The sequence below is a fragment of the Tiliqua scincoides genome, chromosome 3 (genome assembly GCF_035046505.1).
Source record: "Tiliqua scincoides isolate rTilSci1 chromosome 3, rTilSci1.hap2, whole genome shotgun sequence".
Lineage (NCBI taxonomy): Eukaryota > Metazoa > Chordata > Lepidosauria > Squamata > Scincidae > Tiliqua > Tiliqua scincoides.
In genome coordinates, this window is record NC_089823.1 from 177,143,076 (window position 1) to 177,215,164 (window position 72,089).

General features: G+C 43.0%; 1 protein-coding gene across 1 annotated transcript; it reads left to right on the forward strand.

Moving 5' to 3' along the window:
• Positions 1 to 2,440: 2,440 nt before the first annotated feature.
• CACUL1 (CDK2 associated cullin domain 1) lies at positions 2,441 to 52,308 on the forward strand. The gene is made up of 9 exons (XM_066621122.1): positions 2,441 to 2,862; positions 8,138 to 8,264; positions 14,480 to 14,582; positions 26,183 to 26,278; positions 32,856 to 32,958; positions 44,716 to 44,805; positions 46,135 to 46,273; positions 49,329 to 49,372; positions 51,835 to 52,308. The coding sequence occupies exons 1-9, from the start codon at positions 2,580 to 2,582 to the stop codon at positions 51,873 to 51,875; spliced, it is 1,026 nt and encodes a 341-aa protein (XP_066477219.1). The 5' UTR covers positions 2,441 to 2,579; the 3' UTR covers positions 51,876 to 52,308.
• Positions 52,309 to 72,089: the final 19,781 nt, after the last annotated feature.

Genomic DNA, 72,089 nt, shown 5'->3' on the forward strand with positions numbered 1-72,089 from the left:
GAGCCTGTAAACAAAGGATGTTATGAAAAAGTGCATATCTAGGAATGTGTATTGCAGTCAAGCCAGAGCCAGCAGGTTTCTTAGCAGTGCAGATTTCAGTAACCTTCAATAATTTTCTCTAGTGTCATCATGTGTTTTGAGAATGAATAAAAAGTCTGAGGAAGCTAGCCGGGAGGGCAGACTTTTCTCTCAATCTTAGACCGTCCTACTTCCGGCTTAGCTCTCACTGCATCAACCCTCTGAATGTCTGTTGTGTCTCTCATTGCTTTTATTCCTTGCTGCTCTAATTCTAACTTTCAAACCCTCCGAGTGCTTCTGCTTTTAGCACTCTCACTCAGGCACCAAGGTTCTAAACCCTGGGTGCTTCCCAAGTAGCGTTGCGTTGCAACAATAGGGTGCTTTAAAAAAGTGAATCAAAGTACAGTAAAACTCTGACAGCTTATTGTACAGCACTCCCAATAGTTCAGTATCAAAATGGCTCCTGGCCACCATGAGGATGGGGAGGTATTGTATTCGCTTGGGGGTGGTGGCAGCCCAGACAGATTAGCTCAGGATATGTGCTCTGGCAGAGTGTCCAGGTCCACAGAGCAGGTCTCACTGGAATCTCTTAGTAAGGCAGGGGGTGAGTGGAAGTGTGACAGTCGGCTGGCTCTTAGTGATTGCTCTGAGCTGCTGCGGCTAAGCACTGCTTGGCCTGGCACAGGCCTCCTGATAGTCCAGCATGATAATCCAGCACCACCTGATTTGCAAAGGTGCCAGATTATTGGCAGTGGCATGCGTGGGCAGCGGCAAAGCACTAAGTTTCGCAAAGTGTCTCTTGCATCTCATATGCTGCCCTCCTCCTCGCCAACAGAGTCATTTCTAGCAGCAAGAGCAACTCAGGGGAGATGCCTCCACATTGGTCTTGCCACTTGGAATGGCTGCAACGGCAAGGGGGAGGAGCAGCTTACAGGGCGCAATGAAGCACCTTGCAAAACTTAGCACTTTGCTCCCCCTTTGGGAACACCACTGATTATTGGGTCTACTGTACACTGGCTACCCTAGTTATGGATGTCCAAGTTACAGACAGCTGTACTGGTGCTTTCATACGGTCGCGGTCCATCTGTTGTCTTGCATTTGCACAGGCATGGTAGTGCTGGCCTTACGTATGTCCTCACTGTCTTGAAAGAGTTTCAGAACAGAACCAGTACACACGTTGGGAACTTTGCGTAGTTTGGTTTTATAAGTTGATCATTTTGATGTCTCAGCTGATGCGTGGAAATCTCCCACCACTAGATGGAGATGTTCTAAAAAAAAAACTGTCTTGAGAATCCCAGACAAGACAGTTATTTTCTTTGTTCTTTTTTTAAAAATATATGATGCAGATTCTATGATAAATTAACAGTCTTGAAATTGTGCTTAATAAATGGGATTTAAAATTTATGTCTGGGACACTGCTTGATAGAGTCCTCAGTGTGACCCAGGGACGTATGGTGGATGGGGAGGCAGAGCCTCCCTACCAGAATCCTTTGAAAAAACGCAGCCACCCACACACTGGCTTGTGAGTGTTTGTGCACCTCATATGGAGGTGTGGCTTTTCAAAGGACTCTGGTGGAAAGGCTCTGCCTCTCCTGCCTAAGCGCATGGGTTGTGAGTGCTTGTGTGCCTCACATGGAGGTAGTGCTTTTTAAAGGACTTTGGTTGGGAGGCTCTGCCTCCCCTGCTCCGCACCCACTGCATACCCCTGGTGTGACCTTAGTAGCAACTGGGCCAGAACTTGCAAAATGCCTGACCAAAGCACTCCAGGATCCGAAATGGCCTGTGTTGTATACAGCAATACACCCTAACACAGTTTAAGGCTACAATCCTGTCCACACTTTCCTGGGAGTAAGCCCCACTCACTCTAATGGGACTTACTTCTGAGTGGACATGCAAAGGACTGGGTTGTGACAGCCCAATCCTATGCCCAATCTACTCAAACCCATTAGTGTCAGTGGGGCTTACTCCCAGGAAAGAGTGAAGAGGATGGCAGCCTCACAGCCCAATCCTATGCACGTCTACTCAGACCCATTAGCGTCAGTGGGGCTTACTCCCAGGAAAGCGTGGAGAGGATGGCAGCCTCACGGCCCAATCCTAGGCATGTCTACTCAGAAGTAAGGCCCATTAGAGTCAGCGGGGCTTACTCCCAGGAAAGTGTGGATAGGGTTGGGCTGAGACTCGGGAAGGTGAAGCTGTACTTGGTCTCTACGGAAATCAATTGAAAGCAGCCCAGAGTTCTTTGAACAAGCTTGCAAAACTCCTGGCGTTTGACTCTAGTGTCATGGCGCCGCAGGCAGCATGGCGTTCTAAACACTACAACTCCCATAACGTCCCGCGCGACACGGTCCGCCCTGCGGCGTCGGGTGGCTGTCTGAAAACGTCGTGCTCGCGGGGTCGCTTTACGGCAGAAGGTTGAATCCGCTTCCGGTCGCCTGCCCAAAGCACCGGGGCTGTCGTCGCTGCCCGTAGCCCGGAGACGGGATGGGAGGAAGGCGGTCGTGACGCCCCCTCGCTCCTTCCCTCCCCCTCCGTGCCGAGCGCAGCGGCTCCCCGGGCCTCGGATGGAGGAGGAGAGCATGGAGGAGGAGGGGGGCGGCGGCTGCGAGGCCTTCATGGACGACCAGAACCACAACCGCTGGGAGGCGGGCTTCGGGCAGCAGCCTCGTCCCGCCTCTCCCGGGGAGCCCCACGGGCACAGGGACGAGCCGGGCGCCCCGGAGCAGCTGCGCCTCCAGCTAGGCTCCGACGCCGCCCACGGGCCGGGCAAGTGCTGCGAGCCTGCGCCGGGCAAGGGGGCCGCCGCCGGAATCAACCTCAACATCAACGCCTCCGCCTCCAAGTTCTGTGAGTGGCGCCTCTGCCTGGCGGCTCGGTCGGGGCTCCGGCCTGGCTGCCCCCCAGACCCCCCAGAGGCCTTGGCCACACCGTTCACCTCACACACACACACAGCCTGGCTCCCACAAGGCAACCCCAGAGGCCTTGGCCACGCCGTTCACCCCCACATACATATGCAGACACACACACACACACAACCTGGCTCCCCCAAGCCCCCCCCAGGCCTTGGCCACACTGTTCACCACACACACACACAGCCTGGCTCCCCAAGGCCCCCCCAGAGGCCTTGGCCACCCTTTTCACCCCACACACATACACAGACGCGCACGTGCACAGCCTGGCTCCCCCAAGGCCCCCCCAGAGGCCTTGGCCACACCGTTCACCTCACACACACACACAACCTGGCTCCCCCAAGCCCCCCCCAGGCCTTGGCCACACTGTTCACCACACACACACACAGCCTGGCTCCCCAAGGCCCCCCCCAGAGGCCTTGGCCACCCTGTTCACCCCACACACATACACAGACGCGCACGTGCACAGCCTGGCTCCCCCAAGGCCCCCCCAGAGGCCTTGGCCACACCGTTCACCCCCACACATACACAGACACACAGCCTGGCTCCCCCAAGGCCCCCCCAGAGACCTTGGCCATGCTGTTCACCCCCCCCCCCACACACACACACGCAGACACACACACACACAACCTGGCTTCCCCAAGGCCCCCCCCCCCAGAGGCCTTGGCCACACTGTTCACCACACACGCAGCTTGGGTCCCCCAAGGCCCCCCCCCAGAGGCCTTGGCCACACCGTTCACCCCCACACACAGACACACAGCCTGGCTCCCCCAAGGCCCCCCCAGAGGCCTTGGCCACACCGTTCACCCACATACACAGACACAGTCTGGCTCCCCCAAGGCCCCCCCAGAGTCCTTGGCCACACCATTTACCCCCACACACATACACAGACACACACACATAGCCTGGCTCCCCCAAGGCCCCCCCAGAGGCACAGAGTGGCCTGTTGCCATAGTCACCCCACACACCCCTTTGCTTCTGCCTGGCAAAGTAGGGCCAGGCAGGGGTTAGGTTTATTACTGCTGCTGCTGCTTCTTCTCTGGAGAATGTTGCCCTATCATTTTTAGTTGCTGATGCTACGCCTGCCTAGCTACACCCACCCCAATCCCCCAAAGTGGCCAGTTGCCATAATCACCCCGTACACACACACACACACCCCTTTGCTTCTGCCTGGTGAAGTGGGGCCAGGGGGGTAGGATTATTACTGTTTCTTCTTCTCTGGAGAATGTTGCACTATAACTTTTAGTCACTGATGCTTGTTGTTCAGTCGTGTCTAACGCTTCGTGACCCCATAGACCACAGCACGCCAGGCCCTCTCCCCTTCAGGAGTGTGTCCAAATTCATGTTCATTTCCTTTGTGACACTATCTAAACATCTCATCCTCTGCTGTCCCCTTCTCCTTTTGCCTTCAGTTTTTCCCAGCATCACGGTCTCTTCTAAAGAGTCCTCCCTTCTCATGAGATGACCAAAGTATTTCAGCTTCAGCATCTGTCCTTCCAATGAACAGTCAGGGTTGATTTCCTGTAGGATTGATAAGAACATAAGAACAGCCCCACTGGATCAGGCCATAGGCCCATCTAGTCCAGCTTCCTGTATCTCACAGCGGCCCACCAAATGCCCCAGGGAGCACACCAGATAACAAGAGACCTCATCCTGGTGCCCTCCCCTGCATATGGCATTCTGACATAACCCATTTCTAAAATCAGGAGGTTGCGCATACACATCATGGCTTGTACCCAATAATGGATTTTTCCTCCAGAAACTTGTCCAATCCCCTTTTAAAGGCATCTAGGCTAGACGCCAGCACCACATCCTGTGGCAAGGAGTTCCACAGACCGACCACACGCTGAGTAAAGAAATATTTTCTTTTGTCTGTCCTAACCCGCCCAACACTCAATTTTAGTGGATGTCCCCTGGTTCTGGTATTATGTGAGAGTGTAAAGAGCATCTCCCTATCCACTCTGTCCATCCCCTGCATAATTTTGTATGTCTCAATCATGTCCCCCCTCAAGCGTCTCTTTTCTAGGCTGAAGAGGCCCAAACGCCGTAGCCTTTCCTCATAAGGAAGGTGCCCCAGCCCCGTAATCATCTTAGTCGCTCTCTTTTGCACCTTTTCCATTTCCACTATGTCTTTTTTGAGATGCGGCGACCAGAACTGGACACAATACTCCAGGTGTGGCCTTACCATCGATTTGTACAACGGCATTATAATACTAGCCGTTTTGTTCTCAATACCCTTCCTAATGATCCCAAGCATAGAATTGGCCTTCTTCACTGCCGCCGCACATTGGGTCGACACTTTCATCGACCAGTCCACCACCACCCCAAGATCTCTCTCCTGATCTGTCACAGACAGCTCAGAACCCATCAGCCTATATGTGAAGTTTTGATTTTTTGCCCCAATGTGCATGACTTTACACTTACTGACATTGAAACGCATCTGCCATTTTGCTGCCCATTCTGCCAGTCTGGAGAGATCCTTCTGGAGCTCCTCACAATCACTTCTGGTCTTTACCACTCGGAAAAGTTTGGTGTCGTCTGCAAACTTAGCCACTTCACTGCTCAACCCTGTCTCCAGGTCATTTATGAAGAGGTTGAAAAGCACCGGTCCCAGGACAGATCCTTGGGGCACACCACTTTTCACCTCCCTCCATTGTGAAAATTGCCCATTGACACCCACTCTCTGCTTCCTGGCCTCCAACCAGTTCTCAATCCATGAGAGGACCTGTCCTCTAATTCCCTGACTGTGGAGTTTTTTTCAGTAGCCTTTGGTGAGGGACCATGTCAAATGCCTTCTGAAAGTCCAGATATATAATGTCCACGGGTTGTCCCGATGGATTTGATCTCCTTGCCGTCCAGGGAACTCTCAAAAGTCTTCTCCAACACCATAATTCAAAAGCGCCTATTCTTCATTGCTCAGCCCTCCTTATGGTCCAAGCTCTCACAGCCATACATTACTACTTGGAAAGCCATAGCTTTGACTATATGGTCCTTTGTTGACATGGTGATGTCTTGGCTTTTCATTAAGTTGTCTAGGCTTACCATAGCTTTGCTCCCAAGAAGCAAGTGTCTTTTAATTTCCTGGCTGCAAGTTCCATCTGCCGTGGTCTTGGAGCCCAAGAAGATGAACTCTGCCACAGCTTCCATTTCTTCCCCTTCTATGTGCCATGAGGTGATGGGATGCCATGGTCTTAGTTTTTTTAATGTTAAGTTTCAAGCCACATTTTGCACTTTCCTCTTTCACCTTCATCAAGATGTTCACTGATGCTACACCTACCCAAATCCCCCAAAGTGGCCACTTGCTGCAACCACTGCGTGCATGCACACACACACTTTTGCTTCTGCCTGGCAAAGGGGCTGGGCAGGATGTAGAATTATTACTGTTTCTTCTTCTTTGGAGAACGTTGCCGTATAACTTTTAGTCACTGATGCTGCACCTTTGTTGGTTGATGCTGTCTTGGTAGTTGTTCATGAGATTGGTATATTGCAGGGAACGTCCATCTAAAACTCTATCTGATGTGTTGATGGATGAGTAGTTGTGGAGGATTGTAGCTGCCCCCTCTGAAAAAACATGTTTGTGTGCAAGTTAGAGACTTGTGTCATATGACTGTCCCTTAGATGCAATAAGGTCTTCACTTGACAGTGGTTGCTCATGTGTACAGGTCTGCTGTTTCCCTGACCATGATATCAGCATTAATTTGAATCAAATATGGCTATTGGCTTTGGGGGTTGCACTGATCTTTTAGAGGGCCCAATCATATCCAACTTTCCAGTGCTGATGCAGCCACAATGCATTCCCAAGGTAAGGGAACAAACCTTCCCTTACCATGCAAAGGTCTTCATGACTGCCCCCCCCAGCACAGGATGCAGCACGCACTCTGTTGGCATGGTTGCATCAGCACTGGAAAGTTGTATGAGATTTGGCCCTATGACACAGACTAGATCTGCTGCATGGTGGCGGTGTGCTTGCTTATATCTTTTTGTTGTGAGATGTGAGGAGCAGCACAGAAGTTGTGGGGGGGGGAATCTGAAGTGCTTGCTTTTGAAGTACAGTACTTTCGGAATAGGTATACCAGGCTTGATGGTGGCTTATGCTTGTTTGAATGAGGAACTAGTTTGTTTAGGGAAGAGGTGCAAGCAAGTTGCCAGTTTTAGATGTGGCTTGCATGATGTGATGGAAAAACTCTTTGCCTCAGCACTGCTCTGTAGTAAGAGGATGGTAATGAAGACTTAACTTAGAAGGGCTTCCAGAAGATTTATTCAGTGTGTGCTTCTCACAGTGAGTGAGAATCTAGACATCTGATCGTTCATTGTTTTTGCAGCTTATTCACATTTCATGTGAGGTATAAAAGTGCAAGTATTTGTTTTTCGACTGAGCAGATTGATTAATTTCTTTTTGTATACTAATGAGAGCCTCTTCTTCTGCAAATGGGGTCACTTATTTTTCAGACTAGTATTTGTTTACCTGTATCTGGCATCAGTACATCATTACCCTTTAATGTTTGTATTGGAGTGGTAAGATCTGGGCATGTAACACATTAAAGTTCACTCGTAATCCATGACTTGCTTATTGAAAGAGATGTCTCAGCTTCAGTAGAACTAATTTGGAGTAAGAAGCTGTAAGGTGTAATTGCTGTTCTCTGGATTGAATGCTGTCTAAGGGCCCAATTCTGTCCAACTTTCCAGCCAATGCTGGTGTTGCAGCAATGCATCCCCAAAGAAAAGGAACAAACATTCCCTTACCTGGAGGAAGCCTCTGTGATTGCCTCCTTACCACAGGATGCAGTGCATGCCCCACTGGCATGGCTGGAAAGTTGGATAGGATTTGGCCCTAAGATAACTATTTGGTGTCAAGCAGCTATAAAGTTTCTTTAGTAAATTTATCATATGGTACTCCCTCCCCTCCTTAAAAAAAAAAAAGACAGCTTCATGCAGGTTGCTGTCCTATGTAATTTTTACTTGAGGTTAAGTGCCATTGAACATAGTTTTGAGTGTGCATGTATAGGATTCAACAGTATAGCTGAACATATAATATATTACTTGGATCAGAAAACAATTTGATAGCATTTTCCACCTTTTGAAGCATTTGGTAGTAATTATTTAATCCATTTTTGATATTTACATATGTTTCTGAGCAGGTTGATGCCATGTTCTTTATCATACTTTAGTTGAGTTCCAAGTGCAATAAAACAATATTTTCTTTGTTCTTTTAGTAATGAATGTTATAACAATAGAAGACTATAAGAGCACATATTGGCCGAAGTTGGATAGTGCCATAGATCAGCTTTTAACTCAGAGTCCTGGTGACTACATCCCTATCTCCTATGAACAAATTTACAGGTAAGGAAATATAACCTTTTATAATTCTGTTTTAAATGACTATCTTTAAAATGAGTTTTTTATTAGTTGCAGGCCTGGATGAAAGGGACATATTTAAAATGCCAATATTAAATTCTTAGGCACCAATGTGAATCCGAACATCAGATTTTTCTGTGCTTGAACAACCAGATGCATGGGATTTAAGAAGTCATTTACTTATTTGGAAGTGAAGACTAACTTATTTCAATTAAACCATCTTCAGTCTTGTTGAGAAAATTGTATATGTGAATTGTAAATTAATGCTTTAAGAACAAACCTTACCATAGCTTAGCATGGAAGGTTTCTTCACGTTTTCACCCTGTAGGTTTGATGGAAGACACTTTCAAAGGTTGTATGGCTTCATCCTTTAGTGAATCTATACCTGGGTAGCTTTGGCCAAAAGTTGCATTAAAGAGAGAAGCTACATTAAATTGTTAGGACTTTGCACTGGCTAAGCATGGTAGCTGCGTTTTTGGAGCATCTAGACTTTCATCCCATATCCTGTGAGAAGTTATCATATTGAAAAAAGAATATTTGTGTACTGAAAATGCAAAGACCATGTAGGTTAGGAATTCCTTGATGTTTTTCTCTTTAAAACTATAGGAAGTAGTTTCACATTTAAAAGTAATGGGGAGCAAACGTTATGAGTTATTTCCCTGTATATGCCCAGAAGCCATGTTGCATAGCTTCTATTCTACTATTGGTGAAAACCTCAGCATATTTTGCCAGTGTGGGCTATGTCTCTGCAGAACCTTGCTTGTCTTTCAGCTGGTGCATTTATAACTGGATTGTTGGGATTTGACTCCAGCCTAGAGACGTAAAATTTCTGGGAATTTTAAAGTCATTAAATTTTGGGAGGGCACCAGGATGCAGGTCTCTTGCTTATCTTGTGTGCTCCCTGGGGCATTTGGTGGGCCACTGTGAGATACAGGTAGCTGGACTAGATGGGCCTATGGCTTGATCCAGCAGGGTTGTTCTTATGTTCTTATGTCATTGGGGTGGGGAGCATAATGGAAAAATACGTAATGTTTCCTTATAAATTGCTTTGATACTTTAAGAACATATAATGCATTATACATATTGTAGCACAGAAAATTCTACTGTTTGTTATACATCAAATGTAATCGTATGAATGCCTGTGTTCAAATAATTACAAATACAGGGTGACCCAAAAAAAAACAGAACCCATAAAAAATTTATGAAATCCTAAAAAGGTCCAGTAAATTTCAAAATGTTTTTTTCTTGGTTGACCAAGACATATTGGGGAAGATTATTGTTCCAATATTTCATGGGGAAGGCCGTGCAGTGGGTGGGCGGGCGGGCCTGTGGGCAGGCCACGACCGAGCAGGAGGTGGGCCAGGATTCGGCACTTTTGCTGGATCCTAACTCCAGTCCCGGGCAACCCAAAGCAGCTCCGGGCTGCTCAGATCTGCACCACCTCTTTAGGTGGCACAGATCCGAGTAGCCCCATTGAGGCTGCTATAGCATTACCCAGGGTAAGGGGAATGAATTCCTCTTACCCCATGCAAAGCTGTCAGCAACTCCAACCCTGCGCTGGATATGGGGAAAGCCAGCTGGCCTCCCTTTTCCAGTGCAGGTTAGAATTGGGCTCCCCATTAACCAGAAATTTTGCCCACCACCTCAGGCAGGTGGAAGGTGAACTCCTACCAAAGTATTGGTTAAGCAAGCCTCCCAGGCACTTACTTGACAGGGCTCCCTCTTTGGTGTGTTTCACCCACTTCTTCACTAGGGCCCTCTAGGAACAGAGATGTTTCACTTCCTTCTTTATGTGATTCTGATCAGGAAGGAAATGAATGTCTCTGTTCCTCAAGGCCCTTGTGAAGATAGGAGGCGGATGGAATGCACCACCAATGGAGCCCTGTCAGGTAAATGATGTAGCAGAGGGAGGTCTGTGAAAGCAATAAGGCACTTGTAAAAGCTGTGTTAAACCGCATATTTGGGCACTAGGTAACCCCCATTTCCCAGATAACATGGCCTTTTCTGTATATCTTTAATGACTGATTCAAATAGCATTAGTAGCTCCAGTTTTAATGGTTACTGTATTGGAAGTATCATAGGTAATGTGCTAGGTACATCTCATGCAATTTGCAGCACATTGCAGAAGTGGCACATTGAAATGGAAGAGCTGAGGTATATGTGCTAGATACCTTTATCAAGTTGATATGACCCATCTGTAAACTGACTTCTTGATCATTGTGCAGTATGGTGATTGTAAGCAGTGCACCAAGAATATTGCAGATTTTTATCAGATAAAATGCTCTGTTTCTTCATCTTAGAGCAGTTCAACTTGTTAGTATCTTCAGAATGCAGTAGTTGAATCATCTATACCTATACAATTCTGGGGAATATTCAAGCACTCCTTGAGTGTCAAGACTAGCAATTTATCAAGAGTTTTTGATTCAATATATTTATATGCCACCTTTTCCTAAAATGTCTGAAGAAACTTAAACAAGTACAAAAACATGAAGTACATAAATCACATTAAAAACATATAACACCATAGCAACAGGAAATGAGGAATCCAGTTTAAAACCTGTAACTCTAATAAAACACTTTAAAACCTGAATGAATGAAACTGTCATTTCATGATGCTTTGGGGGGGCATAGAACAAAACATAAAGATCTTAAAGTACAGGCAGGTTGTACAGGCCTGTACAGATCTTAAAATACAGTCAGGTTGACTCATGACACTTCCTTTAAGATATGGAATGAGGGCAGATGGAGAGTTTCTTCAAGTGATTGGTAGCTGGATGGTTCTGTCATTGGTAGATATTGAACAAGTCTTGGTCTTAGCGGATAGGGTTGTAGGCCAGTGGTAGAGCACATGCTTTGCAGGCAAAAAGTCCCAGATGCAATTACTGGCATTTCCAGGTAGGGATGGGAAATAACTAGGAGAGTCACTACCAGGCAGTATTGATCCTACTGAACTAGCCAGACCAATCATTTGGCCCTGTGTAAGGCAACTTCATCTGTCCCTCCAATGTTGGTTTGTGATATTGATTTCTCTTTCTCAGAATAGACTCTTCGGTTGGCATTTAAGCCCTCAATAAAATGGCAGCATATCACTCAAAAATGGTGTTGTTTTGGAGGACCCTGTATATGTGAACAGTAGTTTTGGCAGAATACCCTTGGTGTTGCAACTTCTGTTTGTAGCTGTGGTATTCTTTCCACCTTGCTAAATACGTAGGAAGGGGATCTCCTGTGGTAATTGGGGTACATGTCTCTATGCAACTGCTACATATACAAAATTCCCTTGTGGGATCTCCATGAAGTAGGTCTGACTGAGAGGTGATTATTTGCTGAAGGCGATCCAGTGCTGTCTCTGGCTGAGTCAGATATTTGAATCATGTCTAAAGTCAGCGTTTTATCAGTTGTTGTTCTTGCAGTCATCTGATTTGCACTTCCATGTGTTCCTTTCTCCAGCCTTTCTAGTGACACGGGGAACAGAAAGTGCCTGTTTATCTGAACTAGTGTGCTGGGGTGCACCATATAAGTGCACTATCAAGAAATGTGATACCCCTACTTCCGCTGTCTTTGCTACCCTGGAAATCCAAACATGGTGGTGATAGAGAGGGAGAGACACTGTGTCTCTGCATGGAACATGGTTCAGCAAAAGTTAGTTTTGATAAAGTTCCATGTCATTGCTTTCACATGGAAGTTGGGAACCCTCTAAGTATTTGTAGGGGTGACCGCAGTGGCATTGCAGCGATTGCACCACTGCTGTGACCAATGGGTTTCATAATGTGCGGGGGAGGGTAGCTCTGGTCCTCCACTAGTGCAAGGGTCTTGCAGCATTGCAAACCGGAAATGGATTGCAATCAGATCAAGGAGCTTTTCTGAGCAGCGGGGAGGCCTGCAGAGGGGGCTGTGAGCCCCTCCACTAGTCCCAGTATGTTATGAAACCCCTTGGTTGCAGCAGCACTGTGATTACTATGGTGCTGTTGCTGCCATCATTGCTTAGCCACTCCCCTTAAGGGGGAATGACCTGCTTCTGGATCCCTTGGTGGGTTGTGACCCACCAGTTTGGGAATCACTGTTCTGGTGAGTCTTGGTTGTGGTTAAGTGTAGGCTGTACTTATGATGCATATCAACTTCTAGAGATGCTGCTGCTACCTTGAGGCTCTGAGTAAAATAAAAAAGCAAAAAATGAGTAGATGGCTTTTGACTGTCCCCTTGTATCTGAAACTTTTGTGTGATTGACTTCATGATGTTAATACTAAATGCTCAAATGGGAATTTTCAATGTCCTCCATTGTACGTATGACAAACGATATTTGGTAAAGGTGTGTGTGTGTTATCATTGGCTTCTTTTTAGCAGAAAGCCCTCATGTTTATATGTCAGATGTAATCTTTACATACAGATATTTCTAAAGTATGTTGTCCTTTGGGAAAATTTTAAGAACGCTGAAATACCTGGCAGTAAGGACTTTAGATTTTTTGGCTTAGCTTAAATTGCAGTGTGTGTAACTGTACTTACAGTCTCAATGCAGGAGGTATGAATTTCTTCTGATCCTGATAAAATTAATGTGATTTGTAGTATGTTCTGATTAGAGACAACACAAGTTTTATTTCTTGCATTTTTTGTTTTTAATGCGGTTTTAGCTAGTTTTTAATACTGATGGGAAAGTATTTTTTTTCCTTTGAATATGGACCTTATTTTAGATGAATGTTAAAGACAGAACTCATTTTAAACTTATGATCCGGGGGCATTCAAACTAGTCACTTTTTGCACAATTTGCTACTGTTCAAGAAGGTTATGTTCCACACTACATCCTATGATTTGTTTATCCAAGCACTTGATTTTTTTGTGCAAAACCTTGTATCTTAAGAGTAAGCGTCATACCAGGAGAATAGGGGCAAGAGAGTTGATGAACTTGTAGAATACGTCTTACTATTGGCTTTAGTTAGCATTTTTGGAAGGAACAGGAATGCAAGATACCCACAAGCTGGATATCAGTAATGTAAATTCTATGCTGTATACTAAATGTGCTAGCAGGGATTAGCACAGGGAATGGGTGTGGGGACTAGCAATTGCCAATCAGAATTAGAGATGGTATTTGCAGATCCCTATGATAACAGGTATCTTTATGAGATTTCATATTTTGCATCTGAGTTTGCAGCTGTGTTCACTGGGAAAGCTGAAAGGCAAAAGTTAGTATAGCTTTCACAAACACACAAAACGAATAGAAAAATCTGACTGTGGGAAGAATATTGGTGAATAATTTAGTATGGTAACTTTAATACTCTTCCTGGAAGAGAATACCTAGAGCAGGGCTTCTCAAACTAGGGCGTCACAATGCCCCAGCCAGAGGGCCCTGGACTCTGCCCCCTTAAGGGACTGAGGCAGGGGGGAGGCAGCGACGCGATCCCCAGGATCGCATTGCTAAGAGGGGATGCAGGGACTGGCATGGACTTACCAGTCCTTGCAGCAGCCTCCCGGGGGAGCGGGCAGCCCTACGTGACCGACTGCCGGGCTCCCTAGCTTTCAGAAAGTGAAAGTGGAGCGGTCGCACTCCACTTCCAGTTTTGCGGAGGCAGAGCGGGATCACTCTGCTTTTATTTTCTGAAGGCTGGGGAGTCCTGCAGATGGTCGCGCAGGTCTCCCTGCACCCCCGGGAGGCTGCTGCAGGGACTGGTAAGTGCATGCCAGTCCCTGCACCCCTGTTAGCGATGCGATGCTGGGGATCGTGTCACTGTCTTCCCTGTTCCCCCGCAAAGACTGACCTAGAGTATTGTTGACATAAATTCACATTTTCAGCAATATCAAATCCCTTTCAAAATGGAGTTAACCATAGAGTTTGTGTGACTGGATGAAGTCTAAGAAAATATTGCTTGATTAACTGATCCTAGACAATGGGAACTGTGCTCATATGGAGAGAGAACTAGTCTGTGGTAACTGATTCTGTATAGTGATTTCACACAGCTGAGCTCTCCAATAATAATTGCAGTCATTATTTGTAAAGTGGCCTTATATTAATTTTTCAAAGACTGTTGGGTTCTCTGTGGGGAATACAGATTTGCTGCCTGTTTGACAGTGGGATCCTTAATCTTTAGAATGAATATTGCTGTAGTTTCATCTTAATATTTGTTGCCAGATTTTTTTCTGCCTTTTCTTGTTTTCCCCCTATACTGCAAACTGTTGTCAATTCATCACTGTTCCTGTATTTATTTCTGCAGTTGTGTGTATAAATGTGTGTGCCAGCAGCATTCGGAACAGATGTATAGTGACCTAATAAAAAAGATAACTAACCACTTAGAGAGAGTCTCAAAGGAGCTGCAGGTAAGAAGCTGCACAATTTTGTTTTCCTGGGATTTGGCATTTTATTGGGAGTAGCGTACCAATGATCATTTGGAGGGATTGTTATCACAACCTGTTAGCTTTGCAGAATTCCATTAATCTTGGTTTATACTGAGACTCAGCCTAATTGTATTATCCAGGATAATGCTTGTGAATGGAAGGTTCCTCTGAGACCAGAAGGAGTGTTCCATTTTCGCAGAGGGCTCCTACCATTCATGGAGTGTGCTTCCATTCACAGAAGTGTTGTTCTGAATGCTTCCTGGTGTTCCAGATCACTTCCTTTCTAGGAAAAGTCAGATTTTGTCATGGTTATTTAGGGTGTGTTTTCCAAATGCCGTTATTTCTCAAAAGTTGAAGTGTTCCTCAGTCTTAAGTACAGTACATTTGGATATATAATGTAAAGGGATAAAGAACCATTGTAGTTAGTGAAGAACGTGCCTGCTGGGGACAGATTTGTGTATTTGAATATTTAGAACTGTCCTGTGTAAGCCCTGGATTACATGGTAAGCCCTGGCTAAACACAAATGAATTATTTCAAATTTTTACATCAATAGGGCATGAATGAAATGCATCTAAATTCTTCTCTTTTGAAATTTGTCCCAAATCCATCTCAGAACTCCTTATTTTGTTAATCAGAGTCAACCTCATAAATGTTCTCAAGTTATTGGCACAAACTTGTTTTGAATTCACCATGCTATTCAAACATACCTGTGTTTTTTGTGGCTGCATAGTCAGCTTAAAAGAAGGCCCCCCCCATTTTTACAAATATTTCTGTGCCTGTTCACTTTTAGTTCTTAACTGGCCTTAGGTGATGGGTCAAGCAGCTCTTTATAATGCCAGAACCCTGAGCTGTGAATGTTTTAAATATTACTGTCGTGACCTAAATATGAAGCGATGCTTATGTTTCTGAAAAAGTTAGGCAACATGATGCAAATGAGAATTATGTTCACAGAACAAGCATCAGAGCTAAGGGTGAGCTGAAATTTTGTTGATCACAAACCTTCATTCTCCTTGTCTGCCCTTCACTGTCCATGGTAGTACAACATCATGTTTGTGTCCCACCCTGCTTTTGTTACTTTTTCTAATTGTTGATGTTAACTCTGAATGTGCATGTAGAAAATTTAGTTACTTCATGAAGGTTTATTTTTAAATCGGCAGCAACTAATAAATCTCAGGAGTTTAGCTAACAAGGCAAGAAAAACGTACATTTTTGCTGTGCTGTGTGTTTTGTGTATGGAAATGCATTGTGCATATGTATGTAAGGTGCACTTGTTGCCAGTTTCTGGAGGTCCTTGATCAAAAATATTTTAATGGAAAGCACAGCAGTACTTTCAGGTAGGGAGTTACCTTTCCTGCACTATAGCTTAGGCTCACCTGCAAATATGGCTTTCTTTACACCCCATTGTCATCTCCATTTTTCAGATCAGGAAGTCTTGGAAGGCTTTTCTATTTAGTAGTTTTATCAGTCAACAGCTCTTCCACTCCAGATATGTTTTTTTTCCCCCTAGCATCAATTATGTCAGGATTTAAATTCTTCACTTACATTTTGCGTGTATGTTTGGAAGTGGGAGGGATGGCATTTCTGAATTTTGAGACTGTGGTAATGAGATCACTGGGCGTCTCTTCTTCATGCTCTGTCACCAACACACTTATGGTACATTTTTTATGGTTTGTAAGGTGCCTTGGTAGTCTTTTGAAAAGTGATATGTAGGAATATACCAAGTCAGTTCACTCTGATCTCACTGGAAAGTACCAAAGCTGGTGAGAGATATGATCTCTGTTTCCATGTATCTGAAGGTTTCATGCAATTCACATTTCTTTAAAGCAGTGGTTTGCAAATTGTGGGTCCAAGATCCTCAAGTGTTTTGTGGATCATGACCCAATTTTTGGTGGTTTGCAAAACTGACAAGGCAGATTAGGTTATGTGCACTAACGATTAAAAAAGCTGCTACGGGGGGCGGGGGCACTGCTGCCCAATCACCATTATAGCCACATCCCTTGGCATCAACCTCTAGGACCTCTAAAAAGTTTTAGAACCATTGCTTTATAAAGTTTTGGCAAGGAAGTGATTTAAAGGTCAGCATTATTCATAGTTTAGTTCTCTTAGTGTGGCAGTTGTTACAATATTTTTTATTTATCTCATCTCAATTTCCATTATGTTATCTTGCTTTTACATAATTAACGTAAATGTTTGCTAACCAATTAATGGCCATAAATTTACCCAGAAAAAAATGCCTCCAATGAACAGGCATAAAAAAGAGAGAAGTAGTACTTATACCACGTCTCAAACCTTTAACCAAATTTTAGCATAACAGTGTTGTAAGATTAGCATGTTCCAAGCAAGACATAAGACCATTCATTTCTGGAAAAGAGTATAGAACCGTGATTTTCAACCTTTTTCATCTCGCAGCACACTGACAAGGCACTAAAATGGTTAAGGCACACCACCAGGTTTTTGACAGTTGACAAGGCACACCATGCTGCCAATGGGGGCTCACATCTCCCATTGGCCCTATTAATAAATGACCTTCCCGCAAATTACTGTGGCACACTTGAGGACCACTCACGGCACACCAGTGTGCCACGGCACAGTGGTTGAAAACGGCTGCTATAGAATAATGCACAAACTCATTTATAAATGAATTTATTGTCTTGTGGTCTTCCCTTGTATTAATGTAACAAGAACTATATTCCATAATTTGCTTCATCATTCAGTTGATGGATCTGTATTTTTCCAGTGCTTATAAGCATGTGGCCATCAAGAGATATGTTACCAGTTTTAAATCTTCTGATGGTCTGTTGCTTGTATCTTTATGTGCATATCTTTATGCTAGCATTGCTGGTTCCCAAGAAAGCGCAAACTTGCCTTATGGTATGTTTGCAACTCTCAAAAGCTGGTGCAGGAAGGGCCTGCACCGGCTCAGTGCACAATCGTTAGGATTGTGCTGTAAAAGGCATACTACTCCTGATAATTATCTTTCAGTTCAGTGATGATGCAAATAGCAATAAGGAATAATGGGTAAACTTGCCTCTTTTCTCTGGAAATGCACCTGATCAGAATAAATAATATTAACTGATGTTCTTGTTGACAGTTGGCTGTAGATTAATTTATCCCATATATGGTCCTACAGGAAAGTTCTCTGTGACTTTAAGTAGTTAAGACCACTCCAAGAAGAAAATGTCTTTCAGCATCCAAACACAGTAAAGCAAATAACTTCCCCCTGATCTTAACATTATACAAGATATTTACGATATTCCAGAGATCTGAAGTTTCCAATTTTAATAAACCCTGTTTGATAGGTAGTAAATATTTTCTAATTTTCTTGATACATATCATATAATTATGCCCTGCTAACTGGGCAAGAGACACTTTTTCAAGTGTTGTTCCTCTTATGTTCAGCAGGGAGAGTGTAACTGTCCTTCACCCCAGCACAGTATCTGTTCTAGTTGCTGTTTGCTGGTGTTCTTCTGCATCTTTTTAGATTGTGAGCCCTCTTGGGACAGGGAGCCGTTTATTTATTTGATTTTGTCTGTAAACTGCTTTGTGAACGTCCTTGTTGAAAAGCGGTGTATAAATACAGTTAATTCATTATCTCTAATAAAATTCTGGTTAATGAGTTAAAAAAAAAAGTCTTCTCCTATCTGTCTAATTCAGGGGATTTGAACATCAGATCCAAGTCCTGCTGTCTTATAGCAGATGAATGTTTAGACTTGTGTTTGAGATCAGCCATCATCAGTTCTACATTAAATTTCTGAAACATTGCACCTAGTATTAGTACAAAGTTCCCTTAATGTTGCTTCATGTTAAGAAGGTTTTGAACTTCACTGTGCGTACAACCCATGTGCATATTGAATTGATATGTGGGTTGCTGGGCAGTGGAATTATAATTTTTTCATATTGTTTCATAAAAGCAATTTACTACATTTAGGGCCCAATCCTATCCAATTTTCCAGCACCGGTGCAGTCGCAATGCATCTCTATATCCAGACATTTATTTTTTGTATAGAAATTTTAGAGTTTGATGTGCAAATCTCTGTTAAACCTATACTTGCAAGCACTAAGAAGCTCCTGGGTAGCCATGCTTGGAAATAAGAGACTGGACAAGGTGGATCTTTTGATCTGGTCCAGTAGAGCACTTTTAATCTTTGTCCTTACTAAGAGTTGGATCGGTGGGAGCACATGTCTGAGGGCACAATCCTAACTAGGTCTACTCAGAAGTAAGTTCTATTTTGTCCCTGTTCATGTACCTTTCTAAAGGCTCGCCAAAAAGTTGGGTGAGTGTGATTCCATGTGAGGTGTGCTCATGAAAAGAACCCCCCCCCCTTCCTTTGGCACAGCTCTTTTGCTGAAATGTTGCATCCTTATACTTATAATGGAAAAAGAGGAATGGTCACTATTAGTCTTTATACTTTTGTTTTCATGGTTAAATAACTTGCTAGGTGTACAGATCTGACAATTTCTTGCTTGGAGAAGTAAAATAATGAAGCAGACTTGCCATGTTTGTCATTAGTATGTCTTGATTTTGCAGTAAAGTCTTTAACAAATCCAGAGTGAAGGAGGTCTTTAATAAGCAGCATAGGTGTTAAAATACATAAGAAATTCAAAAGCAACTATAGATAAGTAGTGTCAGGTAACTTAATAGGTAGTTAATCCATATGATTTGCATGGTTGGCCTCTTGTAAACCTGAAGTATTTAGATCAAGGGAATCATTGCAGGCCTGATCACCCATCATTTGGCATGTGCCAACCGGAGAATGATTTTGTGAAATGAACATAGCACCACTTTCAGATATGTGAAACCACCCCTGGTGTTTTTGTCTCCTTGTGGTTGATCTTTTTATCCAACTGGTGTATGGGTCTTGACTTAACCTTACTTGTGGTTTAGTCTGGACCCTAGCATTTGTGTTGTACAAGGTTTTCTTAAGGATGGAAGGGGAATTGGGTCCAGCAGCATCCCCTTGCTCAGTATTCAAAGTGTCATTGGAGTTGCTCTTTTAGAGCTGATGCAATATTGCTCTGGTGAAACTGGTGTAGCAAGGTGGTGTTTGGCAGGGAGAAGGGTAGGAATAAGTAGGGCATAGTTGCATATGTTTGACTCTCTCAGATGGCACAAGTCACTGTAACTCTAAAGGCGTTATTCTAAATGAGTTTTTCTGAACTCATTTTGAACTCATTAATTGATGACACAGACCCTTCTTACTGAATGTACATAGAAAGGGAAGGAAAAAGCAGAATTTGGGTGGCCTCTGGCCTTTCAATTCAGAAAGTAAACAAACGCCCACCTAGTATAATTCAATAGGGATTGAGGGCAAATGATCGAGATTTTCTTTTAAAGATTAAAACAGGTATTTTTGTGGTAGCATAAGAAAATATTCTCTCTTAGTCAATGAAAGCAGTTTATTTGTAATAAATATGTATCAAAGAAATAATTAAAGACCAGAATGCAACTTTTTGTAGCCAGTGTGTTTCACACTTTCCCTGCTGCATTTACTCCAAAATGATATTACTGTGATGGAGATCAGAAGACCTTACTGCAGCATTTTTTGATGTTTCTGGTTAGAGTGCCTTTAAGAACTGACTGAGTGTATTTCTTTGTAGTGACACCTGATGGAATCCCTGCTCAAATAGTACTTCATTCCTAAGAATGCAATAACTTGTCTTTGAATCAGAATACATCTTGAATGATAGTTCAATCTAGTCCTCAAAGAACAGTGTGCGTTGGTGGTGATGATTGTATTTCCTCCATTGGTTTAGAAACATGCCAGTTTGTATGTCATGCTGTAGATGGCAGCAGAATGCTTCCACTGGCAGAATAGTGCAATTCTGTCTCCAAGTCGCATGGTTTGCTGTGCAAAATCAAAAAGTCCAAGTGCAAAACAAGCATATTTTGCCTTTGGAAAACTGAGAACTCTCTTGTCCACCAGATTATGCCTCCTAGTTTTATATATCAGTTTCATAAGGACCGTCTCTTGTATCCTCTATTCCTCTTTGTTGCATGCATCACTCACAACACATCTTGTGCAGGCAGTATCCCTCATTTTCTATACTTAATGTAACTGCTAGGTGCAAATATAAAAAGAGTTTGCTATTGTAAGTGTACACTGAGTCTATGGGAAGGAGTGCTCACAAACTGTAAATGTCACAAAACTGTGCAGGAATCCCTGGGAATGCGTGGTGATTGAATGTGCAGCACTGACTGAGGCATGCCTGGGAGTTAGCTACAGATTACGGCCAAGATTAAATGGTCTGCTGCATAATGTCTTTATAAAGTTCCATATGTATTGTTGTTGTTAACTTTATTTATATCCCGCCTTTCTTCCCACATGGACCCAAGGCGGCTTACAACAATGGTTAAAAAACATTAATTAAAAACATAATTTAAAAACAAGATAAAAACATATTTGCAAAACACATCTTAAAAACAGCAGTTAGATAAAAATGTAAAAGAGCACAGAACAGCAGTTTATAAAAGGATCCAGGCCTGTTAAAAAGATATTAAAAGATGTTTAAAATGATGTTTAAAAGGCCAGGACTCAGAAGGCTTATCTGAACAGAAGAGTCTTCAGACCTCGCTGGAAACTTTCAAGAGAGGGAGCAGTTCGTAAGTCAAGGGGGAGGGAATTCCATAGCGTTGGTGCCACTACTGAGAAGGCCCTATTTCTTGTCGCTGCCCCATGCACCTCCCTGGGTGGCAGCACTTGTAAAAAAGCCTTCTTTTTTACCTTTTTTTTACCATACTTCTGATGACCTAAGAGGACGAGCCGGATTGTATGGGAGTAGGTGATCTCTAAGATGTACATGATACTCTGCCAGTGTTTTTCTTCTAAGCTACAGTCCTCACTGTTTGATAGATGCCACACTGGAGGGACTCCTGACTCTCACGAATGGATGTTTGAAGGGTGCTGGGAGTAGGGAATGGAGGGAGGGATTGCACTAAGTCTTTATGTATGTAGAAATAACTGTGTGGCTCCCTGGATTCTGGTCTTTGTTTCTGAAACCTTAAAACCAGCCTAAATTCTGTTCTGGAGTAAATGCCATCCATCCTCTTAGTTGTGATAGAAGAAAGCTTTCAGTTACCTTTGTAGTTTTTGCTAATAATGTTAGCTCTAAATCTATTAGTGAAGCAAACACTTTTAAATTATAGCATTAATTCTACCTTCAGGGTTCTTTTCATATTCTCCTGTAAAACAGTGAATGAAATATCCTAAGCGAATAATTTTTTCAGGTCATAACCTAAAATCAATAATGTCTTAGGTCAGATGTTTTCATCATTGTTTATGATAGTGCTATTACTACCTGAGGATGGAAACTTCTTTTTTCTAAAAGGCCACTTGTTAAGACTTAGAAGGAATTTAAATTTCTCTGGGTACTTGCTAGTTTGAAACTCAGCTCTGAGTTCACATTGACACATCTGTTTTCAAGTTGCAGTTGCAAGAACTTGCTTCAAAATAGATTCACTTTGGCTTGCATCCTTATTTGAATAAAGGTGATTATGGTATGCATATAACCACTTCGTAAGTTAATAGACTTTCCATGTGGTGAGGAGAATGTTAGAATTTTCCTGCTTGCTTAGATTTCTGAAAAACATGTACACATCTGACAAAATTTTCCTCCAGAATTTTGCAGAGCTATCCAGATGACTGGGTTACTGATCGCTTTGATATAGACCAGGGGTGTCCAAAGTTTTTGGCAGGAGGGCCACATCAGTTCTCTGACACTGTTTCTGGGGCCGGGGGGGGGGGGGAAGAATTAATTTACATTTAAAATTTGAATAAATTTACATAAGTTTACATAAATGACTATATTAAAGATGAACTTGAATGAATGGATGAAGGTCTTAAAAAAGCTCAAGGCCCTTGAAGGTCTTGAAATAGCTCAAGGCCCTATAAAAGGCCTTGCGCAAAGCAAGACTGGCCTTTCCTTTGCTGCCCCTACTGCATCACAGACATGAAACAGCAAGCAGTGGAGGAAGCCCTCATCCCACAGCTCACGCGAGAGGTCAAACAGTTGCCCTCACGCTGAGAGCAGTTGCGTTGGGCCAGTGTGGGCTCCAACAAATCTCCAGAGGGCCAGAGGCTCATTGGAGACTGGGGTCTCCCTGAGGGCCGCACTGAGAGACCTTGAGGGATGCAAGTGGCCCCCAGGGCCACTTGGGAACCCCAGGGTTTGGGAACCCCTCATATATCCATCTTTTTGTGGAAAAGGCACTATGGTGAAACTAACAAACTTATTGAGACTGTTCCATTGTCTTCATGAATACAGACCATTATGTGTCCCATTTTCTTAAACATGGAGAATTCCACAGCCACTAGGTTAGCTGTTTCAAAGTTGAACTTGAAGTCTGTCAACTTCCGTTTCACAAAAATGGAGATAATCAGCGTAGTACTGTATCTACTCACTGCATTGACCCACACAACCCAATTTCTTTAACATGGTGTTAAACACTTGTCTGTCTTTCATTGTAATTTGTTCTATTCGGAGTGCTGCCAATTGCTTCCTTGTTAAAGGAAGTGTGTGAAGAATTTTAGCACTTCATCTGGGTGGTGTTAAAGAAGCAATTACCATGTTTTGCTTCACTTTCCACAGTACAAATTTTTATTTATTTTATTTTTCACATTTTTATACCGCCCTTTCTCCAATGAGCTCAGGGCGGTGGTGTACACAGTTGCTCCCCTCCTTTTGTCCTCACAACAACCCTGTGAGGTAGGTGAGGCTGAGAGAAAGTGACTGGCCCAGGGTCACCCAGGAAGCTTCATGGTTGAGGTGGGATTTGAACCTGGATCTTCCAGGTCTAAGTCCACCGCCCAAATTTGAGTTGACCAATGAGTCATTTCAACTTGAAATGACTAGTTTTAGGTTCTTGATGGAAGTCTTGAAATAAAAGTATCTTGGTTACTATTTTAAATCTTACTTGGAGGATATTAATTAGCTGATTAAACACTTAAAGGAGAATGAATGACATATTGTAAGGAAGCTTCCCCACTGAATCAGTATGGTAGTTTTTTCTAACTTAAACTAATTCTTCTGGGCAGCACTGCCAGAGTAAACAAAGGGCCAAACTAGACGTGATGAAAAATCACGTCCCGTCCCTTACTCCCCGCTCCCTCACCTGCCATGCTTCCTCCCTGCCTCTCCCACACCCCCCCACTGACCTCTACGCTGCTAAGGAGTCTGAGCAGTGGACCACTAGCTTCCCACCAGCACTGGCTCAGCGCGTGCTTGCACTGCTAAGCCCCACAAACATTTCTTATGGCATGTTTGCAACAGTGCAGTAAGCCAGCGCGCAAAGCTTAGTATTGGGCTTACAGTTATCTATAAAATATCTGAGGAGCTGCCATATGGAAAATGGAGCACATTTCTTTTGATTTATCTGGAGCAGGGGTGTCCAAACATTTTGGCAGGAGGGCCACATCATCTCTCTGACACTATGTTAGGGGCTGGGGAAAAAATTAATTTACATTTAAAATTTGAATAAATTTACATAAATGAATATATTAGAGATGGAACTTATATGAATGAATGAAGGTCTTGCAGTAGCTCAAGACCTATAAAAGGCCTTGCACAAAGCAAGGCCAGTCTTTCCTTCACTGCCACTGCTGCATCACAGACGTGAAACACCAAGTAGTGGAGGGAGCCCTCGTCCCACAGCTCAGGTGAGAGTTTGAACAGTTGTCCTTGCAATGAGAGCAGTTGTGTCAGGCCAACATGAGCTTCAGCAAGTCTCTGGAGCACCAGAAGCTCATTGGAGACTGGGGGCTCCCTGCGGGCCAGATTGCAAGCCTCTGAGAGCCACGTGTAACCCCTGGGCTGGGGTTTGGGCACCCCTGGTCTGGAGGGTAAGGCAGATGGGTTTAAATTGCAACAGGAGAGATTTTTTTTTTAATTAAATGTTAGGAAGAACTTGATGGTACAGACTGTTTGGCACTGAAGTCTGCTTCAGAAGTTGGTAGACTCTCCATATTGGAGGTGTTTAAGCAAGGCTGGATAGCTACCTTATTGAGAATGTTGTAGCTGTGGACCGCATTGGCAGAGGGGGTGGACTTGGTGATTTTGTAGATCCCTTCCAACTCTCTGATTCTATGACCATTTTCCTGATAAAAGTTTTCCCTAGCTGTTTTTTTTTCCTTCCAGGAACAGAAGCATATGGGCACATGCAGCAATTTTCTTCTAGGAAAATAGCACACTTATGGGATGGGAATCTTTTTCTGCCATGCTGTCATATCACCATAATTAGCTTGATCCTAAAAGGGTGAATGTTTTCTAACGTATCATTCCAGCAAACAGTAGCATATGAAAGTGGCCCACAAAGTAACACTGACAACTTTGGACAATGTGACTAAAATGGCATATATATTTTGACAATGTGAATCTGTAACTTTGACACTGATTCCTCTAGATTTAGAATAGTTTTTTAAAAAACTTTCCTGGTACTTGCATTTCTAAAGCGGGGGTGGGGTAGATTGCTATAGTCTAGGACAGGGGTCTCCAAACCTTTTGGCCAGAGGGCCACATGAAATATCTGGTGCGGTGCTGAGGGCCAGAAAAAAATTTAAATATAAAATTTAAATAAATAAATTAGAGATGGAACTTAGATGAATGAATAAATGAATGAGTGGGCTCATTCACTCAGCCTCTCCAGCCCTCAGAACACCCTCCAGATGCAATCAGAGCACAGCTCTGGTCATGTTCAGTCAAGTGGGCCAGAGGCTTTCAGGGGACAAGAGGCTGACCGCGGGCTGGGTAGAGGCTTGCTACGGGCTGCATTTGGCCCCTTGGCCAGGGTTTGGAGACCCCTGGTCTCGGAGACAGATCTGTTGCTAAGTCGATTCTGTATTCCCACCTTATAGGAGATAAAGCATGCCAACAGACATAGTGACAGACTTCAGTGATAAAGGTGGGTGAACTTTATCCGGAGGACTTAATCTTGGAGAACAAAAGTTCAGTTTCTTCCACAAATAAACCCAGCAGTGGAGTTGACCCCTGACATTGGAGCAAATGGTACCTATTGTGCCTTCATCCCAGTGCAGGGGTCGCTTAGCCATTGAGCAGATGATGGCCGGAAATAAGCCCTTTGTTCTCACATAGGAACTCGTTAACTGCAAATGACAGAAGAGAAAATATGCAAGTATTGAACATATTTTAAAGATATGGGAGAACCCAATTATCGCATGCCACTTCGGCTGAGGTGTCACATGGCAGCTCTGCAGCCTAGAGGTTCTTTGCAAAGTGATGCCTCAGCAGAATGGGTGCTGAGGAAAGTGTGGCTCTCATGATAGCTGGGTGATCTCGTGTCTTGAAAAATACGATAATGGTAATATACTTTTCAAGAACATCAAGGTATACATATTGATATGAATTTTTGTAGTGGTAGTTTGAAGTTTTACCTTCATTCTTGCTCCAGGTTTGAGACTTTTTAAAAAAGAAGATAGAATATTGTTGACACATGAACTGTGCCTCTTAATCTTTCACATTATTCAGCCTTGAAATTTTAATTTTTTTAATTGATAAGGCCAATCTAGTTAGTTCAAGAAAGAGGCCCTCTTCATTGTAGTAAAGCAACAGGTTTTTTTGTCTCTTGCAGGCCAGCCCTCCAGATCTCTACGTTGAAAGGTTTAACATAGCACTTGGACAGTACATGGGAGCATTACAGAGCATTGTGCCTCTTTTCATATATATGGTAAGTTCTGCTTCAAACAATTTTTCAAACAGTTCATGGAAAGGAATAAATGAGATACAGCATTTTAGCTGTTAGCAATGAGATTCTCATGTAGTCTGTATTGTAAGGTAAGATGTAATGGGCTGCAGCTAGCCTTTATTTTGGAGGACCCATCCATAGACCACACTTGGGTTGCTAGCCTGGCTTTTTGGCAAGAGTTCAAAACATGTTTATTTCTCCAAGCATTTGTGTTGCCTTCTGTTCTTTTGTATGACGCTTGCTGCTGTTCCACCCTCTTTTTTTCTTTTTTTTAAACCAACTCCCCCATTGTATTTTTTACTAGTTTTTCTATTGTACTGTTTCTATCGCAAAACCTCATAGTTTTTTTGTGAAACTTATAAGCCACCTTGGACATTTGCCTTAGGCAGAGGTAAGGCAGGATATATTCTTAAATAAATTAAAAAACACAGGGGTTCATCCAGTTGGTAGTGGTAGTGCCCTACTGCCTCTGTGCCCCTTTTCCTTTTAGTGTCTTGCTGTGTTGAAAACATGTCTTAAGGAGATGATACCTAAGGGGAGGACTTGTGGGGGTCATTCTTCAACCTTTCTCTTCACACTCCTGTTGGGATAGCAGCGCAGGTCTTCTAGTTATTGTCTTACAGACTGGTGAATCAGATGCCAGTGATCTAGTGGCCTGATTCTGGCAGCCATATTGTTCCTCTGTACTGTATACTGTTTGAAATACTGTGTTTACAAGTTGTATATAATTATGGTGAAATGTGAAGGGTCAGAAAAGGGTTGTAGTTTGGCATGGCAGAAGGTAACAGCAGTACATTTCCTTCCAGCCAAAATAACACAAGTTTTTACCCTTTAAGGTATAATTATTTCTTTATGAGGTTTGTCCCATTTTTATTTGTTTGGATGGACATAGAGTTCCAGCTTTTTGTCCTACCCGTATTTTTTTTTAACCCTTATCTACTCAACTATGGCCTTCAAACTCATTCAAGACAGAAGCAACTTCATTAGACATATAGGCCATGATAGTGTCATACTGGTGACTACCCAACCCCAAAGCTGTGGGTGGTGCTGTCCAGCAGCTTCATATAAATGTTGAATGGAATTGGTGGCATCTGAAATCCCAGTGGAATACCATCCACATGTTCTTATGGACTCAGCTTGCATCCCCCATGACAACCTTCTGACTACAATGAGATAGAAAAGAGTGAAACCATTGGAGAGCCAAGGTATCTAAAAAGAATGGTCCGTAATATCAAAAACCCCTGAAAGGTCTAATGTTCTCTGTGTTAACTTCCAGGATTAAATTCATTCACTGCATTAGAGGACTTCGTTGGATGTTGCTCTGTGCCGAATGCATAAATATACTGTCCTAATTATTATTAACTAGTCTTTTCCCCCGTGTTTAAATATCTGAGAGCTGTTGATTCAAACAGAAGGAGGACAGCGGCAGAAAGGAAATTGCAAACCATGCTTGAGTGATCTTGTAATGTTTCATATGACGTAACATGAATACTTAGAAAAACACTATCCTGTTCTATTTTTAAAAGATGCTTAAAGAGGACATCAAGTCCTCTTACGTCCTCAAGCACCTTGGGACCCAATCCTATCCAATTTTCCAGTGCCAGTGCAGCTATGCCAGTGGAGCATGCACTGCATCCTGTGATGGGAAGGTAGTCACAGAGGCCTCCTTAAGGTACGGGTACATTTGTTCCCTTAGCTTGGGGTTGCATTGTGGCTGCACCGGTGCTGGAAAATTGGATAGGATTGGGCCCTTGGTCTCCTTGGCAGCCATGATGATTATTGTAAAATTGATATAGCCATTCATTTATACAGATGAGCTGGTAAGAGAGAGGCTGTTTTTGCTTTAGTTTGGAATAGTGACATTAGAATTGCATGTATAGAATCTTTCTTTTTGATGAATTACTAGTATCCCATGTTTGAAGGCGTATCCTATCTTGCACAGTTTCCCTTCTAGGTCTGTCAAGTTTTTGGCATTCCAGGCTTGAGACTGTTATTAGCCAGGATGTGGCAGGAGGGGCCTTGATGTCCAGGCCCAGTATGAAATGTCAATTAAAGGAACAGCAGCATTGTACTGTATATGTATGCTGATGCAATCAGCTGCACCTGTTACAGGTGGGAGTCACATGACATGGGGAGATGTGTGCAGAGTCACGAAGGCAATGGTGGAGTGGTGCAATGCACCACTGGACAGCCAATCAGAGTGGGTCACAAGACTGTCTTGTGACGATGAGGTCGCCCCACTCTGATTGGCTGGCCCCGGTATATATGGGGCAAGCACAGACACCAAGGTGTGGGTTGTTGTGTTGGAGTTTCTGTGTGCCGTGCTACTGGTTTGTGTACTGATTTTGGACTGCCTTCTCGTGACTGTGACCTGCTGTATCCCTGACTTCTGGACCATTTGACTGACTACTCTTTTGCCTGCTCCTTTTACCAATACATGCTTCTGCAACAAACAAGCCTGTGTCTGCTACTTTGGCTCTGTTTGGGATTGCCTTCTTCTTTTCCTATCTCCCTGCACTCCTGAGCCATTCTGCTATCGGGAAAGCAAGGGCTATCCTCCCCTGCTGACCTGACAAGGTCTTTTATATTGAAACAGTTTTTTTTTTAAATTCTGAGCTATGCTTATAGAGTATGTGAGGACCCATGGGCTCCCCCTCCCCAAGTGAACCCCTTTAAAACAATACAGTGATGCCTCGCAAGACGAAATTAATTCGTTCCGCGAGTCGTTTCGTATTGCGAAAATTTCGTCTTGCGAAGCACGGTTTCCCATAGGAATGCATTGAAATTTAATTAATGCGTTCCTATGGGCAAAAAAAGTCAGAACAAAGTCTAATTTGGTTTACAAAGTGTTTATTAAGTGCTCTTTAAAGGCATACATACTGTACAGAGGATTTCAAAAATTTCAAGCACAAAACTCCAATGCATCCTGGGTATTAACGCTTGTGTGATTTAAAACAAACCAAAACAAAAAAAAATGCAAAAAAATTCGTCCGGCGAAGCACGGCCATAGAAAAATTCATTTTGCGAGTCACCAAAAAAATTGCAAAACACTTTTGTCTTGCGAGTTTTTCGTTGCGCGAGGCATTCGTCTTGCGAGGCATCACTGTATACTTTTCTCATAAGTGATTATTGGTGGCATATTTTGAATTGTTATCTCTTATGATTCCCTTACCATTCTACTACAGGATTCTTCTTCAATTCATTGGTGATTAAATTGCATGATATATGTTTAACGGTGGTGCAATAATATCATTTAGACTAGATCTTACTAAGGGTTTGACTAGATGGTGTGGGACTAACTGATTCTTGATTCTGTCTTGTTGTTGTGCTGTCGACATAGCGTATATCTGGAATCCAGACTCTGGATTAATATCTACTAGAATGCCTGCAGAAGCTGCACTCTTTTAAAGTACAAGCAGGGTAGAAGTAAACAAATTGCACAATTGGTTTAATGTTGGTTTGAAGAGGTTATTGATTGATTCAGTTCAGTAAGACCTTTCTTGGCATAAAATTGTTGATTGATCTGTGTGCCTCAATTTTTTTTTGTATACTAATTCTTCCAGTCCTCAAGTGAACTGTTTGATGCTGCAGACCTTTAAATACTTGAGTGTTTTCTTATTCTGTGTGAATTCACGGTCTTCTCATCGTTGGACTGTAAGACTGAACATCGTATTAACCTGTCACTATACTGATATGGCTTGCAGGTGGAAGATATGGGAGTTCACATTCGACTCTAAAATTATTTAGAACTGAACCACTGTAGAACTGATGTAAAGATGCAAATTAAGATCACTTCTGGCTGTAATGCCTGGTATCTTGATTCCGTGCCTTGAAAGAGAGGCAGAATATCTGATTCTCATTGCAAGAGTAGATAATGCATGCTTGATATTTTTGGTTTAGTGAATGAAAATAAGGTATGGTTTAGAATATGCCTCTGTAAACAAATCTCAAAAATCTGGTTTGATAATTATGTATTCTGTGTATATTCATAAATTGGATAAACTCTTTTTTAGAGTGATTTCAGCCACTTAGAACCGGCTCTTACCAGAACATAGTTTTGAAATAGAATCTGTGATCTGGTAGCTCAATAAGTAGTAATTGGTAGCAATTTGAAAATCTACCTTTTGACCCTTGGAAGTACTTCTTATATTTTTCTTCAGGAGAAAAGGAATTGTCTTGTATTCTTAAGAGAACTGCTTTTTAAAGTGTATCCCATAAATGATCCTTCATGTTATAAGATCATGATAAATTCATTAGTAGGAGAGTTGCATTGGCTGCAATTAAAATCTGTTCTAGTCAGCAGGCTTCCACGATTGCTATCACTATAGTGATTGGCACCATCATCGGGTGAGTAGGACAAGCCCCAGCCTTTCTCCCAAATATGGACTAGGAGAAATGAGTGGGGATAGTTGCAGGCTATCCCCACCCATTCTCTAGCTCCAGGTTTGGGAGGAAAGCTTAATATTGTTTGGCTGCTGTGTTATCAAGGCATCCCTCTGGAAGGGTCCTTGGCTACACAGGGCCACACAAGCAAGCCCTGTGCTATCTGATCTTGCTCTTGATGCTCAACACCTGCTTGGCCAAGGTAGGGTACTTTGGTCAAGCAGTAGCCAGGGAAAGCGCCCCTTGCCTTGCCTTTTGTTCCAACTCAAGAGCAGGAATGGAAGGCATGCATGGCTACTGGTTTACCCTGGTATGTCTCGGTCAAGCAGTGGCAAGACAAGAACCCCCATTTTATGTTAGCCAAAAGTGTTGACTGCACAGGATTTCAGCATCTTTAGGTTGTTTTTGCATTCTGACTGGTTAGATCTAGAATCTCTGGAGACGCTCCAGAGCTTCATGTTCTGGCTGGTGTTGCATCTCAAAGATGCTTGAGACTTTTGTATTGGAACATGAACTGACAGATTTAGGGTTTTGACAGTAACAGATGTGCTATATGGTGAGAGAATTGAACATAAGCATATAAGCAGATAAAGGAGCGGTGCTGCTTCAAAAGACAGGCAAAAAAGGAGAGGCCTTTCCTCTAGGAAGTAAATAATGAAGCTTGTCTTCCAGTTCTAATAGACAAATGGGTTTACCCATTGTGCTTGCTCTGTTGATCCAAGTACAAGTTGAAAGATTTTAGCAGTTTCACAGTGGTAGGCTGCAATAGTAACAGCCCACCAAAGCTTATATTTTCTATTAAATAAGTTGACCTGAAAATTTGCCAAGCTGTGTCTGATTCAGTTCTCTCTCTTGTATATGAGTTGTAACAGAAAACATTTCAGAACAAATTCAGGCCATGTTGTGTGTTCTGTTTTGACAACTACATTTGTACAGCTTTCTAGGCTTAAAAATATTCTATTTCTTCTATTTCTATTACTTTCATGAAGGGCTGTTTGCTGACTAGGTAACACAAAGTGTGGGGTGTCTTGATGGCTAAAATGTATTACTTCCTTGGAAGATGTGGCACAACTTCATTCCTGGCAATCTGTTTTTTGTTTGTGTTCATAGTTTGCAGAAAAAGCAGAATTGGGTGATGCCACTATTTGAAAACTATTGTTCATCTCTTACACCCATGTGTTTGAACAGCAAAGAGTCCTATAGCATCTTAAAGACTACCAAAGTTATTGTAGTACAAGTATAAGCTTTTGTGGACTAGAGCCAACATAGAGGGCTATTAATGTATTTGACATGTGGGATATAAAGAAATAGCGATGATATATATCGATGGTTTCTGAGAAAATCTTCTACCTGCTCTACTAACAAGCAAGATAATTCCATCCTGAATGCCCTGTCACTTTGGATTTGATCTACAAGGCTGCAATCAGTGTTCTGCTTGTATAATGGAGACATTCCCACTTGAAAGAACTTTTTAGAAGTTCATGAAGTTTGTTAAGGGCCTGCTCTTCCAAGTAGTGTAGTTGAGTACTTGACTTACAGTAGTAGTGCCCTTGTGCACTTGTAGTACCTCAGAAGCAAAACACGACTATGGGACAGTCCTGAGTGCCAGCTCTAAAATCAAGAAGGTTAGAAATTATTTGCCAAAGTGCTTGTCATTGCAGAGTTAATTTCATTCTTGGACTTCTGCTGTCTGACATGGTGCTAAACTTGTGTGAGGGGGCAATAGTAGCAAGCAACAGTAACCTCATACTCAAAGTAACCCATTGAGGCAAAGGATCAGTGTCTAGAGTTGAAAAGGCCACAGTGCTGGAAGGATAAGAATAAGGGAGTATCTGTTTTAGAGGTTGGGATGTGTTCAGCTCAAGATTTTTATCATCATACTTCACATGGCCATATGTGATGAAGAGCATGAAAGAACATTTCCCTCACACAGTCATGATCAGGAAGCATACGAACTTGAGACCAAAATCTCTCTGTAGAAACTTTCCTCCAGTCATCTTCTGTTTTCTCTCTTATACTACTGTATTATTCACACAGCCTTATTAATGTTTCCTGTTGGTGGGCAAGGGAAGGGAGAAGTGAATAATACTGCATTTTTTCTGAGAATTGTCACAAGTCTCTTCAGGGTTGCTATAATTCCCAAACATTTTAAAACCCCTTTTCTTTTGTTTTTCAGAATAAGTTTTACATAGAAACCAAGCTTAACCGAGACTTAAGGAATGACCTTATAAAACTGTTTACGGAACATGTTGCAGAAAAGCACATTTACAGCCTGATGCGTAAGTACAGTTGTTGCGCTTGCTGTCTCCAAAAACCAGGGCAATTGGATCCTTGTATGTTGTAGAATTAGAAAAGTGTAAATATTAATATTAAAACAGGGACAGTTGCATACTAAAACTATTCAGGTACTATTTAAAAAAGTTTACTTCACAGTAGAATTGAAAAAGCCACATGGAGGTGAAGGTGTTGATATTGGCAACAATCCTCTGAAAGGGAGTAGTCCTATTGTAACAAAGCCAGAACATTTCGGAGATGATTTTAGTCTCTGTAGAAATTTTGTTTTGTAAGTGGAAATTCTGTTCAGATAATTTTATGGAATAGTGTCACCAGTTTTCAAAGTGATTGCTGTTTGTAAAGCTGCAGTTGTTCACCATGTGCATCTGTGATCAGCTGAAGACCATGGAAGATAGGTCTGTCTGTAGCTGATAGGTCTATAGTTACATAAAAATTTCTCTCATGCATTGGAGAAACATGCTCTGAGGATCTATTCTAAACATTAGAGTACTACTGCTACCTTCATGTCCTGCTTGTTGACTTCTTGTAGGTCTCTGGCTCGCCACTGCTGAAAAATTGACATAACCTTGCTCTTAACTAGCAGCTCTACTTTTATGTTTTGTTCTGGTTAGAGAAGCTTTTATTTTCTCTCTTCTGCTCTTGTGCAAATGAGCTAAATATTGGGGCTGGGTAGACATGAAGAAAGAGGAGAACCTATTGAGTTCTTGAACCTATTGCATTCTTAAAATTCTTGATCTTAACCGTCAACTTTTCACTGTACAGTGGTACCTCGCATACCGAATGCCCCGCGCAGCGAAAAACCCGCAGAACGAAAGCGGTGTGCGAAGTTTGGTAACTCGCATAACGAATTTTTATGATTTATGCTTCGCATAACGAATGTATTTTTTATTGTCCTGGTTTGTCTTAAGGGGGGGGATCTTCATGTCCCTTTATGATCCCGTCCACCCTAGTAAGGGGAGGATCTTCATGTCCCTTTATGATCCCGTCCACCCTAGTAAGGGGCGGATCTTCATGTCCCTTTATGATCCCGTCCACCCTAGTAAGGGGCGGATCTTCATGTCCCTTTATGATCCTGTCCACCCTAGTAAGGGGCTGATCTTCATGTCCTTTTATGATCCCGTCCACCCTAGTAAGGGGCGGATCTTCATGTCACTTTATGATCCCGTCCACCCTAGTAAGGGGAGGATCTTCATGTCAGCTTGCTCCCAGGAAAGTGTGCACAGGATTACAGCCTTCAAACTCCCCACTCAGCATCCCCCCCATCGCTCATTCACCCTCTCACTGCCCCATTTCCTTCACGTTTCCCCCCATGATCACGGCAAAAGCAAGCAATTGAGTGCAGCTGCTGTGTCCTCCCCAGCTTAGAGCACAATCCTGTGCGTGTCTCTTCAGAAGTAAGTCCCATTGTGCTTACTCCCAGGAAAGTGTGCACAGGATTACAGCCTTCAAGCTCCCCACTCAGCATCCCCCCCCGTTTTTGAAATCCTCTGTACAGTATGTATGCCTTTAAAGAGCACTTAATAAACACTTTGTAAACCAAATTAGACTTTGTTCTGACTTTTCTTGCCCATAGGAACACATTAATTAAATTTCAATGCATTCCTATGGGAAAACGTGCTTCGCAAAACGAAAAACTCGCATAACGAAAGGACTCGCGGAACGGATTAATTTCGTTATGCGAGACACCACTGTATATGCTTTAAAAATGCCTGGAGTCTTTCATGTGGTGTGATTTTAATCCAACCATATTATCATCTATTTTGACTTTTTAAAAGCTTAAAATACTTTCTTAATTGTGAGATTATGAGCCTTTAATTTTAGATTGTGAGCCCTTTTGGGACAGGGAGCCATTTAGTTATTTGATTTTTCTCTGTAAACCACTTTGTGAACTTTTAGTTGAAAAGCGGTATATAAATACTGTTGTTAATAATAATAATAATAATAATAATAATAATAATAATAATACCATAGTCTTTCCATACCATACCATACCATATAGTCATACTATAGTCATACCATAGTCTTTCGAGACTGAAGGTTGCCAATACAATAATAATAATAATAATAATTAGCATCTTGGAAAACCTTTGGCAGTTTTTTTGGTTCCTGCTATACTATGGCTGGGAAGTCAATGATCATTTGAAGCAGTCAGCATTTTCATATCACCTGTAATATCTTGGCAAAATAACTGTCTCCTATATAAGTTGTTAAGATGATAAGACCTGCATACAGGTCTGTAGTCCAGTGGTTCCCAAACTGAGTCAGAATCCACTGGTGGGTCATGACCTGATTTTTGGTGAGTCGCCAAAGGGTGATAGAAAGATAGATTGCCTCAAGCCCTGAAGCTGTTCAGAAATCAGATACTGTAGCTGCTAACTGCCCTGTCAGGAGCTGAACTCCAGCAGTTTTGCAGTCATATGTAAATACAGGGAGATAAATGTTTGTGGGTCTTTCTGGTGTTTATTACTTTATAAAAAAATAAAATATTTCTTTCTAGATCTCCTTTTTTATAGTTTGGTCAACCTGGTGGGTCCCAATAGAGTGTTGTCTTAAAAAATGGGTCCCAGTGCTAAAAGGTTGGGAACCACTGCTATAATCTGATAAGGTTCTTTGAATGTTAGAATTAACTGTTAACTTGCAGCTCAGAAAACATATAATGGTACAATAATAATAAATTACCCTAAAGCAGGAATATTTTTATTATTATTATTACTACAAATATACAGGTTGAGCCTCATTATTCGCGTGGGTTCTGTTCCAAGCACTCACGTGGATTGCCAAAAATGATAGCAAATCAATTGAAAAAACAAAGTTTATTTGCTCCGGTGATTTAAAAACAGCCTTGCTGACCTTTATGATGTAAGATAAGAGTCATTAAGATGACAATCCACATCAATCAGTCTTCCTCCAAGCACTTAGAAAGAAAGGCGCTTCACTCAGCCCCTCCCTTCACCAATGCAAAGTGATCATGATGAAGTACGCAGCCGACACCGCAGCTTCAGAGACTCAAGGTCAGGCAGATACTCCCAGTAAATAATGAGGCACAGACACGGCAGTGCTCCACCACCGGATGTCCTTTACTTGAAGATACATACAATATTTACAGCGCAAAGGCAGCTCAGCAAGCAAACAGCAAAGATAGCACTTTTCTCAATGCTCAGATCACCAACTCCACTGACGTAGCTTCCCGCAGACACTTCACATAACATCTCCCACACAGCAGCTTGCACAAGCTACAGTATATATTGGCACTGGCCAATGAGAAGCGGGCTACGATCTGGTGACTGCATGACTCATTGTCTGGTGACATGGTATTGAAGGGTATTGCATCATCCCTGCTGTGCCCTGTTGCATCAGCCAGTCCCATGATGCACCTGGGCTACACTGCATGTATGCTGGCCAAGATATCAAGGCCTAGCCTTGCCCTATCCAGCCTGTAAATTGACTATAGGCCTATGGCATATATCATAACAGATCACCTTTCTTTCATATGCTCAGGGGGAAGGGAGGAGTCTGCTGGAGAGAGAACGATTGATGGCTTGTCAGCCAGCTGCGCTCGCTCTCTCTCTCTCTCTCTCTCTCTCTCTCTCTCTCTCTCTCTCTCTCTCTCCCATTAAGTCCTATTGTTAAAGGACTGTTCAGTTTTTTAAACTGTAATTTTAAAGGGGTGCATTTTTGCCCTTCTCCAGGGATAAGCACAATCCTTCTCATTTGCAGGGGCCATTCGTGTTGAGTCAAATCGTGTACAAAAAATCCGTGTATAAATAGGGTGGACCTGTATACCACTTCTCAATCAAAAAAAGATGCTCTCAAAAGTTTTTTATGTAGCACAAATAGCCTCTGTCCTGAAGGGGCTCACAATCTGAAAAGAAGCAAAAGAAATGCCAGCAAATAGCCACTAGAACTGCGCTGGGGTGAATAGGAATACAGTCCACGCTCGGTATTTCGTGAGTGTTCCATTCCTGGAACCCCCTCAAATACCGAAAACCACGGATATTCAAATCTACAAAAACAAAGAAAAACCACATGACCACGGTTTAAAATCCACATAGTGGAGCAGCAGGCAGTGTCTGGAGATTAGAACAGATATTTTCAGTTTGCGCTGAGGCAAGCAATCCCCCTCCCTTGGCCCTGGCGCACTAAAGAATGCAGTGCAAAAGTGTTTTAATGCTTTTATGTTGAATTCTGGGGCAGCCAAGGGAGGGGGTCGCGGCCTTTGTGTGACCAGAATATAGCTATTCTGATTACCTGAGATTGCCTGCCTGCTGCTCTACCATGCTAAGAAAAAGCGGTTTTTAGCCATCTGCTTTGATTCAAATCTGCAGATGGTCAAACCACAAATAAGAAGTGTGGACTTGTAGTTGCTCTCTCCCTGTTAAATAGAAGCAAATCAATCTGCTTTGTAATGATTAGGTTTTCTAGTTTCAAATATCAATGCTTCCCCAAATTTAACCAAATTTAATCAAAAATGTGCAAGCTGCTGTGTCTTTGACATTTATAAAACAAGTTCTGTTGGCATAAAATTTTTGGGATATAATCACACAAATAAATTATATAGCAAGTGATTATATAGCATGAATCAGATACAATGGAAGGAATCTTCTATTTTAACTTGCATTTATTTTAAAATCTTGGTTATAAATTTAGTGTCAATTTTATTCTTTGGAAGATGTTTCATATCTTTTTGGGAAGGTATATGAATGTGTGACAGCTGCTGCCAGCACTGAGCTCGGCACTTGGAAGTAGTTGGTGGTGACATGAGAATGTCATTGCCACTTACTTCTGGCTCTGAGATGACGGGACCCTAAAAACAGTGGTAAGGGGCTCAGAGAGGGTGTGTGGGATTTCAAGTGCCAAAAAAAAAATGTGCCAGAGCTCTGCCTGCTGAGCCTCTGCTCTGCAGTCTTTGGCCTTATGTCATGGTCTTGTTGCCAAGCAGCAAGTGTTCAGCACTACCCCTGAACATTTGCTGCCCTGCCCCACCCCATGGAGCCATCTCCAGTTATGATCCTTAGAAGCACCAAAGGAATAAATGCAATGAGCTGAACCAAAGAGCTGCATATCTCTTTCATATTTGATTCTTGTACATTGGAGTAGATTGTGCCTGACCACTTTAGACTAGTAGTTTTCAAATATTTTAGCAGCAGGACCAGCTTTTCATCAAGACCCACCTAGCTTTACAAGACTTTAAAAAAAGGTGATCTTGAAAGAAATATTTTTATTTACAAAAAAAAATTGATCCATTTCTCATAATGAGGCAGCCCTAATGAATAGCCTCAGTGGCTTGAGGGACTTAGTTATGTGACCCAGCCTTCATCTGTCCCCAGTACTGGGACTTGCGAAAAAAACACACTAGTAAAAAAGACACTGAAATATTTCCTTATATTCACACAAGCTTGAAAACAGCAGGTGTACAGCTCCTTGCAGGGCAGTTAGCAGCTATCTGATTTTTGATTAGCCTCAAAAAGTTTGAGTGTCCTTAACTTTTTCTTGAATGTCAAGAAACCTTTACTGATCAGTCTGTTTCCAAAATTTTTTGCAGTTCTTCTTTTGCTTTTCAGTTTTCATGCTTGAGAAAGAAACATCTAAAATGTTTCCTGATACCCTGGCCCCTCTCCCAGTTAGTCACTTCAGTCAAATTCTGATTGGAGCAGCTATTTGTCATCTTTCTTAGTCAAAGGATGGCCAAAGCATTTTTTGCTGAAATAAGACACAAGAAATCCTGTTGCTTTCTTCACACTTCTTGTTTAGATGAAATGCCATCCTTAGTGGTGATGGATATTATATTCAGTTGACTGTATTTTGGCATCTCTAAGGGGTATCTTACAAATGTGAGTTGTGTTAGACTGTCTCCTTTTTCTTTCTTAGCTAAAGGTCATGGCAGTGTTAACTTTTACTGTCCTTTACAAGTATCCCTTGTACTCCAAAGGTGTTGACTTCCAGAATGTGTCCAACTCTTCTCTACAACTTTGGCTGATACTTATGCTCAACCTCTTTGAACTCATAAATGACCCAGTCCCAAAAGGCAATGCTGTCACTTGGAATGTTCAGACTGCTGAAGCCTTTGTGGTTTTATGTAGAAAACAGTAATACTGACATATATGGCATCATTTCCAGGAAGTAGAGGGGAAAGTGCATACTTCTTGATAGAGCACATGTGTTGCGTGCAGAAGGTCCTAGGTTCAATCCTTGCTGCTTCTGATTAAGTATCTCTAGTAGCAAGGCTGGAGGAACTTCCCCAGTGGTTTCCCCAGGTTTGCAGCAAGTCATTGGTGCTAGGCTAGTAGTCTGCCTCAGGATAAGGCAGTTTTATGTATCCACATTTTCTACGCTGCTGATCAAGTAGCTGGATTCTCTTTTGTAGTTCACATGGTGATGTAAGTTAGTCTGTGGATTCTCCAGACATCTTAATGGCTTTGTGGAATTCCTTATGGTAAAAATAACAGGATGTAAAGCAATTCTCTTACAGTGATTTAAGGTAATTCAGTACCTTAACAAAGACTAATTTTGTCCATGGATTATCATTGCTATACAATATTGATGGTATAAGTAGTATATCAGAACTAGCTTTCAACTGAGAACAAGTGGGACCTGCAACAAATTGTTGCGTCTCCCCAACTGTAATGCCTAACTCAAAGACGCAATTAACTGTTGAGGGCTCAAGCAGGCCATGCCCCTCTTCCTCACCTCCCCCTTCGTCTTCTGCTGTTACGGTTTCCCCACAGACCCTAATGTGTTCTGTAGGCTACCAGGCATGCTCAGGCTGCTCTGGGAAGGGGGCATTCCTTTATTAACTTAAAAATGTTTATACTCCTGCATACCTAGGGATGTAGAAACCACTAACATATCTTGTAGTGGTGCCAAACAGAGGGGCATTCAACCACCAGCAATCACTGTTAGTAAATATAGATACCAACTTCGTTCATGATTGGTTTGGTGGATATGACCTCTTTGGTTATGTTGAATTGCCCAAGGTCAGAAAGGGGGAAGGCCTCTTGAAAATTGCGGGAATGAGAAAAAAATCAAAACCAAAGTGTGAAACGGGGACATGTTTTATGAAATGTATAAAAGCAAGAGTGCAAAGCAGGAATTTTGGGCGATGGAGCAATAAATGTAGCAATGGTTGTAGCACCGGCAATAGACAATGCAACACACACTTGTAATGAACAACAGATTGCATACCCTACTGGTAGCATATTGACAAGTCTAGATAATACCTTGCTTTGAGAATTTTTTTTCTTCAAAACTATGTAATATTTCTTATCTATATTTGTTACTTTCTAATGCCACAGCTTAAGAGACAAAGGCTGCAGTCCTATACACGCTTTTGTGGAAGTAAGCCCTGTTGAACACAGTGAAATTTACTTCTTGAGTAAATTTGCATAAGATTGCACTTTAGTCCCCAGTAATGAGGTGGGCTTTGGGTTGAACAGGCTAAGATCCAACTGCCCCCCAAAGCAGCAGCCTCCGGATATCTTAAGAGATTTTTATATTGGAGATAATGTATCTATTATTATAGACATTATTATACAATATATAACATGTTATCTGGAATCCTGTCAATACACTGTCAGCAGTATATGCACGTTGTTCCTTATCTGGTCTATTACGTTTTCTGTTTGTTACAACTGTTGGTGTGTTTATCTATTGCTGTATTGCACAACGTCTCTGTTCACAACTATTGTATTCATTTTCCCAATTTATACATAAAATTCACAGAGCTTAGATCCCTCTTTCACACTTGGGGTTCTGCCTTTTTCCTGTGCTGAAGCAGATATAACGAGAGATCTGTAAAAGAAATATTTCGGCACTAAAAATTGATTTTAACTTTTTCTTTTTTTGTGACATGCAATTAATATGAAATAATTGACAGTATGGCAGTTGGTGTATGTTAGTATGGAAAAACCTGAACATAATTCATGGATCTACGCCACCGATTTCGGTAGTGCAGATTGGGTTAACCCCTGCTAATTGGGTAAGAGGCACTTTTTCAAGTGGGTGCTCCTTTTTTTAGCAGGGGGAGAGTAACTGGCCCACCTCACCCCAGCACTGTCTGTTCTAGTGGCTGTCTGCTGGCATCTTTTCCTTGGCATCTTTTTAGATTGTGAGCCCTTTTGGGACAGGGAGCCATTTAGTTATTTGATTTTTCTCTGTAAACCGCTTTGTGAACTTTTAGTTGAAAAGCGTTATATAAATACTGTTAATAATAATAATAATAGTGCAGGTCTGAATAGCCCCATTGGGGCAGCTGTCGCACAATATGAGGTAAGGGGAATTAATTCCTAGTACACCAAGTTGCATGGCAGCCAGCTCCATGCTGGATATGGGTCCGGCCGGCTGGCCTATCTGTTCCAGTGCTGGTTAGGTTTGGACTGTGAATCTGAGGATGTGGACAAGGTTCTCTGGAGTGTGAGGCCATCTTCTTGCCTGCTTGACCCTTGTCCAGCATGGCTAATTAGATCCACCTGGGGAGGGCTGCCCTAGTGGACAGGGAGAGTGAATTCATCTCTGAGGGAGGTGGGGTGTTGCCACTGACCTTGAAGCAAGTAGTGGTTTGCCCCATCGGAAGAAACCCTACCTGAATCTCACTAATTTGAACAAATTTCGACCTGTCTCAAATATTCCTTTTTTGGGCAAGTTTGATTGAGTGGCTGGTGGCATTCCAGCTCCAGAGGGTCCTGGAGGAAGCTGGATCCATTCCAGTCTGCCTTCAGGCTGGGGTTCAGAATAGAGACTGCCTTGGTGGAATGGATCTGCGCCGGGGAATGGATGGGGGAATGCATCCTTGTTAGTCCTGCTGGACAGCAGCCTTCAACACCATCGACCATGGTGTCCTTCTGGGTCGGTTGACTGAGTTGGGGCTTGGAGGCACTGTTTTTCTGTGGTTCAACTCCTTCCTGGCTGACAGATCCCAGAAGGTGGTCCTGGGGGATGCTCGTTAGGCATCCTGGCCTCTTAGGTGTAATGAGCTGCAAGGTTTAATTCTTTCCCACATGCTGTTCAGCATCTACATGAAGCACTGGGAGAGGTCATCTGGAGGTTTGGGGTAGGATGTTATCTGTATGGTGATGACACCCAGCTCTTCCTTTCCTCCTGATTCTGAGGGGGCAATCTAAAGTTCTGGATCATTGCTTAGAGCAGACGGGACCTGGATGTGGGCGAAGAAGCTGAAATTATATCCTGATAAGACAGAGGTTCTGCTGGTCCGGAAGTCCACAACTTGGGTATTGGACCATTGTCCTGATCAGAATGGGGTTGCACTCCTTCTGAAGGAGCAGGTCCACAGCTTGAGGGTGCTCCTGGATCCACAGCTGCTCCTGGATTCCCAGGTGATGGCTGTGGCCAGGGGGGCCTTTGCTCACCTTCAGTTGATTCATCAGCTGCGACTATACGTGGGTCGCTCAGACCTGGCCACGGTGATACATGCCCTAGTGACATCTATATTGCTGCAATGCACTCTGCATGGGGCTGCCTCTGAAGATGGTTCGGAAACTGCAACTAGTGCAGAACACAGCTGCTAGTTTGGTTGCTGGGGCTCACTGGTTCGACTTGGTTGGGTCGTTGCTTCAGTGACTACATTGGCTGCTGATTCATTTTTGGCTTGAATTCAAAGTGCTAGTTTTGATTTTTAAAGCCCTTTACGACTTGAGTCTGACAACTGATTATACGTCTCCTTTCACCAAGATGCACATTCTGTGTGTATGAGTTGGACCCTGACTTTCCTTCATAGGCCAAGGTGTTTTCTAGATCATTGTAATGGTGCTCTTGGCTCTCCAGTCCTTAGCCGATACTGTTCAGCAATGTTGCACAATTCAATTTTGTGGGAAACTAACCCTCCCCACACACTTCTGCCTTGAGATCTTCACTCGATTAGGAAAAAGTGTGTCAAACTGAAAACTTTCTGTTACCCTTCCCTTGAGACTTCTGCCAAGAGTCTTCTTTCTATTCCCCTTCTATCTGTTCCAGCCACCTTATCCTTTGCCTATGGGAATAACTTGTTCATCTTCTCCAGTTCCCCAGCTTAAGAACATAAGAACAGCCCCACTGGATCAGGCCATAGGCCCATCTAGTCCAGCTTCCTGTATCTCACTTCGACCCCACCAAATGCCCCAGGGAGCACACCTGATAACAAGAGACCTGCATCCTGGTGCCCTCCCTTCCATCTGACATAGCCCATTTCTAAAATCAGGAGGTTGCACATACACATCATGGCTTGTAACCCATAATGGATTTTTCCTCCAGAAACTTGTCCAATCCCCTTTTAAAGGCATCCAGGCCAGATGCTGTCACCACATCCTGTGGCATGGAGTTCCACAGACCAACTACACATTGAGTAAAGAAATATTTTCTTTTATCTGTCCTAACTCTCCCAACACTCAATTTTAGTGGATATCCCCTGGTTTTGATGTTATGTGAGAGTGTAAAGAGCATCTCTCTATTCATTTTATCCTTCCCATGCATAATTTTGTATGTCTCAATCATGTCCCCCCTCGGGCGCCTCTTTTCTAGAGATCCAAATGCCATAGCCTTTCCTCACAAGGAAGATGCCCCAGCCCAGTAATCATCTTAGTCACTCTCTTTTGCACCTTTTCCATTTCCACTATGTCCTTTTCAAGATGCGGCGACCATAACTGGACACAATACTCCAGGTGTGGCCTTACCATAGATTTGTATAACGGCATTATAATATTAGCTGTTTTGTTCTCAATACCTTTTCTAATGATCCCAAGCATAGAATTGCCCTTCTTTACTGCCGCCACACATTGGGTCGACACTTTCATCGACTTGTCCATCACCACCCCAAGATCTCTCTCCTGATCTGTCACCGACAGCTCAGAACCCATCAGCCTATATGTGAAGTTTTGATTTTTTGCCCCAATGTGCATGACTTTACACTTACTTACATTGAAACGCATCTGCCATTTTGCTGCCCATTTTGCCAGTTTGAAGAGATCCTTCTGGAGCTCCTCACAATCACTTCTGGTCTTCACCACTCTCTCTAGTCATCTCCAGCTTTGAGAATGGTATTTAGATGTAGGCAGTTGCAAACTAAATTGTTGTAAGTGATTTGCCTAGGAATTTCCTGTTCCCTTAAACAATGAAACCATATATTCATAGATATGAAGACTGATAAACGGATGTTCGTGCTAAATAGAAGTGAAGACTGCAGTGGTAGTGCTGTGCTGATACTGTGGTTTTTATTCCCTATGAGAGATTTCATGTTCATTTGCGGTTCATTGGATGAATTCACAAGGGAAAATCACTGCTTTCTTGTGATGTATAAGAGTTATTTAAAATTGGTATCATACTGCTTAGGTCTGCCCTTTTGAATAGGGAGCAAAGTACTGTTAAGTTGGTGCCTGGTAATTATTTTTAAATGGTGGGAAACTGTGTATCCATTTAAGGAGAAAAGTATCTCGAAAATGCAGTTATTAAGTACATCTGAAAGGCAGAAATACCTTCACAAAGAAATGGCAAGTTTTATGACCCTGTAGGAGGTATGCATAGTGAGTGTTTTGGGTAGAACTGCCTGGTAGCATGCAGTGCAATCTAAGGTATGTTTGCTCAGAAGTCATTTATGTTGAGTTCAATTGGACTTGCTTTCTAATAGGTGCGCTTAGGATCGTTATCTAAAACAAAGCTAATTTTCCCTTGTATCCATGCACACTGTGCTGAATTTTTTGACAAACAGATAATTAGCATAACATTAAAAATCTGTACATTTTTTTGTCTCATTTCAGCTTTACTTCTAGAAGCTCAGTCAACACCTTTTTGGATAAATCCTTCCACCATGGCAAACGTTGTGAAAGGATTGTATATGCTTAGGCCAGGTAAATGATCCCTTCTTTAATCTATCCATTGTGCTGTAGCAGGAGATACAAGGTGTACCCCCGTATCAGCCCCCCATAAGTGAAACCACAGATATGGGCGAGCACACCCCATTACCCTCCAGAGCCAAGGGGAGTTCCACTTTCCTTGCCTCCAGAGGGGGACCCGATCTGTGGATCAGCGAATCAGTGGATATGGGATATGGGGGGGGGGCTTTATTCAGAACATCTTCTGTGACTTGTGTGGTGAAGAGTCAGTGGAATATGGTAGCAAGAATCTTGCTGATCTTGTCAAAATTCACATTGTCTCTTGGGCTTGCAACTCTGATAGCACCAGGGCAGCAAATGCCAAGCTTGAACTTTAGCTTACGTTCTTAAATTTGAATTCAGAAGCAGCTGTGCCTGCCTAGGTTTGGAAAGTACCAGGCCTGTGGGAATGTGAGGTTGTCGTTTTTATTTCCACCTCTGCCATTGAGAGACTGTGGCTGAAACCAACTTGCTTTAGTACACAGCTAACACAGGTCTCCCATCATCAATGGGTCCTCGGTTCCTGCCACTGACTCTCTAATTTTGTACTGAAAAATATCATGAAAGTATATTGAAAATTTCAATATCCGGTATTGAAAATGGAACAAATGAAACTACGGAAATATGATTTTTACAATATGTAGAATATATTTCCCTGTTGGCAGTGCAGCAGTGGCGGGAATGCCCACTGAAAGTGTGGAAATTGTTTCTTTGCTTGACTTCTATGACTCTGAGTATGTATAACCGCAATGTAAAGGCCTCCCTTAGAACTTCCTCAAGGATTGTATCCTTTTTGGAAGTGCATCATTTATGACATCTGGTAGAAGGCCTGGATCTATCTATATGTGTTCAGTTCCATTCAAATGCTGTGTTTTAGTCAAATACTGACCTTCCTATCAGAACCATTAATTTCAGCATGAAGATTTGAAAATGTGTGGCAAACTGGTAATTGGATGCCTTCTGGGCAATGGTCTCTATCCAGACATCAGGAGTTTGCTGCGCCATCAGGCTACCACCCACCTTGCCCCTTGTATGCCTCATTAAATTGGCTGTATAACTGAATGATCTTGAATCTCTTATGTGATAATTAAGTGACACTGCTATACAAGGTCACATTTAGTCTGCAGCACCCTATGTTTAAGTATTTGTAATACCAAAGCTTGAACCCTGAATTTCACAGACCTATTGTGGAATCTTATGGCTTCAAATGTACAGGTGTATGAGTTAGGAGAGAAACATAAATATACGCCTGTGAAGACACTCAAATTGTTTTTGGTTTCATTGGCTATTTCCGTTTTCTCACAGAATGGGTTCAGATGGCACCACCCTTATTTTCTAAATTTATCCCAAACATCCTCCCTCCTGCTGTAGAATCTGAGCTAGAGGAATATGCTGCTCAAGACCAGAAACTCCAACAAGAACTTATTCAGGAAGGATTTTCCAGGTAATAGCTCTGACATTGAAACCTGAGTTTCCAACATGTGTGTGGGGAGAGAGGTCTATACGCTGTGCACAGATCCAGCTGAATCTACCTAAAAGATAAATTTTAGTTATTAATTCTCTAATCTGGGTAAATTCCTATTCCATGGTACTGGTTAGAGTGGCTTTTGTCTCTGTACAACTCTTGATACATGTAAAGCATTTGCACTGACTTTGACAGTTGTTCATTGCCTTTTTCTAATTCAAGTGTTTCCCAAGGTGTTAGTACTATCAGAAACAGAATTATCTCTCTGTTAAACTCAAGGTGAATTTGTGGTGGCCAAACTATATCATAGGGAGGTGTGTTTTACATAGAATTTGGGAAGAAAATAAGGTGTGTTCTCTTGAACAGCTACACAGCAGTATTTATTTTATTTTTTTCCCCTGCTTTTATATCCCGCCTTCCTCCCCAGGGGGACCCGAGGCGGCTTACAACATAAATAAAAGAATGGAGTAACATAAACATCATTAAAAACACAATTGAAACAAGTTAAAAACATTTCACAAAATCTTTAAAACAGCACTCGTACATTAAAAGAATAAAGAGGGCAAGTGCAACAATTTTATAAAAGCCCCACACCTGTAAAAAAGGTTTTAAAAAGGCCAAGAACTCAGAAGGCATGTCTAAAAAGAAATATCATCAGGCCTCGCCGGAAAGCTTCCAGAGAGGGAGCAGTTTGTAAATCAAGGGGGAGGGGATTCCATAGTGTTGGTGCCACTACTGAGAGAGCCCTGTTTCTTACCGCTGCCCCACGTACCACCCTGGGCGGCAGCACTTGTAAAGGGCCTTCTCCAGTGACCTAAGGGGATGAGCTGGACTGTATGGAAGTAGGTGATCTCTTAGATACCCTGGCCCCAAGTCATGTAGGGCTTTAGAGGTCAAAACCAGCACCTTGAATTGTACCCGGAATCGAATGGGCAACTCCTGCAGCCTCTGGAGAAGTGGCCCAACAGTCAAACCACCTACCTCCAGTAAGTACATGTGCCACAGCATTCTGCACTAGTTGCAGTTTCTGAACCATCTTCAAGGGCAGCCCCACATAGAGTGCATCACAATAATCTAACCTCAGTGTCACTGTGGCATGGATCACCGTGGCCAGGTCTGCACAATCAAAGTACGGCCATAGCTGACGTACCAGCTGAAGCTGAGGAAAGGCTCACCTGGCCCAGCTGCCACCTGGAAATCCAGGAGCAGCTGTGAGTCCAGACGGATGCCCAAGCTGTGGACCTGTTCCTTCAGGGAGAGTGCAATCCCATTCAGTGCAGGCCGATACTCCAGCACCTGCATTGAGGATTTCCGAACCAGAACAACCCCTGTCTTATCTGGATTTAATTTCAGCTTGTTAGCCCTCATCCAGATCCCACTGCCTCCAGACAGCGCTGCAGGACCCCAACCGCCACCCTGGAATCTGGAAGAAAGGAGAGATAGAATGGAGTGTCATCAGCATATTGATGGCACCCCACTCCAAATCCCCGAATGACCTCTACCAGTGGTTTCACGTAGATGTTAAATAGCATGGGGGACAGAATTGAGCCCTGTGGTTCCTCACATCTCAAGGGCCAGGGTGTCAAACAGGCATCCCCCAGCACCACCACCTGGGACCAATCTTCCAAGTAGGAGCGAAATCACCCCAAAATGGTGTGCCCCCAACTCAGCCAGTTGGCCTAGAAGGACACCATGGTCAATGGTATCAAAAGCCACTGAGAGGTCCAGCAAGACCAACAGGGACGCACTCCCTCTGTCCAGTCCCTGGCATACGTCATCCACCAAGGCGGTTTCCGTCCCAAAGCCCAGCCTGAAACCATATTGAAAAGGGTCAGTCAGTGTCATCCGCTTAAGGCTGTGTGACTGAGACAACCATAAACTAACTAATCTTCGAGATGCCACATATGCCACTTTCTCATATTAACAAGGAACCTTGATTAGAGGCCTTTTTTAACAGTACAGATATGACTAGTGCTTTTCCTGACTCTTTATAATTAAAGATAGCATTAGGAAACACTTATCTTAACCGGGATGTCTCTAAACTGGTTTTGGATGTAGAGGTAAAGAGAAGGACAGGAAAGTGATCTCTTTGTGCACTTTTGTTCTTTATACAGCTTTTGCCAAGAAAAGTAGAAATTCTCTAAGAACTTTGTTAAGTTTACACTTGAACTTTTACTTGCAAGATAACAGTACCTTTTTCGGCTGCTTTGTTTGCCAATAAAAATATTTGAAATTAAACAATTACATCTAATCATTTATAGCTGGAAATCTGATTAGGGAGTTTGATTTTGATTTTAAATTGATTTTCCTCTGTGGTCCCAGGTAACTTAAGCCTTGGCTTTAATAGTGGCAGCATTCCAGGCGGATAATTTATTTAATGTCTTAGGTCACTTACAATAGAAAATATTTATAATAATGAATTGTGTGTATTAGAATAATTTAACTCTTCCATGCTATTTACCCATAGTGCCTGGGATTGAACAAAAACTTGATAGTTTACTTGGCATGCATTTTGTTCAGTGGCATACTGGTGCAATTTAAAAGATATCTAGTTGGGAATGTTCATGGAAATGGTAACATAACGAACTGTATTATAGCCATCAGGCAAGTTTGCATCCAAGGTAGAAAGGGCCAATGGAACTTGCCATCATAGTAAAATTATAGCTGATATATATCTTTAATGGTTCTTCAGAATTTGCTGCCTGAAAGAAAACTGCCTTGTTGTGCCTAATGGTAGGGCCTATCCCTTGTGTTTGTTCATTTCAGACATCTCTGTTGCAGAGTGGAGCTGACAATAAAGAAATGGCTGTCTTGCTGCCCAACTAATGCAATAATTGGCCCTAAATTGTAGGGTTGAAATTTGTTCATGCAAGGTGTATTGATAGGGATACACACTTGCCTTGAATCACTTGGGTGGTTGACACTCATACTGGCATGTAGGGATGATATTTAAAAAATTAAAAGCAATGTAACTAGAGTGATTTTGGGCTTCATGCTAACTTTCTGAAATGCTTCTCTCTTCCTGGTTTTTTAGAGGTGACCAGTCACGCAAAAGAGCTGGAGAAGAATTGACTTACAGTAAGTAATTTAGATAGTACTCTGAGGCTCAGACCCAAATGTGCAGCTATTCCACAAGAAAATGCATCCATGAGTCAAATCCGTGAGTTTCAATTTGTGTGGTATATTTGACCCACATGTTCACTGCAGGGCTTTCCTCAAGGCAAATGCTGTGCTAGTTCCTCCTCCTGGTGCTGCCAGTCATCCTTTGGCAGATTTCCTGTGTCTGCATGTTTCCTAGCAGCATTTGCTAGCTAAAGGCAGGGTAGCTGAGGACTTACCCTTCCAAGGATGGTAAATATCCTTCTGTTGCAAGGTCCAGCAGAATTTACACATTTTTGGCTTTTGTGCCAGTGTGGACAGGACTGCCTGCTTACGTAGGAGCAAGGTGCTGGCCACTTCTTTGGGTTTTCAGGCAAGTGGATATGGAATCATACCACAAAGCAGGCACATTCCCACTCCCCCAGCACCCATTCACACCTGCACTCAGGCAAGCAAAGGTATTTTAATTTCAGCCTCCCCTGCCTCATTCTTATTTGCACTATACTACTTTCCCTGCAATCCTTTACACATGTCTTTAGGAATAAGCTGCACTGAACACAGTGGGTCCATCTGAGTAGGCACACAGTGGATGATCATGATAGACTTGTCTCACTGATGGGAGTTATCCCTTTGTTGGAACAGGGGAAGGAGATGAGGGGAAAGGGAGGGGATGCTGAGAGCAAATGGAGAAAGGGGCAAGAAAGGTGCCCTTGATGCCTCCTCTTACTCTCTTCTTGGGCTGCCATCCTGTAATGCTTTCCTGGGAATAAGCCCCATTGAACACAGTAGGACTTACTTCTGAGTAGCATGGCTAGGATTGTGTCAGGTGCCTTTAGCAATGTCTCCACAAGTCTTTAGCAGTGTTTTGGAAGATGGTCTCTCTGTGAAGAGATTCCTAACAGGACAGAGGGACTCGTTTGATCAAAGGAGGCCACATATTTAATGCAGGCACGTTCAGCAAGGAGACTGATGCAAGCTACTGCCTCTCCACTTGCAAGATAAATTGAGAGTCTTCTTCCCCACAACTTGGGCTACAATCCTATACACTCTTTCCTGGGACTAAGCCTTACTGAGCACAATGATATTTACCCCCCCCCTCTGTGTGTGTGTGTGTGTACCTAGAAGTACTATAAACAGATGGCACCTCCCTGCTTCTAGCAGAAGAAGATTGAAGTGCTGTTAGGTTTCCCCCCCTCTTCCTCTCCTCCTCCCAGATCCTAAGCAGACACAGCAAAATATGAAGCAAAAGCCATTTTGCTGCTGTCTCTCCTACTCACCACAAGCAAGGGGAAGAAACAGCTGCCCTTTGAAGCTGAAAATAAGGAGAGAAGGCACTGTGGTAAGGAAAGGCTCCCCAGCAGAACAGTTGAGAGTGCCACCTCACCTACCAAATACACTGATGATCCATGTGGGTTTTGCAACCATTTGTTTAAAAACTCTTGTGAGAGCATATGAACGCATGGATTAAGAGGGAGGGAATGGGAAAGAGATACTTGGATATTCCATGGCACAAAGCCCACCAGATAAGAAAACCCATATTAGTTTTGCTTCCTAAAGTGCTCTTATTCCATGGAAAATGCTGTCACCACATGGATTTCTGCATGTTTGGTTTGGGTCTAAGTTACTTTACTAACAATGGCAACTTTGGTCAAGCATAATATCATTTCTTCACATCTGTAGCCAAAGTCTCTGACATTGAGTAAAGCATCTTGAAATGCTTTGTCAAAAAGATACATGGAGAAGAAGATTCAGAATACAACTTTGAGATTAAGACATGGTAGTTCTGTGTAGCACTTCCCTCCACATGGCAGAGAGTGCTTGTGTCCTGGGGATCCAGGGAACCCTCCACAGTGCTGCTCGTGCTTCCAAACATGTAAAAAAAAAAAGGGCACTTCCAGTTTCACAACAAAACTGGAAGTGACTGTTTTTTTTTATGTTTGGAGGCATGGAGAGCCTTACTGATGGCTCCCTGGACCCCCCAGGACTCCAGTACTAGCTGCCAATAAGTAAAAATCCCTCCTTCCATCCCTGGCAGCAGTGCAATCCTCAGGATTGCGTTGCTGCCTTCCCCCCTCCCAGACCCTTAAAGGGGCAGGGACAAGTACTTCCCTGGCTGGAGGGTCATGACCCACCAGTTTGGGAACCACTGATTCAAATAGTTCTAAACTTTATCTACTATTGGATAACTGAAGTAATTCCTTTTTGGGGGATCAGGTTTATTCTCATCATTATAAGGTCAGAAGTATGATACCAAAGGTAGCCCAAATAATTCTTCCCTTGCAGGGCCATGATACAACAGAACAGCTGAACAAACAGGCCTTACTGCCTCTGGTCTTTGGAAATCATGTTAGAATGTAGCACAGTATGACTTAGCTGGGAGATTTTGTGAAGGGGGATTTCAGGATGGGAGAGTGTTAACATTTTTTTCTTTTCTCTTTCAGATGGCGCAGCATCATGTGCAAGCTCAAGAGGGTGCAGATAGTGACTGTATTATAAGTATTTTATTCCCAATGGGAGCGGACACTGGAGCAGCATTGGAGGGGGAGGGAATCCAGAGGCTCAGTTGGGCTCTACTGATGCTCAGGTTCTTTGATGCAAACTATACCTGGAAGAGGAGTTTGAACTTAATTTCTTGCCATGTAATAAAATGTATGTTGCTGCTATTTTGGGGCTAACTTGGAACGGCGAGACTGATCTCAACAAGTTCTTCTGTGGCAATCCTGTGAGGAATATGCCTTTTTTGTTTAAGAAAAAGAACATTGCTTACTAAAACTTAGTAGCCAAAAAGAGCAGCTTCTTCTGAAAGAAACCTTGCACTTTTTTTTAAACTTGTGGACTTCGCTGCGTTAAAGCTTTTGCCCATTCAGTTTTGTCTGAAGCGTTTGCTTAAAAAAAAATAAACATTGTTAACATGGCAGTATTTCTTTTTCTCTGCAAATAGGTTTGCCTCTAAGATTTGTTTTTGTGCCACTGACACTGTACATTCCAGATTTATTTTGTTTACCTATTTGGCCTCTGTTTGTTCCTCTGCCTCTCCCCCCCCCTTTTTTTTTCCTTTATGGTCACTTTCAAATCTCCTTTTGAATGTCCTACTGTGTGCCCCTTTTCTCTTTGTCTTGTGTGCTTCAAAACTTTACAGATCACAAAATAATGTATTGTAAGCTGTGACTTGATTTAAACATGCTGCGGAGTTGCAAAATTTTCCTATAACCCTTTGTTATATTTAGGAAATTAAATTGAAAAGCATTTGAATTCCTTTTTTTCCTTTCTGCTCAAAAAGCATTAACACAAGACGGCATTATTTTTCTTGTTTTTTGGCTTCCCTAATGATCGTAATCGGTTAAACTCTGGACATACAACACATGTCATTACAACATGTGATCTCTGTTCAGAGTTGAAACACTACTACACAACAATTTAAAGATTTAGCAATAGATTGTGGGCTGAGTTGGCCCAGTTCATATCTGCAGTTTTTCCTATGATATACAGAGAGAGTATGAAGTACATAAATACCTTGGTGCTGGGCTGCTGTAATAGATTTTGCAGTGTGCCTTGAACTTTTGGGCTGTAAGGTACTTGAGCTTGATTACATGAAAAGCTTGTGGTGCAACTGTTTTGTTTCGGCGTCAGAATACAAGTGAGGAGAATCATGTGTTTGATCCCCGTGTGTGTGTGTGTGTGTGTGTGTGTGTGTGTGTGTGTGTTTTCAATCTTGGCACTGTTTCTGTTAAAGCTTGAACAGAGTTCTTAATCCTCTACAGCTGCGGTTTTCAAACTCGCAGGGAGTTTGAATCCCCCAGTAAGTCTTTGCGGGGCAGGGGGAAGCAGCAGCGTGATCCCCAGAATCACGCCGCTCAGGGGTGCTGCAGGGTCTTGGTGCACTTGCCCAAGCCTCCTGCAGCCCCCCGGGGGTGCGAGGAGCCCTGCGGGACCTTCGGCAGGGCTCCCTGGGTCAGGGAAGGTGACAACAAAGCGATCGCGCCGCGCTCTGCTAAAGCAGAAGCGGTGCGCAATCGCCCCACTTCCCTGTTTGACTGGGCTGCAGGCACTGGGGTGCGCCCTCCAATCCCTGCAGCAGCTGTCCCTGGCTGCGGGGAGCCGAGCGCGAGCGCCTGCAGGGCTCCCCGAGTCAGGGAAAGTAAGAGAGCAGAGCAGGGCACGATCTCTGCTGTCACCTTCCCTGACCCGGGGAGCCCTGCCGAAGGTCGCGCAGGGCTCCTCGCACCCCTGGGGGGCTGCTGGGGGCTTGGGCAAGTGCACCAAGCCCCTGCAACCCCCCTGAGCGGCACAATCCTGGGGATCATGCCGCTGCCTCCTCCCTGCCTCCTGGCTGCCCCTGCCCCTTATGGGGAAAGGGACCAGGATCCTCAGGCTGGGGCGTCGCGACACCCCTGTTTGAATACCACTGCTCTACAGTAACTTGCAGTGTGTTGGGGTATGAATTAACTGCAGCAATATGTACCTTGTGAAAGACTAGTCTAGATTTCTGCTTTTTACTTACTGTCTTTGATAAGAGACAAAGCCACAAAGTGCTGCTTTTGTTTTGACTTCTTTGTGAAGAAGTACTGTTGGGTAGAGATACCTAGAGGATCTTATGTAATTCATTTAGGAAAGAGAAACTGTTGCAATAATTAGTAAGTATGCATTAGTTTGCCACTGAAGCAAGTACTGTTCCCTTTAAGCTGTGCAGATCAAAGTCTGCCAAAGCCAAGCAGAGCTCAGTGTTCCTGGAAGACTGGTGCTGACATTGGATGTCATTGCTGTGCATCCAGAAATGCTGAAGAGGTGCTGCACAGCAAGCAAAGGGGTACAGTGGCACAGACCCCTTAGAGGGAATATTGGAAGGAAGACATCCATACTGATTGAAACTCTGAGAAGTAAGTGCTCAGTGAATGCCAACGGTAAAAATCAAATGCATGCTTTTCCTACTCCTGAACATTTGTCATTCTCAGCTTATGTAGTCTACAGAGATTCCTACAGTCTTAAAATCTCATTGGTTAGGGCACTGAGATGTGTGGTCTTGCATCTTATAGAAAACACATTGTATAAAAAGTGCTGTGTTGAATATCTGAGAAATGCACTTGGGGAAAGTGGATGGCAATACATAGTGGAGAGAGGAGCAAAGAAGTAAAACACAAGTAATATCAAAATCATTTTAGAATTGGTGAAAAAACTGGATTCTTTAGTAGTCATTGAACCAAAGCAATGCATCACTCTGAAGCCAATAAACTTGTAAGTGTGGCATGAGAAAAATTTCTACTTGTACACAGATTGATGTGTGATTTTCATTTGGTGTGTTAATGAAGTCCACTCTACTGGTAATAACTGGATGTTAGTTTAGAGCAGTGGTGCCAAACTCAGTGAGCCAAATAGCATTCATGGTGTCTGCTGAGGCCCAGTGATGTTGATGATCAAGATTGAAAATATGATCAAGATTTGTATATTTTCTTTTGTCATTAGCAGTGTATTGCGTTCCTAGGTGAGAACAAAATGCTTATTTCTGGTCATCACTTGTTTAATGATTTTTTTACCCATGAACTCATTATGCTGCAAATGACAGAAAATATGCAGATCTTGGTCATATTTTCAAGATGTGGGAGAGCCCAATTATTACACAAACTGTTCTTTCAGCAGACAGCAGCTGGTGGCACTAGGGGAGCCTACATGATAATTGGGCTATTCTAGCACTGCCCTTTCAGCAGCTCTGCTTTCATTGAGGCATCCCTTCACAGCTTAGCAGCCAACTGCAGTGATGGGAGAACCCCATTTATCATGATGGCTGAATAAAGAGTGGGCTGTGTCAGGCCTGCAGGCCTTATGCTTGACACCCCTGGTTTAGAGTCTTCTTTAACAAATTGGTTTAAAGCTAGAAATGGATCAGAAGTGGTTTCTTTGATGCTCTGATTTGGATGGAAGCATAGTATGCTATGCTGGTAGTAGTGGTGAATGCTTTCTCCTTCAGTTTTTGTGGTGATCTCCCTGAAGCAGCAGTTTACCCCCAAAGTAGTGATTTCTTCAAATGGCAGTTGCAGAGCCTGATTTTTACTGCAAAAACAGCATGAAGGAAAAACATTAATCCCCCCTCCCAAGAATATGCCCCTTCAGCCATTCAGAAACTTCAGATGATCTCTGCAATTCATTTCCAGCTTTAAATCTGTCAGATAGGTTTTAATTAGCATCTACTTTGGACCTAAATTGGTTTAGAATTTCTTGCAGATGTGGAAAAGGACACTGTTATATCCTAACCTATCTGTGGCGCATGAGACATCTCAAAAGCATCTTTCTTTCCTGGAAGAATGCCACTTTTGTGAGGACATTGACTGGAAGCAGTTTCCAGTAATCCATGCTCTGCAGACAGGATAGGATGCATCCCACTCATGGGATGAGTAGATCACAGAATTTACTTGTTTAATGTTCCTTATGGTATCAAGTTAATCGCTTGGATTTTTACACAAAATACTAAACTTGGGATGCATCACTTTGACAGAGCAACCTCTACTTAGGAAAATGTTTGATTTTCTTATTTAGAAATACTGGATGACTTGGGCCTGCTTCAGTATAATTTTTGGAGGTTTCATCATGAAGTGGAGCACTATTAGTAGTGTGCAATATAATCACATTCCCCGAGTAAAAATATATCTGCACATTGTGTTCCTAATCATATGATTGTGGGGAACAGTTGGGATACAATTACATTATCACTGTTGTTATCTGATCTAAGAGAGCATTTATGCACCAGATTTCAGTTGTCAATAAGGAAAAAATTCACATGGTGCCATTCTAATGCTAAAATTATGATGAATATCCATGATAGAAAGAGGTACAGCTATTTCTGGATTAATGTATTGATATTTGGATGTGAAAAAGGAGGCAGGAAATACAAAAAAATACTTTATGTAGAGTGTTAGTCTAAAGTAAAGCTTCCCAAAATCAAATCAAATAAAGCAAACATCTCTGATGGTGTTAAAGCTACAATTATGAAATTACTTGTAACAACAATAATTGTTGCTTCAACATAATTGTAGCAACAATTATGAAATTACTTGGCCTTGTGAATTAAGGCCAGGCAATTTGTTGCACATGGATGGCTTCTGTTGCTGCTGCATTTTCCCCACACATGCCAACTCTGCAGACTTAAGCTATGTGATTTCAAATGGCAAAATTCAACTGCTAGGAATTGCATGGGAACTGGAACCAGGTACATGCAACACTATGCCTACTGTCACTCCATGGACATTCTGGCATTTAGGGTATCCCTAAAAGATAGAAACTTTCTACTGTGCACTCCTAATTAACTCAAACCCTTACAAGGCAGCTCTTATAAGGAGAGATGGATTATAACTTAAAGAGCACAACCTTTACATGCGAAATGCTGCAGATTATGTCCTTGGCATCTCCAGGTAGGACTAGGGAGAGTTAGAAACCTAGAGAGTTATTACCAGTCAGTGTGAACAATACCAAGCTAGATGAACCAATGGTCCAATGTGGCAGCTTTTTCTGTATTGCACTGTAAATAACACCCGTTGGGTGTGATAAAACCAGACAAGCCCCAATTGTTGTATGGAGCAAGAGATTAAAATCTGTTTGGGAAAGTACAAAATGAGGAAGCTTGAATTTAAAAAAAATTATGGTATCCATTGATGCATTTATTCAAGTCCTTTGTGGTGTTTGAATTCTAGGGAGACAGATTAAAGATACTTCTCTATAAATCAGAAGTGAATCTTCTGCTCTAGCAAAGAGGTACAGTTTAGGAGGTGGATTTTTTGTTGGATTTTTGTGCAAAACTATATTTCCGTCCCCCCACACATTGTGCCATCTTGCAGTTACTCATGAGGTCAGCCCAGACAAGACCATCTGAAAGTATTCATGGTAATTGCCACACATCCAGTGAATTTCCTTCCCTTAAAGCCTTGGTGCAGTCTGAGCCTGAGCATTTTTGGAAATCGGCGTGGGTATGGGAGTTCAGCATATGTGTTGTAACTAAATTCTAGTTTCATATTTTGTTGGTGAAATTACACCTAGAACTAAGGCTATCAGCTGAAAATTGGAAATGAATTATCCTTTTTAATTAACAGTCATGTGCAGACTTTATGCTTTTAAAGTATTTGGGGTTTTTTGGTGACTTTTTTATGGGACTTTTTACGGGCTTGTGGTTTGTAAATAACGCACTTAAGGTTATGATTTTGTTTTTGTCATTGGAAGTTGAGCTATAGGATGCAATCTTTGAAAACAGTTCTACTTGGACGCCAGGACAAAACATTCCTCTAATGTGATCAACTCTACCCATCATATTTAATGACATTTTAGCCCTATGTAGCATCTTGCCTGAATAGGAAACCTGAGAACTTCTGTACAAAAAAAAGTTAATGTTGTATTATGTTATAAGTTAAGATTTCTGTATGTTTTGGCATCTAATGCTGAAATTTGTTTTCCTATCTTCAAAGGGTTTTATCTTTGTGATCTGGGCATGAAAGAACATGACAAAACACATGAACCAATGGTTACTTTGTAAACATTTTCTTTGAAACTTGATAGATCATTGTGTTGGGTCTCTAAAGCCATGACTTAACCAAAGCAGCATGGTCTTCACTATGGTGCTTCTGTGAATGGGATGGTTGCCACTTTTGTGTGTAAGAAACATTTCTCCCCCTCCCCCCATGAGACCTAAATGGGAATGTTTTTATGCATTCGGTGTCATCTTATATCTAATTTTGTTTCCTGGGAAACTTGCTCTATTAAAGTATTTTTAGACAAACTGCTTGGTTCTGAAGTTGACATTTTTAATGTGTCCACTGATCATGCTGTTTCACGTAGCTAATGACTGTAATAGAATAGGCATGGGTTGCTCAGTTTACATTGCCAACATCCTCTACTTGGGGTCATGTTGAACATACTGCAGAACACATCATCTGTGCATCCATGTTTCATTGTTATAATAGTGGATAGTCATGAGGCCATCTGGATCACAAGGAGAGGCATTTAACCCTCCCAACAATAATGCTATCCAGCTTCTGTTGGCCACAGAAAGGAAGTTTCCTTTGCCTTCCATTAGCATCTGGGGAGAGCACATATTTTAATCAAAACTATGCTATGGGAGAAAGGATTAAACCTTCCTGCCTATCATGGTCCCAGTTCTAATCAGGATCGTGTGTGTGAGAGATATAGGAATACATTATATGTTCCATGTAGTCTGAGTGCAGGAGTGTCTTCAGAAAATTTGTAGCTGCTTTTTCCAAGGGCTCTATTGTGATCTGATTTCAAAAACTGCACTGGTGAAATATGGTGTAGAATATAATGTGGGTGTTTAGGCTCTTGGTATGTCTCTCATTGACTGCCCACACATCCTGAGCGTGTGTCTGCTACTCTAGAATGGGAACATGCAGTGACCTATCCGTTGTGCAGGTTTCGAAAATGAAAGCCATGAGAAGTGCTTTGCATATACAGTGATCTTTTGTGCTACATTTCCTGAGTGCCTATTTTCTCAACCAGACATAATGATGCTAATTTGCATTAGCTGGTAATGGAGTTCATATGGAGGACATCACAAAAAGCTTTGCAATCTAGTTGTTTCCCTGCACAATAGCTGTCTCTCGTAGATGAATGACACCACAGTTTCTAATAACAAGTTAGTTTTTTCTACTTGTGTAATGTTGAAAGGAGAGCCATCTTCACGCATGTAACATGTTACTAGAATCCTATTAAACTGTTCAAAATTCATCTTCAGTTTGCAAATGTGGGGCAACTCATCTTGCCCAAGGGGTGTGAGAACCATGCAACTGTGGTCTCTGGGACAGAGTTGGCTCTAGATTCTTTGGTACCTTCCAAGCTTGTAATATCCCTAAGAATTGATGCTCAGTTTCCAGCACATACATATCCAATGTAGTGGAGCCTTCAGCAACGTGTATGCGTTTGCTCAGACATGTGAACACAAGTGCAACGGCTGGGATGCAGAAGCAATTTCTAGGAGAGCCACTCAGTAAGGATATGGCTAGTAACATGTAAATTGCCCTAATGGCACAATTTGCCACTCTGTCATCTGTGTTTGCTGATCCCCAAAACAATTGAATTGGGTGCACTGTGAGTGCTCTAGGCCTCACTGGACTTCAGGAGAGCTGGTTAGGTGCCAGTGCTTTTGTGTTTAACACCCTTGTGCTGCAGTATACATAAGACATTCAGGAGTATCCTTTAAAAGGGCATCTTAGTCCAGATCAGGGGTGTCCAAACCTTTTAGCAGGAGGGCCACATCTCTCTGACACTCTGTTGGGGGCAAGGGAAAAAATAATTTTCAAATTTGAATAAATTTACATAAATGAATATATTAGAGATGGAACTTGTATGAATGAATGAAGGTCTTGCAATAGCTCAAGGCCTATAAAAGGCCTTGCACAAAGCAAGGCCAGCCTTTCCTTCGCTGCCACTGCTGCTTCACAGATGTGAAACAGCAAGCAGTGGAGGGAGCCACAGCTCACACGAGTGGTCGAATAGTTGTCCTCATGTTGAGCATTTGCTTTGGGCCAGCATGGGCTCCAGCACGTCTCTGGAGGGCCAGAGGATCATTGGAGACTGGGGGCTCCCCAACAGTTGAATTGGTGCTCCCCAAGGGCCGCAAGTGGCCCCTGGGCCAGGGTTTGGGCACCCCTGGTCCAGATGGTAGAATTCGGTATTTAGGTCCATGCAGTACCATGATAATGGCAGTGGGAGAAGAGCACTAAGGCCCTATGGCCTTTCACACAATGTGCTGTGGCAACTCTGAGTTAACTCAAGGGTGGGCAACCTTTCACCTTTAGGGATCCTGGACCTTTAAAAATGGTGTAGGAGAAAGAATTTAAGCAGGTGCTGAAGATAAGCCGCACCTACTGAAATTCCCTCTTTTATTCAATTGTTAAAGACCCAGCATCCTGAAAGTTGCCCCCCCCCCAGTTTAACAGATTGTTGAGGTTGCTGCAAACATGGGTCAGATGGGCAAGAGAGAAGGGAAGGAAGGCTGCTGTTTTCACTCCTACTGGAGCAAGCCTATCCAACATCACACTCCCTGTATGTCCTTTCCCTGCTACACTAGCCCCTCTGAATGCAGCAACACACATTACACATGTGCTATTGCTGCCTCTTCCATACCCTGACTGCAAGGCACAGATATGGTCTAGCTAGCAGCCTGCATGTGCTCTGCATCTGCAACAAAAGGAGGTACTTGGAGAATACAGTATATACTTGCCTGTAAGTTGAAAAATGTATGCCTAAACATTGAGCCAGAAACCCTGGATCGACTTATACCTGGGTTAACACAGTGAATAAAGCAGGCACTTCTGGGAAGCTTTGCAGCTGTCTGGTGGGGTGGGTGGGAAACTGGGGATCAAGGAAAAAAAATTTTTACTAGTAATTATGGTATTCAGAGGCAGCAACACTTGCTTCTTCTCCAAACAGGAAGAGAAATGAAGGCACTTAGGGGAATTGTAGTCTGTAGGAAGGCTGCTGCTATGAAAATGCAGCACTTACTCCTTGTCATGAATATGTACAGTTTAGGGCTAGTAGCATGTAGAGCCTGAACTAAACTAAACCAGTAACAGAGAAGTGGCTTGCAGTTCCTAGCTGCAAGGATGTGAGTAACAACAGCCAACGAAATTAACAACTCAATGGGAGGTAAAAATGTAGCACCTATGCAGACAGAAAGGCACCCATCAAGGATGGAATGCAGCTGTGGACCTCCAGTGGGGAGGGGAGAGCTGAGAGGACTAGCATCCAGCCCCACTTCAGGAAGATTCTATCCCCAAGAGTTTCTGATTGGACAGTTTAAATAAGTACAGAGTCACCTCCATCCTGTTAGCCTGAGAAGTATAAAAACAAAGCCCAAGGGGTGTGTTGGGGCTTTTTTGGTGGAAAAGGTTGTGGGTGCAACATCCTGCAGGTTGAGAGCCTGGTCCACCAGGGCCATGTGGCCTCATCGGTAACCTGGAGCTGAAAGATCTACAAAAGAAAGCTGACCCAAGTGAGAGTAGGGTATAATAGAGAGAGCCAGTTAGCTTTGTTATTTTGTTGGCATCCTTCAGTCTCGGAAGACTATGGTGTCACGCTCTGAATGGTGGTTCTGGAACAGAGTGTCCTCTCCAGTGCGCGAAGCCTGGGTAAGGTAGGTATGGAGGATAGGCTGTTACCCATGCAGCAAATCCCCCCTCTCCACGTTGCTGAAATGGTCCAATGGAAAGGCAGAGGCCAATACGGTTGGTTCCAGCGGCATCGCAGGAGTTGCCAGAACGTGACTGTGTTCAGCCATGAACTGCCTCAGGGACTCCGGCTCCGGATTTTGCCTCGAGGTTGACTCCTGAAGCCTTTTCCAAAACTGGATGTAGCCACAAGGCAGTGGAGGTTTGGGATCAGAGTTTTCCTTCTCTCAGATGAGCTGCCTTCCCAGGCTGACGAGTCCCATCTACCCGGTGGCTGTTTAGTCGCCTCTTACGACAAGTACAGCCAAACTGAGGGCCTATTCTTATCCCCAGCCCCCAGGGGAAAGCATTTATTTATGTATTTAATAAAGTAAAAATCCTTTTACTAAGTTGTTTCATTGTCTGTTGGGGACAAAGTTTCAGAATCCTGCCTAGCCATTCAGCAAGCTACCAAATACTCATTGAGGACTAGTAACTTGAGGACAGGCTTTAATTATAGAAAGTGCTCAGTGCCTGCAAGGGATAGAATTAAGCCTAGAGGGTCTCGGTGTCCCTGGACTCTGGCACGTACAGGGTGGTGGCAGTACTACCAAACAGGGGTCCTTGAGGGCTCTAGGGTTCGAGAACCAAGAACTCTGAGCACCCCCAAAACCCTGGGAGTATATGACACTCCTCACAACTCTGCTAAGCACTTTCATCTCCCTTCTAGTTTGGAGAAGGTAAAATGTCTCCTTTTTGCTGCTGCCTCATAATACTTGGTCAGTCATTTTCAAAGAAATTCACACACCCCTCAGTTTAATCCCTACCCTGGTAAAAAGCCTGTCAGGGCTCAAGGTTTCCACTGAAATCAAGCAAGCCTTGTTCTTAGAAAATTCCATGATTTTTGTCTCAAAATCTGCCCTTGACTTATCTGTGAAATCGATTTTCTGCTGAGAGGAAGCTGTGCAGGCTGGGGTGCTGCTGAGCTTTTGCAGCTGCCTTTGGGTGTGGTGCAGGTGTGCTCCCCGTGCTCCTTCAGGCTGTTGCCCAGCTGCAGAAGCTCCAAGGGCAGGGCAGGGCAATCGCCATCGAAGCCATCAGCAGCCCCCCCTCACTCAGCACCAGCACCCAAGACAGAGCAGGAGACAATGAGCTGTGTGTGGGAGGGGACATCTGAGCGAGGGAGAAGCAGTCATTTGAAACAGCTGAGTCCATCTCCTCTTTCCTTCTTGTTCCCCCTTCCTACTGTATTTAAACTTCAAGCAATCCATTGGAAAGCCCAACTTGCTAACCCCCTTCCCATCTCCCCACAGATGAAGTTGGACAGGGTGGGGAAAGGGGAGAGTGTGATCTTTTTAAAGAGAGAGAGGGGGGCAGCCTGCAGAAGGCTGTACCTTTGTTTCTCAAGCCATTGAAAGGGTTAAGTCCATCTCCTCTTTCCTTCTTGTTTTTGGCCCCTCCCCCTTATTGAATCCAAACTTTAAAGTCTCTGTTGCGAAGCTGAGGCTTGCTAGCCCCTCTCCCCATAATCATTCACCACTGATGAAGTTGTACTGGGGGGGGAGGAAGAGTTAACTTTTATAAAAGGAAATGTGTGTGTGTGTGTGAGAGAGAGAGAGAGAGAGAGTGAGTACTTAAAACAGTTAAGGCTACAATCCTAGCCTCACTTTCATGGGAGTAAGCCCCACTGACTATTAAGGGACTTGCTTCTGAGGATTGGGCTCCCAGTCTATTCCCTCCTCTTGCTTTCCTCTCCACCTCTCCCCTTACTGTATACAGTCACACTTCAGTCTCTCCTTTGCAAAACTTTTTGCAAACCTCCTTGCTAACCTCATTTCCCCCTATCCTCAACAATGAAGTTGGACTGGAGGGGGAAAGTCCCTGCATTTGTGTAGGGAGGGGGGAAGCATCTGTGTGTGTGAGAGAGAAGCAATCTCCCTGTGTGTGCTCTTCACTGGAAGAGTCCTGGAGACCTTGCAAAGATGCAAAACACAGGAAAAGCAGAGAGTAGAATTTAAAGTAGAATTATTCTGCAGCAACAGGTATTTTAGCCAGAGATCTTAGCTGCATGCTGGCAGGAGCTAGGAAGCACTTGCAACAGCTGCTTATGTAGTAAGCTGTTAGGAGAGCATGCTTGCTTCTGCAGCATCCCCCTGCCAGGACCTTCACAGGAGCGCAGCTGCCCTTCCTCCACAGAGGGTCTACTTCCAAGTAAATCAGGTGCAACTATGTGCAGCTGCACTTGCTCAGTCACTCCTTGTTGCTTATCTCTCTACTGTGAACTGAATTGCACACTCCCAGTTGTGTGTTCTACTTAGAGCTTTTGGCTTAAGGTACCAGGCACTTTAAAGGAGGATTTCATTAATGGTTCTACTGGTATGCTGTTTCCAGTGTACTTAGAGCCCAATCCTAGGTTTGTCTACTCAGAAGTAAGTCCCATTAAAGTCAATAAGGTTTACTCCCAGGAAAGTATGGATGGGATTGTGGTGTTACTCTGATTATGTTTACAAATGGTTGTTGAGAGAACAATTTAAAAAATTAGTGAGTAAAAATGTATCTTATGATCTGAGATAGATAATAGTTTTTAATAAATTAGACTATTTTTAATACTGTTTTTGCTGTACTATGTATATAGTATAGCAAAAACAGTATTAAAATAGTGCATGTATGTATACATGTATGTATTGATGTATACATACTATGTATATACACTGTTTTTAATAAATTAGTGACTGTACAGTTCTTAGGTAACAAATACTGGGAGGTTATTTTTCAGGATCTGGCCTCAGATAAAATCAGACAAAATTATAGTCAGACACCTCCCTAAGTTAAATCCCTGTCTTATCCGAGGGTCATAGCAAATTCCATGATTTTGGGCTCAAAACCTGCCCTAGTCTTATCTGTGAGATCGACTTATAGGCGAGTATCTACGGTAATTAATGGCTCCCTGTCCTAAAAGGGGTCACAAAAATAAGATGTGGAAGAAACGGGTATGCAAGCACTAGAAAGACACTGTGCCAGAGCTGAAAGGGGTCTATTACTCTCCCACTGCATTGTCGTTATCTATGTTTCTCTTCATACTTAATCCCCCTCTTTTCTCTCCCTAGAATCAATGGGTCCAGTAAGCATACCAATGTGAGGGAGAAGCCATACGATTTTACACACACAGGTATGACCTGTAACAAAAGATGCATTTTCCTCCTGTAAAGTGAACATGGTGGCTGGTCCAGATAGCTGGTAGGAATGTTATACAGTTTACCTTTCAGCAGTGGGCCCTTCCATTAGTTTGATATTCATTCATCCCGATTTATCTCTTTAACCATCCTTTAACAGCATTTGGTCTTTTCTCTATTCATTTGCCCACTGTGCATCCCCACTCCACTGTCACACTTTTTTTACAGCCTTCGTGGAGGGAACAGTGAGTTTCTCTTCTCCAGGTCTCTCTCTAGTGTGACACCCAACACGACCCTCCTCCTTGAGGACTGTGTAATCCGTTTATGGCCTTTTGCAGTAATTAAGTGGCCATAAACCCATACAGCCACCGAACACCCCTCACCTCCGCCAGTTTCAGTTACCAATTGCTCTTTAACTGCAGGAGCCTCCAATCCTGGTAGTCAGGCCAATTTGGGGGACCCTCCCCTGAACCATGCTCCAGCCTGAGCCCCTCTGACTCGGCTTGAACCCAGGAGCAGGTTCCTATTACTGGGGTCTCCAAGTTCCAACTCAGTCACACTGGATTAACTCCCACAACCAAGTCCCCTTGTTCCACCAGTCCCCATAATCCAGTCAGTTGTAATAGATAGGATTTATTGAACATAGATTTAAAGAATAGTTATACAGACAGCACTGCATCAGTCAAAGATTTCAGAATTTAGGGTAGAGCATATCAATACAATACCATACTCAACACTACTAAAACAATAGAGAGCTAACACCTAACTCTATCACTCACCAAAGTCTTACACTTCTAAATTTCAGTCTGACCCATCCCTGCTGCAGTCAAGGCGGGTCCATCTTGTCAGAATGGTCGAAGCTCAAGTCTCCGCAGCCAGAGACAAAGCTAGAACAAAGGAAAGCTCTTTTCCTTCACCTTTATAGGTCTCCTGACCCATCCACCAATCAGAACTGGGTTCTGGCTGAACATTCTAGTGGTGAACATGTCACAAGCCTCCTTACTCATAGTGGAATCCCCCTCCCAACCTGAGAAGGTCACTGCCATACCTTGTTGTTAATCAAGTTGGCCTTGAAGCCCACAGCAGCTTGGTACAGGATCTAAGGCCCTGTGAACCTACCTCCTCCCAGATCTGGTATACACTAACTGGAAGTTGGTTACAGCTGGGGCCTTGTACTCAGGCCTAGCAACATGGCTACAAGCAGAAGCTCTCCTTATTCAGATGTTACCTGATCACCAATATTCACTTGCCTGCCATATCTAGCACCCAGCAAGGGAAATTAACTAATCAATCCTATCAGTCAGCTAATTATTCTATAATACCAACTAAATAACACCAATAGCACAAGCAGATGCTTAAAGCCAAGCAACTTCTGACCCAATCTGGGGTTTAGCTCTGGTCAGAGGCCCTAGGGTCAAACAGTATGCTATGTAGTAGTAGTTAAACTTCCAAGACTGAATTTAGATACATCCCCAACCCCCTCTTATACTCAGTAAGATACCTCTGTAGATAGTTTTATTTAGCTTATGGAAAAACATATATGTAGACAGAACTCTAACAAAAACAGACAATCCACAGCAGTCTTAATAAAAAGCTAACTCCTACCCAAAGGTTACACTTACAACTCAGGAACAGATCTTCAACCTGCTTTCCCAGGAGTGGCATGGCAGGCATCCCTCTTAAGGAGGAGTGGTAAAACTACTCTTCTCACCAGAGGGCTGCTGCTTTATACTTAGCCAGCCTTCAGTAGCCTATTGAGACCCAGACCAGCCAATCACTCTAGAACCTTTTCATATCAGGACACACTGACAAGCTGCTACATAAGAACAGCCCCACTGGATCAGGCCATAGGCCCATCTAGTCCAGCTTCCTGTATCTCACAGCGGCCCACCAAATGCCCCAGGGAGCACACCAGATAACAAGAGACCTCATCCTGGTGCCCTCCCTTGCATCTGGCATTCTGACATAGCCCATTTCTAAAATCAGGAGGTTGCACATACACATCATGGCTTGTAACCCGTAATGGATTTTTCCTCCAGAAACTTGTCCAATCCCCTTTTAAAGGCGTCTAGGCTAGACGCCAGCACCACATCCTGTGGCTAGGAGTTCCACAGACCAACCACACGCTGAGTAAAGAAATATTTTCTTTTGTCTGTCCTAACCCGCCCAACACTCAATTTTAGTGGATGTCCCCTGGTTCTGGTATTATGTGAGAGTGTAAAGAGCATCTCCCTATCCACTCTGTCCATCCCCTGCATAATTTTGTATGTCTCAATCATGTCCCCCCTCAGGCGTCTCTTTTCTAGGCTGAAGAGGCCCAAACACCGCAGCCTTTCCTCATAAGGAAGGTGCCCCAGCCCCGTAATCATCTTAGTCGCTCTCTTTTGCACCTTTTCCATTTCCACTATGTCTTTTTTGAGATGCGACGACCAGAACTGGACACAATACTCCAGGTGTGACCTTACCATAGATTTGTACAACGGTATTATAATACTAGCCGTTTTGTTCTCAATACCCTTACTAATGATCCCAAGCATAGAAGTGGCCTTCTTCACTGCTGCCGCACATTGGGTCGACGCTTTCATCGACCTGTCCACCACCACCCCAAGATCTCTCTCCTGATCTGTCACAGACAGCTCAGAACCCATCAGCCTATATCTAAAGTTTTGATTTTTTGCCCCAATGTGCATGACTTTACACTTACTGACATTGAAGCGCATCTGCCATTTTGCTGCCCATTCTGCCAGTCTGGAGAGATCCTTCTGGAGCTCCTCACAATCACTTCTGGTCTTCACAACTCAGAAAAGTTTGGTGTCGTCTGCAAACTTAGCCACTTCACTGCTCAACCCTGTCTCCAGGTCATTTATGAAGAGGTTGAAAAGCACCGGTCCCAGGACAGATCCTTGGGGCACACCGCTTTTCACCTCTCACCATTGTGAAAATTGCCCATTGACACCCACTCTCTGCTTCCTGGCCTCCAACCAGTTCTCAATCCATGAGAGGACCTGTCCTCTAATTCCCTGACTGTGGAGTTTTTTCAGTAGCCTTTGGTTTGGAGGGACCTAAAATCATCAAGGCCCACCATCAGCTTTTTGATAATTGACAAGGCACACCATGCTGCTGGGGGGGTGGGACTACCATCCCCCTATGGCCCTAAGAATAAATGACTCCCCCCAAAATTCCCATGGTGCACCTGCAGACCATTCATGGCACACTGGTTGAAAATCACTGCTCTGTAAGGTACATGATTACTCACGGTACAGATCTCCCAGCCTTACTAAACCCACAGCTACAGCTCATTCAGCAATTAAGGAATCCTTGAACCAATTAAACAGCTATGTGAGGAAAGAGTCTGCTAAGGGAGACCGATACCACCCATAGTTTCTCCAAGCAAAGTTCTTCTCACTCTGCTTACAAATTTAAGGAAAGTTAAGGAACTGGGGAAAGGAGTCACAAGGAATTATTTTCTATCAATAACCGATATGCACTCACTATGGTGTAGTAAAAATGTACACATATCATAGCAGCCCCAGATGCGTTCTGACACTATGAGGTTGGCAAAAGCCTGAAAGTAATAGTTTTTAAATGGAGGCTACAGACCACCCTCAAAATGGTGTTGGCCTGGCTCTGTCACCCCCTACAGTGCTTTGTTGTACTAGATCAGTTTGGGGTTTGCTATTTATTTTTATTTTGCAGTGCTAGGCACTAAAGCCACCTGTTGAAGACATCTGATAGAGTTTCTGATTCAAAAGCAAAGAATATCAAGTAGGAAGTCTCAGGTCTGTTATTCCAGTTTTATTCTCACAATAATCCCATGAGACCAAATAGGCTGGAACAACCATAACCTAAAGTTACCCAATAAGCTTCACGGTTAATCTCTATGGGGTTTCATTGGTCTCTTCCCATCAATGATTTCCCCAGACCAAGTTGACTGTCCTCCAGTCCAGTGGTTTCCAAATGTACCATGGTGCCCTTCTTTCCCAGCAGCCTCTTTCTAACTCTCCCAGGCACTGCCATCCTAGATGCAAGACTGTGCACGATCCAAGATGGCAGTGTCTGGGATAGCTGGAAAGAAGGAGCCACCAGGGACAGCCTGCAGTGCTTCTGTAATTTCACCAGTGCCCTCAGGTGTTGCAGACCAGTTTAGGAACTGCTCTAGTCTATAGCACACTGAAATGATGCAGTGTCACAAGTGAATTAGAATCCAGCCAATGAATGAGTTAAGTAATCCTCAGATATGAGTTCAGAAGGTTTGTCAAAGTCACTGTGATATGCTTGAAAGCAGAACTCTGTTTCCATGTCATCTTGGGCAATTACCTTGCCATACTTGACATTGCTCATATGGGTAAATTGTTCACATAAAATCTTAAATGCACAGGCTACAAATAAAATCATTACAGTAAACGGGTTTCCACATAAAATAGAAAGATGGTAGTATCACAGCTGACTCAACAGACAAACTGGTACTTTATTATTGTCGAGTCAATCAAAACAGTAGGTCTCTTGTATCCATGGAGGCTCAGCAGTGCAGTGTATCTGATGAGGAAGTCAATACACAGCAAGACTGTAGCAGAACAATAAAAGCAATAAGCTGAATATATGTTCTTTTCTTTCTTGATATTTCTTATCACAGCACTACGTCAAAAGGACCATAAAATCAGAAAAGAGCTGGCAGCCCTCAAATACAGCAAGGGCTCCAAACAGATCACCAATGTACTCATTTTATCTTAAACAAAGTTGGCACTCATGAAGTTGTGAAATGGATGCAGTCACATTTTGTGTTTCTCAGGCTGAGCTTGTGTATTGCATCATCTTTTTAAATAAGTTGAAATGATTATAGGGGAGCAGAAACCCTCTGAAAGAAGGTGATCAGTGGTGTTCTGTCACTCCCCAATCACCACACCTTCCAAGTCAGGTGACTGAGTGCCTGTCAGTTGGCAAGTGAATCAGAACCATCTCTAAAGAGGGAAGTGGTTTCTACATGGCTGGGAGACTCCCAAGCCATACGGAAGTAAATTAAAAGCACATTAAAAACTGGTCCAGTTAGCTTCCAGGATTTATGGCATACTGAAGGCTCTTGAGCTAGAATGTCAGTTTTGAGGCTCTGATAAGCACAGTTAACCTGGTTAATGATAACCAGGGCTAAGATGAATCCTACCAGAGACTTTGGTGGGGTTGCTTTGGCCAAGTCCTCAAATTTTCAGTGACCCTTTCAGACTCCCACCCAAAAGCATGCTTTCCCCTGGCATGGCACTCTGCTCTTTGCCTTACCTCTGCCATGGACACAGGAGAGAAAATGACTATGAAGACTGACTAGTTGATTCAGCTACAGCTTTTGATTCAATTTTCTATCTGAAAGGTTTCTCCATGTAAACAAAGCACTTGCCAGCAAAGCAAACTTATTTGCTCCTCAGCATTTTACTAGGGCTAAACAGGGTTCATACATGATTTGGTGTAATGAACAAGAATGGTTAGCTATTAAAAAAATATTCTGGAGAACAGTTTTTTAACCAATATGGAGATCAATAATAAAGATTTGGGGAAAAGGAGAGAATGTAACAAAAGCTTTGGTTTTAGAGTTATGGAATAGTTTTGGAATGGGACTGACGTCAAGGCACTGGGACTGTGGTAACCAACATTTAACACCCTTGCTGACCATATATAAACTAGGTGCCTCAGCTGTCATGCTGTCTGTCTTCCAACAGCAAATTGGAGTTTGAAGTGGAAATTTTGGATTAAAGGCCATTGCTTCATGCAGTCTGTATAATCTGTCTCTCAGGTCCCCAGGCTCCCTTATCTGTTTTTCCAACCACCATGAATTTTTTTTTTTTCAAACCAGACATGTGAAATATAGTTCCTTTCCCCCAATCCTTCTTATGATTCAGTTTCAAAGAATAAAGACAATTGTTGTAGGCACTTAAGCAAAGCTAACTGCTCAGATCATCATCACCATATCATTTCCATTAACAAGACATTAAAAGTCCCTCTGCACACAGAATTTTGCCCATTTTACAAAATGTTCCTTTTACCATAACAGTTGTTTTTGTTTAAAGCTTACAATGAGATGTCACAAAAAGGAAGGGAAGATGTCTTATATTGCTCAGTCTTTGTTATTCTGTTGGGTATGATACCATCAAATACTACAGGAGCCATTAAAGTAAAAAAAGTAACAAAACTACTGTCTGATGAGAAAGTGCTCAGACTATTGTGTTTTGTACAATTGAGCAAGAAGCTTGTTCTCTTACTTTGCTGTAATACCTCCAAACTAATAAGCCACAGAAGTAACCAAAAAACAAATCTGTTTGGGTTTGTCTTATAAATCCATGCAAAAGGTTGTTCTGTGGTGTTTATTTAGTCCTTGGTCTGTAGTACATTCCTTAGCATTTATAGAGTATTTCAGACTTCAAAGCATGTCATATTATCTCTGTAATTGCATCACCTCTGTGCAGTACATCAGTATTTATTGTCCCCATATTTTTGATGAGAAGCTCCGTATGGGAAATAATGACATACCTAGTGAGTTTGTAAAGAGTTAGTTGAGACTCAAACAGGAGACTTGCTGGTTCACAGTTCAAATTTGCCCTCTATTTGCCACACTGGCTCAGAGAGCTCAAGAGAAAATCTAGAACCCATCTCCTGCCTGTTTCTCACTTCCCTCCAGCAGCTGCTGATTTATGCAGCCATAACATAGCAGGCTTCCAATGATCATAAAAGCCTTGCCATGACCTTAACCAAGTTACAGTATAATGTTGCTTAGCAAGTAATTGAGTAACAGAGGAAAAAGGATATTATAAGCAAGGTAATGAAGAAGCTTACTCAGAACAGGTGTCAATATTTTGTAGTGGAGCACTGAGTAACAGCAACAGAAGGCCAAATGAGATCACAAGGACATGATCACCACATCGCACACCATCAGCTAAGATGGCAGACAATTCTTAGGGGAAGTTTCCATCTGCACACATTTTGCTCCACAAAAAATGCAACTAATAAAATATCTCCTTTTGATTTCAGGCCGGACTAGCTGGGCCAGTGGATACCGTAGGGATCCATGCTTACTAAATGAAACATTACATAGCTAGGCTATAATTCACATAAAGATCAATGCAAGTAAAACATCTGCAGGCAAAGCCATTCCAAAGCAGTGTCTGAGAATGTAACTGTCCTAGATTTATAACAGTCTTAATGAAACTCAATGACTAAGGGAGCAACACTCCACAACTTACCCTCATCCCTGAATTCTGAGCAGGTGGTCTGCTTTGGCATGTGTGATGATCTGGTAGGGCTGTCTTGATTGATGGTGTGTGGGTGAGGGAAAAAGCACAGCCCATGCACCTGACCTTTCCTCACCCCCCTGGGTTCCTTTTGTTCTGGATGTGATCAGCACAG

Excerpts from the sequence above, each read along its gene's own strand:
- CACUL1 (XM_066621122.1), top strand. The coding sequence starts at position 2,580 with ATGGAGGAGGAGAGCATGGAGGAGGAGGGGGGCGGCGGCTGCGAGGCC. Across the intron at positions 44,806-46,134 it reads ATTGTATATGCTTAGGCCAG|AATGGGTTCAGATGGCACCA; the intron begins GTAAATGATCCC and ends GTTTTCTCACAG. Across the intron at positions 49,373-51,834 it reads TGGAGAAGAATTGACTTACA|ATGGCGCAGCATCATGTGCA; the intron begins GTAAGTAATTTA and ends TTTCTCTTTCAG.